Source organism: Leucoraja erinacea, chromosome 19 (assembly GCF_028641065.1).
Source record: "Leucoraja erinacea ecotype New England chromosome 19, Leri_hhj_1, whole genome shotgun sequence".
NCBI classification, from domain to species: domain Eukaryota; kingdom Metazoa; phylum Chordata; class Chondrichthyes; order Rajiformes; family Rajidae; genus Leucoraja; species Leucoraja erinaceus.
In genome coordinates this window covers 27,382,227-27,444,620 of record NC_073395.1, presented here as the reverse complement: position 1 = coordinate 27,444,620, position 62,394 = coordinate 27,382,227, and the positions used below count along the sequence as shown (strand labels likewise).

At 41.4% G+C, this 62,394-nt stretch overlaps 2 protein-coding genes across 3 annotated transcripts in view; one reads left to right on the top strand and one right to left on the bottom strand.

Moving 5' to 3' along the window:
* Nucleotides 1-14,637: 14,637 nt before the first annotated feature.
* On the bottom strand, nucleotides 14,638-45,802 carry mdm2 (MDM2 proto-oncogene). Of its 2 annotated transcripts, XM_055650709.1 has the most exons (11): nucleotides 45,260-45,802; nucleotides 41,119-41,238; nucleotides 40,928-41,002; nucleotides 36,459-36,592; nucleotides 32,899-32,948; nucleotides 27,685-27,752; nucleotides 27,217-27,307; nucleotides 25,649-25,809; nucleotides 21,677-21,805; nucleotides 21,517-21,600; nucleotides 14,638-15,766 (listed from the first exon to the last, which is right to left on the bottom strand). In XM_055650709.1, the coding sequence occupies exons 2-11, from the start codon at nucleotides 41,194-41,196 to the stop codon at nucleotides 15,251-15,253; spliced, it is 1,386 nt and encodes a 461-aa protein (XP_055506684.1). In that variant the 5' UTR covers nucleotides 41,197-41,238; nucleotides 45,260-45,802; the 3' UTR covers nucleotides 14,638-15,250. The 2 variants fall into 2 exon arrangements, with proteins under 2 accessions (XP_055506684.1, XP_055506685.1); XM_055650710.1 differs by lacking the exon at nucleotides 45,260-45,802 and having other exon boundaries at nucleotides 41,119-41,431.
* Nucleotides 45,803-55,597: 9,795 nt separating this feature from the next.
* The window catches only part of tmem117 (transmembrane protein 117), a 269,354-nt gene continuing 262,557 nt past the window's right edge, over nucleotides 55,598-62,394 (top strand). The window contains exon 1 of the mRNA XM_055650707.1: nucleotides 55,598-55,992. Within this exon, the coding sequence (XP_055506682.1) occupies nucleotides 55,878-55,992 (115 nt within the window). The 5' untranslated portion in view covers nucleotides 55,598-55,877. The remainder of the gene's footprint in view (nucleotides 55,993-62,394) is intronic.

The following is a 62,394-nucleotide window of genomic DNA, read 5'->3' as shown; positions in this document are numbered from 1 at the left end:
CCATAAAAAAGAGGGGTAGATTTGGCTAAATAATGTTCCAGCGATTCTGTTTTAAATCCTACTAGACCAAGTGTAGACCCGTTGGGTCTGTTTACCCAACGCGCATTTGTGGGAGGGGGGAGACTGCGGCATCACACTCGCACTAACCACACAGGTGGGGGGAGGGAGGGCGAGGGAGACGGGGTGGGCAATGACATCACACGATGGAATGTTCACCAGGCGCTGGTGCTCCTGCAAAGGCATATGTAAATGAATTTCATTCCGATTGGACATATGTGAACATTGGGCATTGTGACATCACACAATGGAACAAACCAGGGGCAAAAGGCTGGTGCAAAGGCATATGTAAATGGATCCATCCCGATTGGACATCTGTGAGCATTGTCATTGTGACATCACACGATGGAACAAATCAAAAGGAAGAAAGGCAGCCAGACGGACGGACCCCGGACAACTTTGCGGGGGGGGGGGGGGGGGGGGGGGCTGCGGCATCACACTCACAATAACCACCCCCCAAAAACACACAGGGGGGGGGGGGGAGAGAGGGGAGGGAGGGGAGGGAGGAGGAGGAGGAAACGAGACAGATTTGGGAGGGAAGGGGGACGGGGATAGGGGGTGAGAGAGGGGGACGGTGAGAGAGATGTGGGGGGGGGGGGGTGGGGAAAGAGTGGGAGGGAGAGGAGAGGGGGAGGGGGGGGGGGGGGGGAGAGAAGTGGAAGAGTGGGGAGGGGGGAGAGAGGAGAGGGGTAGGGGGAGTGATGGAAGAGGGACAGAGGGGTAGGAGGAAGGGGGCGGGTGGAGAGAGGGAAGGAGGTGGGGTAGAGAGGGAAGGGGGGTGGGGGAGAGAGGGATGGGTGGGAGAGGGGTGAGGAGAAGGAAACATAGAAATTAAGTGCAGGAGTAGGCCATTCGGCCCTTCGAGCCTGCACCACCATTCAATATGATCATGGCTGATCATCCAACTCAGTATCCCGTACCTGCCTTCTCTCCATACCCCCTGATCCCTTTAGCCACAAGGGCCACATCTAACTCCCTCTTAAATATAGCCAATGAACTGGCCTCAACTACCTTCTGTGCCAGTAAATTCCAGAGATTCACCACTCTCTGTGTGAATTTTTTTTTCTCTCATCTCGGTCCTAAAAGATTTACCCCTTATCCTTAAACTGTGACCCCTTGTTCTGGACTGCCCCAACATCTGGAACAATCTTCCTGCATCTAGCCTGTCCAAACCCTTAAGAATTTTGTAAGTTTCTATAAGATACCCCCCCAATCTTCTAAAATCTAGCGAGTACAAGCCGAGTCTATCCAGTCTTTATTCATATGAAAGTCCTGACATCCCAGGAATCAGTCTGGTGAACCTTCTCTGTATGGCAAGAATGTCTTTGAGCATTGGGCATTGTGACATCACATGATGGAACGTTCACCAGGGGGCTGGGACTGGGGCTGGGGCTGGGGGCTGGTGCTGCTTCTATGGGTGAGAAGCCAGTTTATTTTGAAATATTGGGGGGGGGAGAGAAGGATTTGATTAAAAATGTGTACATAAACACGACGAAATGTAATCAGGAGTGGATACTTTGAAAGAAAAGTGAAATCTCTACCGAAATGAAAAAGATCTCGGCGATTCTGCGTCTGGGTTTCTCCGGCAGGCACACAGTGTTATATAATAGATAGATGGCAAGTATTTGAAATTGAATTCATTTTATCTTTTGTGGTCTGGAATTCTGAGATGTAATCAACATGAAAGTAGTTGGGCTGTTCTAATGGTTTGTTAAAGTTATATTATATCGGGATTAGATGTGGCAACAATTCTAGAACACAGAATGATATTTCTTGTACCTTCCAAAGCAACTGCACGGGTCTAAATGACACTGCACCATAAATGTGACTTTGCTGTTGTCTCCTGCATCAGTTCAAAACGATCTTTTAGATTGATTCAAAAATGTTACTCAAATTACTCTTTGATATTGTGGCAATATCACCCACTTATCACAGCTTCAATGAAACAAATTGGATTATGAATGCACTTATTTTTCCAAAGACTATATGTCCTATATTTCAAAAATTAATGGCCAGCCATCAAGTTCTGCATTCATAAAAACATAGAAAATAGGTGCAGGAGTAGGCCATTCGACACTTCGAGCCAGCACCGCCATTCAATATGATCATGGCTGATCATCCAAAATCAGTACCCAGTTCCTGCGTTCTCCCCATATCCCTTTATTTTGTTGGCCTTAAGAGCTATAGCTAACTCTCTCTTGAATATATCCAATGAATTGGCCTCCACTGCCTTCTGTGGCAGAGAATTCCACAGATTCATAACTCTCTGGGTTTTTCCTTACCTCAGTCCTAAATGGACTACTTCTTATTCTTAAACTGTGGCCCCTGGTTCTGCTCTCCGCCCACATTGGGAGAAATGTTCCTACATCTTTTTGCTATTATCAAGATTGCTAACTAATCCTTACTCATTACACAATACCCAGTCTAAGACGGCCTGTCGTCTAGTTGGATCCTCTACATATTGGCTTAGACACTCCAGGAAATCCTCCTCCTCCTCAGTGTTGTTACCAATTTGGTTGCCCAATCTATATGTAGATTAAAGTCACCCATGGTAACTGCTGTACCGTTGCTACACGCATCCCTAATTTCCTGTTTGATGCAATCCCCAACCTCACTACTGCTGTTTGATGTTCTAAGCACAACTCCAACAAGCGTTTTCTGCCCTTGGCTATTTCGCAGTTCTACCCATACATTTTCACCACCAACTTCTGACATATGTTGGAGCTGGTGATTCTCTCAATTAGAAACACGTGGGAGAATCATTGGTGCCCTGTGATCTCATATGGGGGGAGTGGGTGGGAAACTAAAACTAAACTTCACCCATAAATTTGAGGATATAAAACACCTTTATATGACTTGGTCAGAAATATCAAAGCTGTTAAAACATTTGGATTCCTTGAGTATTTTATAAGCGCCCACAATTTAAAAACCTGAAACCACTAAAATTTGAAAGTGACAGACTTAATAGGAAACTCAGAAAACAAAAAGATAAAATTCTAAAATAGTTTAAGACTAATAAGGACGGCTTTATACCTTACAATATTTCTAAATATTGAAGTATTAAAACAAATGTGTTGACACCAGAAATATTTTTGGAAGTGAATTTTTGGATTTGTGAAACTCATAATTCAAATTCTTGCAGCAGTTTCCTTCCATTCAAATCAAGGGCAAAGACCAGCTGAGCCTTCCATTGTCTTGTAATTGATACATATACTCCCTGCATTTGTATTCATGTTCCCTTGCGATAAACAATAACATTCAGTTGGCTTGATAAAAACTTACTCTACTTGCATACGAGCATTTTGTAAAACATGCAGTAGGACACCCACATCCCACAGTCTCTCACCATTTTAGATAATATGATTCCTATTGTTGCAGCTAATTTTAGTGAAGAGCTGAAGGCTATGCTAACCTTTCTAAAACAATATCATGTTTACACTTGACCAATGGACTGTGGTTTGTTTAGTTTAGTTTACAACTGTCCCTTCCTTCTTTGTTGTTTGTTTGTATGTGTTAAATCTATGTTTTTATTGTTCTTTAGCTTATTTTATGTGGGGTGGAGGGTTTGTAGGAAACCTTTTCTAATCTCTTACCTGACGGTGATCGTATCTCCACCTGCACTACGGCCTAAAGGGTCGGTCCCACTGTACGAGGTAATTCAAGAGTTCTCCTGAGTTTCCCCTGATTCGAATTCAGAGAATTACGGTAATAACCGCTCGTAGCTACTCGGGGCTCTCGTGGACATTTTTCAACATGTTGAAAAAACTTCACGAGCTTACCGCGTTTCCCGAGTACCTGCCGTTACCGTTACGAGCTCCGACGCACCCGCTACGTGCATTCTACGTACTTACCACGAGTTTGTTTTTTTTAAACTCGGGAGAGCTCTTGGGCAAACTCGTATAGTGGGACAGGCCCTTTATATTGAGGAGTTGGCAGCCTTTGCAGGAGACCGGTTTAGGGAGCTCCACCGCGGAAGTCTGTGGACTTTAACATTGTGGAGCTCGTGGTCTCTGGTCAAAGACCAACTTTGGGAACTCCAAGCCACAGGAGCTTCGACCCCCCGATCGCAGGAGCTTCGACCGCCCTGACCCGGGAACTTCGATCGGCCCGACTGTGATGGTTCGAATGCCCCGGGAGAATAAAGAGGAAGAAGATTGGACTTTATTGCCTTCCACCACAGTGAGGGATGTGGGGAATCTGCTGTGGTAGATGTTTATGTTAACCTTTATGTAGTTGTGTGTCTTGTTACTTTTTTTTAATAGGGCTGTATAGTAATTCGAATTTCAATGTTCCTTAAGGTACATGTGACAATAAACTGACCTTGAAACCTTGAGATACAGCATCGAAACAGTACCTTCGGCCAACCGAATTTATGCCGTCCATTGATAACCCATACATGAATTCAATGAATACACAAATTTGCATCACATACACTAGGGGCAATTTACAGAAGCCAATTAATCTACAAACCGGCACGTCATTGAAATTTGGGAGAAAAGTGGTGAGCCTGGGAAAAAAAACCCAGTCACAGGTAAAACATACAGACAGCGCCCGTAGTCAGGATTGAACCTGGGTCTCTGGTGTTGTGAGGCAGCAGCTCTACCACAGCACCACTCTTCTGCCCCATTTGTTCTTTAAGACTGAAACTTAATTAAAAAAAATATATGATTTTATGTTGCAGTTGCCAAAGTATTGTGAAACTGCTTACCTTATGGGGTTTCACATCTCAAACTAATTTTAATATTCTTTGATTCATTAATATTAAATATTTAATTTTAAGGAAATTGCTTTCAAAATGTATCAGTGATCCATTAGAATAAAAATACATTTTGTATTCAATTAAAATACAGTTATAATCTAATGTCACAATGATTTGATGTACCAAGGATTAAAATTTGCTGTTAATATTAATTCATTCTTCAAATGTTGTCACTATTTTTATTCAAACTTAGCTTATTAACAAGATCTGATCTTGGTTCAAATATGGTGATGTTTTACATTTAAATACCTGGCTGATTTGAAAAGTCTAAGGGCTTATTTTGTGAAGCCAAAAAGACTTTCTTTATGATTAACATGCATTTATCCCAAACGGAGGATTTTTTCAAATGGGAAAATGAAACAGCATTGGACTGGATTCTCATGCAGGAGCCCATGAGTTTCAGGATAGGGAGGAGTAGGGATGAAGGCTGACAGCGTACTGGAAACAACTGCAATCCTTTGACTTCAACATTAGGGTCACATGTGAGACGGTCCTGAGGAGGAATAGGTTATTATTGATTCAATTACAATGATGTTGACTTGACTTTTGCAATTTAACTGTGAGTGCAAAGGTTTCCAATGCTCTCTGGAAATCAAAGGAAGAAGAACAAACTAGTATTAAGACCGAGGAAAAAATATGCCAATGGTAGCGACATCCCACAGCTGATTTCTTCCTTGTCTCTATAAAAGGTTTTGGTCGTGGTATTTATGCTGAAGGTTACTTGATTTTGTACTTTGGAATTCTGATCCATCAAAGGAGCACAAATGTCACAGTGCAAAAGCAAATTATTGCAGATAATAGAACTGTGTATTGAAAATAGAAAATGTTGGGCCGGTAGTGAAGGTCAGACCTCTGGAGAGAGAAACGGAGTGAATGTTTTAAGTTAGGATGATACTTGGATCTTGATGTGAGACTGAACAATTACATTTAGTGCCTTCAATCATCACCTACAGTTTTCTAAGACGCGATTTATGGGCAGGAAGATGGTTTGGAGCAATCGCATCACATGAGCTATACAATCCCAACACATATTGAGAGAAAAAAGGTTGGTAGTCAGCAAAATCAATAGATTAATCCCCTCAAGCGATGTGGGGTTGTTGTACACTCAACTCGCATAAAACAGTGGAAGCAAACTTAAGAATAAGGCCAAAAATATTTAAATTTTGGAAATGTAACAACCACATATTTTTGCTTTAATCTCACATCCTCATGTTACTGCTCACCTTTTATACTTCAATATTCAAAAAATCAATGCAGCAAATGGCCAAAAATAAAATAGCCAATGTCTTTAACTGTATTTGTAATCAGAGAAATTAAACACTCACACTGGGAAGTAACGGATCCTTGGAAATGAAAGGACCCGCTAGTGGTAGAAATAAAGAACTACAGATGCTTGTTAATACCCAAAAGTTCTGTAGTAACTCAGCAGGTTAGGCAGCGTCCCTGGATAACATGGATAGGTGACATTTTGGGTCGACCTTCTTCATCTATAACTATCCATATTCTGCAGGGATATTGCCTGACCTGCTCAGTTACTCCAGCACTTTGTATCCACCTGCTATTTGTGTTGAGCTTCAACATAAGCAAATGAAATAAATGGGTTATTTATAACTGAAAAGATAATCAGTTTCCAATACTAACATTTCTGTTCAAGAATCAATGGGAGGAATAGAGAGAAAGAAAAATTCAACAGAAAAAATCATGTATTCAATGGAATGATGTGGAAATTAATAATGAGCAAAATGTCTTATCGTTCACTAATTGCTCATGTCACCTCCCCCACAGACATCTGCATTTTACTTCACAATTGCTATAGGTTATCAAGAAATACAGAATATAGCTGAAGCATTTAAAAATTAAAAATTGATTGGGTTTTAGTTTTCTGTTCCTCAACAAGTTTGACGCTGGAGTCTCTGACCTCCATGTCTTCCATTTTCAATTCACTACAATGACATTGAGTCACACAATGTTTGAATAAAACCATTGTAGCTTCAGTCCTTGACTGCCCTTTGTTCTTTTTCATTTCACTAAGTATCCTTTTGTGTTGTGGGATGTGGGCAATTACATTTGTGGGATTTGAATGTGTACTCAGGTGTTTCAGGGTCGTTATGAATGTGCAGTATGCCTCTGTATCTGATAGTACATCACTGTCCTTGTGGTTTACAATCTTCCCTGCACCACTCCCTGGCAAAGAGGGCTGATGGATACCAGCATCCAGACTCTGCTAACCTGCTATTGGTTTGAGTAATTCAAATTTCACTGCTTTAATTTTCCCCCTTTATTTGTGAAAATGGAGTCAATAGAAACCAAAATACACCGTCTGAACATTCATGAGATGGAATTCAATAAAAAAAAACCCATCCTAAAAAGAACTGATGTACTGCTTAAAAAGTCTTGCATTATTAGGAATAACAGGGTGTAGGTCAAATCGAAGAGGTCTTTCCAAGAGCTAACACAAGCATGATGCACAAATGGTCACCCAGGATGAAAGATCCAATGATGTTATCAGTGGTAGGGGAGATGGGGGCAAGGGATAAGTACTGATATGGGGATGAGGTACGCATCTTTCTCATGGGAAAAATGTGTACTCAAATATTTCAGCTTGGATTTGAGGTGCTTGAGATTACAAACAATTGCATTCAGGCCGAGCTAGTGATCGGGGAAAGAGCTGATTCCGGGAGCAGTTTGTGCTGGCCACAACCTTCCTCCCGTTGATCATGGGGAATATTCAATATTCAGGAGAGATAGACAGAAAGGAAAAGGAGGTGGGGTAAAGTTACTGATTAGAGAGGGGATTAATGCAATGGAAAGGAAGGACATTAGTTTGGAGGATGTGGAATCGGTATGGATAGAGCTGCGAAACACTAAGGGGCAGAAAACGCTGGTGGGTGTTGTGTACAGGCCACCTAACAGTAGTAGTGAAGTTGGAGATGGTATCAAACAGGAAATTAGAAATGCGTGCGACAAAGGCAAAACAGTTATAATGGGTGACTTCAATCTACATATAGATTGGGTGAATCAAATTGGCAGGGGTGCTGAGGAAGAGGATTTCTTGCAATGTATGCGGGATAGTTATCTAAATCAACATGTAGAGGAACCAACGAGAGAGCAGGCTATTTTAGACTGGGTATTGAGTAATGAGGAAGGGTTAGTTAGCAATCTTGTTGTACGTGCCCTCTTGGGCAAGAGTGACCATAATATGGTTGAGTTCTTCATTAGGATGGAGAGTGACATTGTTAATTCAGAAACAATGGTTCTGAACTTAAAGAAAGGTAACTTTGAGGGTATGAGACGTGAATTGGCCAAGATTGACTGGCAATTAATTCTAAAAGGGTTGACGGTGGATATGCAATGGAAGACATTTAAAGGCTGCATGGATGAACTACAAAAATTGTTCATCCCAGTTTGGCAAAAGAATAAATCAGGGAAGGTAGTACATCCATGGATAACAAGGGAAATCAGGGATAGTATCAAAGCGAAGGATGATGCGTACAAATTAGCCAGAAAAAGCAGCATACCGGAGGACTGGGAGAAATTCAAAGACCAGCAGAGGAGGACAAAGGGCTTAATTAGGAAAGGAAAAATAGATTATGAAAGAAAACTGGCAGGGAACATAAAAAACTGACTGCAAAAGTTTTTATAGATATGTGAAAAGAAAGAGATTAGTTAAAACAAATGTAGGTCCCTTGCAGTCAGAAACAGGTGAGTTGATCATGGGGAACAAGGATATGGCGGACCAATTGAATAACTACTTTGGTTCCGTCTTCACTAAGGAAGACATAAATAATTTGCCGGAAATAGCAGGGGACCGCGGGTCAAAAGAGTTGGAGGAATTGAGTGAAATCCAGGTTAGCCGGGAAGTGGTGTTGGGTAAATTGAATGGATTATAGGCCGATAAATCCCCAGGGCCAGATAGGCTGCATCCCAGAGTACTTAAGGAAGTAGCTCCAGAAATAGTGGATGCGTTAGTAATAATCTTTCAAAACTCTTTAGATTCTGGAGTAGTTCCTGAAGATTGGCGGGTAGCAAACTTAACCCCACTTTTTAAGAAGGGAGGGAGAGAGAAAATGGGGAATTACAGACCAGTTAGTCTAACATCGGTAGTGGGGAAACTGCTAGTCAGTTATTAAAGATGGGATAGCAGCACATTTGGAAAGTGGTGAAATCATTGGACAAAGTCAGCATGGATTTACGAAAGGTAAATCATGTCTGACGAATCTTATAGAATTTTTCGAGGATGTAACTAGTAGCGTGGATAGGGGAGAACCAGTGGATGTGGTGTATCTGGACTTCCAGAAGGCTTTCGGCAAGGTTCCACATAAGAGATTAGTGTACAAACTTAAAGCACATGGCATTGGGGGTTCAGTATTGATGTGGATAAAGAACTGGCTGGCAAACAGGAAGCAAAGAGTAGGAGTAAACGGGTCCTTTTCACAATGGCAGGCAGTGACTAGTGGGGTACCGCAAGGCTCAGTGCTGGGACCCCAACTATTTACAATATATATTAATGATCTGGATGAGGGAATTGAAGGCAATATCTCCAAGTTTGCGGATGACACTAAGCTGGGGGGCAGTGTTAGCTGTGAGGAGGATGCTAGGAGACTGCAAGGTGACTTGGATAGGCTGGGTGAGTGGGCAAATGTTTGGCAGATCCAGTATAATGTGGATAAATGTGAGGTTTCCATTTTGGTGGTAAAAACGGGAAAGCAGACTATTATCTGGTGGCCGATTGGGAAAGGGGGAGATGCAGCGAGACCTGGGTGTCATGGTACACCAGTCATTGAAGGTAGGCATGCAGGTGCAGCAGGCAGTAAAGAAAGCAAATGGTATGCTGGCTTTCATTGCAAAAGGATTTGAGTATAGGAGCAGGGAGGTTCTACTGCAGTTGTACAGGGTCTTGGTGAGACCACACCTGGAGTATTACGTACAGTTTTGGTCTCCAAATCTGAGGAAGGACATTATTGCCATAGAGGGAGTGCAGAGATGGTTCACCAGACTGATTCCTGGGATGTCAGGACTGTCTTATGAAGAAAGACTGGATAGACTTGGTTTATACTCTCTAGAATTTAGGAGATTGAGAGGGGATCTTATAGAAACTTACAAAATTCTTAAGGGTTGGACAGGCTAGATGCAGGAAGATTGTTCCCGATGTTAGGGAAGTCCAGGACAAGGGGTCACAGCTTAAGGATAAGGGGGAAATCCTTTAAAACCGAGATGAGAAGAACTTTTTTCACACAGAGAGTGGTGAATCTCTGGAACTCTGCCACAGAGTGTAGTTGAGGCCAGTTCATTGGCTATATTTAAGAGGGAGTTAGATGTGGCCCTTGTGGCTAAGGGGATTAGGGGGTATGGAGAGAAGGCAGGTACGGGATACTGAGTTGGATGATCAGCCATGATCATATTGAATGGCGGTGCAGGCTCGAAGGGCCGAATGGCCTACTCCTGCACCTAATTTCTATGTTTCTATGTTTCCCTTCTGAACTTTAGCAAGTGGTTCTTCATCCAATAGTGGACGTTGAACAAGTAATTTCATGAGATGAGATGGGTAGTTTAACAGGGAGCTTGAGCATAAGGTAAATTGTTAGTATGCATACAAATGACTGAATTACCTAGTTGATCAGTATGTATGAAGTACAGTATAGGCAATTCTGTAGGCTGGAGCAGATGAGAACAGTTTCATTAAGGAATCACATCTCTTGCCTAATGTCTCAGCGACCAGAATATTGATGAACCATTTCTTATTGTATAATCTTAGATCTAAAATATTCAATTATCTCAATGTATCCTCAACATACTGACCAAGAAAACCCTTTATGACTTAAAATTAATTTTCCATACGTGTTGGGTAATTTGTCTCACCCACTCTACTTCAAGTTGAAGGCTCCCTGGGAGTGTTCAATGCCCTTGCAGCACGCACCGCCAATTTCTAGTTTTATACCATGTCCTACGTTAACACAACAGTTCGGAGGCCGGTCGACAACTCCCACCAGTGTTTTTTTTTGCCTCTTGTTGTTTCTTGAGATTTTCCAAACTCAAATACTCTCTTCCATCTTTATACATGTTGTTGGGGCTACCCCCGCTCCTTTTTTAATTTGTACATTCCTTGTAAAGTTAAGTGTACTGGAATATTTGATTTCATTTTATTACCAGGTCCGCACAGGTCCTTTGATTACAATATGTTTGTTTTTTTTGCCATCAATCTATCTTACACAAATGCTGCACCTGGAGATGAAGTCTATAATTTTGTATTTTCATTATTTTAACCTGTGGTTATTCCACTTAGAGATACTTATGGTTGGATGCACTGTCCTTTCTTGACAGACTCTGGGTTTTAATTATTCTCTTCACTATACTTACTACACTATCCATTTGTCCTTTATCATTATCTTTCTAAATTTCCCTGCTTCCCATCACACTCATGTACTATTTAAAATCCTATTTACAGCATCAATTGGAAGGCCATTTTTCCCCAGACCCTGCCAGTGAGGGAGAACAATGGACAATTGGGGAGGGTATGAGAACAAAGGATAATGGGAACTTGGTGTGGGGGAACCGCTAGGGGGTGGGGAGAAAAACAAAAGGAGGAGCTGGCGTGCTTTGTAACCTTGTCAGCGCCATAGGTGGCTGCTATTTGTATACATTGGGTATGCAAGCAAAGAATTTCACTGTGCCTAGTCACACGTGACAATAAGGTATTCCATTCCATTCTAATGTAGCCTGTCCCAATAGAAAAGCAGTCTTTCACCAGAACGGTTACTAGCCCCCCCCCCCCCAAAAACAAACACTTCCCCCATGTCAGTCTTTGTGCTGTAGCCTTTCCTGTGATGTGAATGTATTTAACTTCATGTAAATTAAAGTCAAAACGATGCCCGAAATTTCAAAATATCATGAACTATGGGACTTCTTACAATAATTAAAAATATGCTAAAGAATATGCAAAAAGTTTCATTCATTCACAAAAAATATTAACTCAAGGATACATTTTATGTCTTCTACAGATTTGATGGTCATGTGGAAAATGTGCAAACTCCGAATAGAAGTCACTCGAGGACAGGATTGAATCCAGGTTGTTAGATCAGTTTCCAAATGTCCTCTAGGCTTGTTGCATTTCCAGCAACATTTCCAGTTTTGTAAAAACATAAATGTTCACTAACAAGGCACACCATGACTAAATCTCAATCTAGAAAATCATATACACACACACACAATGGAATAAATGACCCAATTTTTTCCCCCATCAAAATCAATTTATTCATTTAACTACAATGAAAATAAACTTTGCTTTTAAATTAAATAGCATATTTTATTTTACAAAGCACGACAAACTACCTATATTTTCAATAGGTATATTTTATATTAATATTTTAAACTGTGTAGAAACTTTATATTTTCTAAACCAACACAATTTATAAAACAATGAGTACATTTCTAGAATTTAAATTATCTTATCAACATACTTTACCACTCCACCACATTGACCAAACATTCACTTTGCACAAAGTAAAATATTAAATTGCATTGTAGGTGTTGAATAATCAAATATTTTCTGTGAAATTTTCACCTCGTTCAACGTTGTGAAGCAGTTTCACTAGGGATGAGGGAGGGGAGGAAGAATTCAGAAAACAGTGTCTGGTAAAACTGCACAAACCTTTTTGCCAAGGCAATTTTAAGAAAACAAATTTAGAAGCTACTTCTACCAAGCTGTTTTGTATTGCAATGGTTCATCAACGTCCTCTTATACTTTTATATACACAACGGGTTTATTCACTAGAAACATAGTTACAGTCAAAATAGGTCTAAACTTCTTCGTGCAATGTCTTCTCAGCTACAAGGATATCAACCCACACTTGGACACTTCCGCCAAAAGATTTGGTTACATAATAGTCAGATTTAAAGATGGTTCTAGTTGCCAATTGGAAGATTTTCAAACTTTGTACAAATTATTCTGTTCGGTGTCTTCAACAGAGGATGGGAGAAAGAAGCAAAAGATCTCTCGCTCTACATATTGTAATTTTCTTCCACTTCAGCCTAAAATGCCTACACATGCAATATTCCTACTTAATGGGAAACAGGCCTTGTAACAGTTAACAAAATAAGCCTCCAGAGACTAAATACTAAGTCATTTGGTCAGCATTCCTTCCTAAGAGGTGCAAATCATCTAGATATCAACTTTCCACACCTGCAACAGTAACCACATGACGTTAAAGCATTTATTGTTTGTGCATTTTCTTTACAAACCTCTACTTATTTTGCATGTGTAATTCATTATTTTTTACTTGTCCATTTATTTTTGTGCGTAATCTACCAAATGAGATTACCAAGGCAGAATCTACACATTCTTGAGATACAAGCTTATCTTGTCTGACATTATACTGCTCCATCTCCACCCACAAATGGGAGGAATAGCCAGGTTGCTCATCATTTCATTTTCCTCCCAAGGTAGTAGCTCTTCTGAATAATCTGTTCACTGCAGCCAATTACACAGATGAATCCCCAAATCACACATCTTTTCACACTTTGATAAGGATACAATTTACAAGAAAAAAATCCCATCAAAATTAAAGAATGGAATTGGAACAAAAGCTCACAAGCCATATTGCTTACAAATAAAGTATGTAGTTTACCAGGGAGCCAGTATAATGCAAGGATATCTTGAGGGCCAATCTTCATATGAAATAAAAGTTCATTGTTCTTGCTTTCAAGTAATTTTTCAATCTGGCTTTTTCTTGCTCTTATAATTAACCCCCCACCCCAACCCTCCCCTTTACAAATCATGATTAGCTAACGGTAGCATATCTCCAACTAGTCACAAATCCTGTATTGGTAAATGTGAATGGCACAACTCATTTCTGTAACCTATAAGGTAGACAAAAAATCTGGATAAATTCAGCAGGTGAGGCAGCATCTATGTTAATGTTTCAGGCTGATGACCGTGCTAGGTTTTTGCAATCAGCACAACCATTTCCTTCAAAGGTGAACCATCTTCCAATCTCATCTATGGCATCCGCTGCTCTACATCGGTGAGACCAAGCATAGGCTTGGCAATCGTTTCGCCCAACACCTTCGCTCAGTTCGCAATAACCAACCTGATCTCCCGGTAGCTCAGCACTTCAACTCCCCCTCCCATTCCAAATCGGACCTTTGTGTCCTGGGCCTCCTCCATGGCCAGAGTGAGTCCCACTGTAAATTGGAGGAGCAGCACCTCATATTTTGCTTGGGTAGTTTACACCCCAGCAGTATGAACATTGACTTCTCCAATTTCAGGTAGTCCTTGCTTTCTCCCTCTCCCCCCCACCCCCCTCCCAGCTCTCCCACAGCCCACTGTCTCCGCCTCTTCTTTTCTTCTTCCCGCCCCACCTCAGTCTGAAGAAGGGTCTCAACCCGAAACTTCACCGATTCCTTCGCTCCATAGATGCTGCCTCACCCCCTGAGTTTCTCCAGCTTTTTTTTTAATCTACCTTCCATCCTTATGGACTTTCGTCCAAACACCACAGCATGTTAGGCCATTCAAATAAGTGAATTCACTGATGAAATATTCAAATTCAGTGGTAATGTTATATTTAACAACGTAGCTGCAAAATAATCCTTTAATGGTAAAATGCGATCCAAATTAACTAACTAATCTACCACAACCTGTGAGTGTCATATAAACATTTCTACAGTGTTCTCTCAATAGTGCAGTTACCATTATGATTCCACCAGCATTACTTGGTGTTATTAATTTGAGGCCATAAGTTTTAGTGCCATGCAATGGAACAAGCAAAAAAGGTATAAGGATTTCCAGAGATGGATGTTCTTCATCAAGTTAGAAACAGACAAAATGTTATTAGAAATCTTTATCGATACTTATGACCACAAATTTCTAAATCAACACAATAAATACTTCCCTTTTAACAGTAGCTGAATGTCAAAAGTACCTCGTTGATAATGAAATGTTTTCATATGTGAAAGAGTTTACACAAGTAAAAGCTCAAAAATTATTTTTGGATGAGTTTAGAAATTAAACTGAACATATTACCAGTAACTTGGATATGTTCTCATGCTATAATTTTGGATTTAACTAGTTAACAAAAATGTGATGCCTGTAGCATTTCAATAAAGTATTGACCTTAACAGAGCAAAACATGATAAATTTGTAAATGATGAGAACAATGAATTATAACTGGAACTTGTGTGTACAATCCTGCTAAATGGAGTATCACAACAGGATCCCAATTCTATTAAAATTGCTGAAAATTATAATTACCCAAAACCTTATAAATTACTTTTTTTACTTTTACTGGACTAGGTTTTCCAATGATCACGGTAATAATGGGATATAACAACAAAATCTTGAAACTATATGATACGGGGTATGATTTGAGCATTTGTTCACTTGAATATTCTCAACAGTGTGCATTATGTAAAGTTAAACCAGACCAATTATAAATATATTTAACTAAAATAGGTCAACACAACCATTTGGATTGGCTCTCTGCACAATGGACAAGGTTTGTTCCTCTTCTTCAGTTTTTTTGCACAAGCATAACATGCAAGAAGATGGCCAGTTCTCCCATGAACAATACAACCATTCTTTTCCCGTGTCTGACATATAACACAAGCTTCCAAAGATCCCAAATTGTTGAGCTCTCCTTTATCTCCCTTGTCTGCATTTTCAGTTTCCTGGCTGCAACAGGTAATGCTTCCAGATGTAGATGGTTGTGAACATTCAGTTTCTTGCGACTCCGAGTAGTGAGAAATTTCACTGATCAAATCTGAACAGTTTGATTCTTTACTCTCAAGCAATGGTTTTTTGCAATCAGGAACATCAATCCCTTCATTCTCCACTGTGTCGCACCGTTTAAGTTTAGGTTTATCTGGAAGCCAGTCTTGGCGAACGGACCAACATCGGTGACAGAATCGCGGTAGTGGAGGATTCAGCTCTTCACATTTCGAACATTTCCAATAATCCTGTAATGCAATTTTAGTGCAGTGAGGCCAGTACCAGAAATAAGTATTCCATGAAGGTGGGTAGCATGCATACCAGTGAGCTGTTGCAACACACTGCTATTGGGTAAGCGAGCTAACAGTGCAGCACACTGTTCCCCATTTTACAAAATGTAGAGAGAAAAAAAAAAAAAAAAATCACTGGGCCACTACCGTGTGGCTAACAAAGCATTAGAAACACAACATTAACCTAAAATATGGGACGAGATGGGATGCTATGCCACCTACTGGTTCGGTTTCAAACAAAAACTAGTGCTACTGCACTAGAAAATTATTAGAGAGTAGTCAGAGGGATAGGCTATCCATGCATTTCGATGGACAAGGGCTGATTAGGGACAACCAGCATGGTTTAGTACATGGGAAGTCAGGAATCTGAAAGCTATTTGAAGATGTGACAAAAAGGTTGATGAGGACAGAGCTGTAGATAGTGTGTATGACTTTAGCAAAGCATTCGACAAGGTTACACATTGTGGCTACTCTGGTAGATCGCATGGGATCCAAGGAGCGATAGCTGAATGGATAGAGGCTTAATGAAAGGAGGGAAAGGGTTATGCTGGAAGGTTGCTTCACAGACTATAGAAAATAGGTGCAGGAGTAGGCCAATGCGTCCTTCGAGCCAGCACCGTCATTCAATGTGATCATGGCTGATCATCCACAATCAGTACCCCATTCCTGCCCCCATATCCCCCGACTCCACTATCTTTAAGAGCCCTATCTAGCTCTCTCTTGAAAGTATCCAGAGAACAGGCCTCCACCGTCCTCCGAGTCAGAGAATTCCAGACTCACAACTTTCTGTGTGAAAAGTTATTTTCTCATCTCCATTCTAAATGGCTTACCCCTTATTCTTAAACTGTCGACACTTGTTCTGAACTCCCCCAACATCAGGAACAAATAATTTTATATGGTTCAATAAGATTCCCTCTCATCTTTCTAAATTCCAGAGTATACAAGCCCATCCGCTCCATTCTCTCAGCATATGACAATCCCACCATCCCGGGAATAAACCTTGTGAACCTACGCTACACTCCATCAATAGCAAGAATGTCCTTCCTCAAATTTGGAGACCAAAACTGCACAGGTGTGGTCTCACTAGGGCCCTGTACAACTGTAGAAGCAGCCTACCAGAGGATTGGGAGAAATTCAGAGACCAGCAGAGGAGGACAAAGGGCTTAATTAGGAAAGGGAAAATAGATTATGAAAGAAAACTGGCAGGGAACATAAAAACGGACTGCAAATTTTTTTTATAGATATGTGAAGAGAAAGAGATTAGTTAAAACAAATGTTGGTCCCTTGCAGTCAGAAACAGGTGAATTGATCATGGGGAACAAGGATATGGCGGACCAATTGAATAACTACTTTGGTTCCGTCTTCACCAAGGAAGACATAAATAATCTGCCGGAAATAGCAGGGGACCATGGGTCAAAAGAGATGGAGGAACTGAGTGAAATCCAGGTTAGTCGGGAAGTGGTGTTGGGTAAATTGAATGGATTAAAGGCAGATAAATCCCCAGGGCCAGATAGGCTGCATTCCAGAGTACTTAAGGAAAGTAGCTCCAGAAATAATGGATGCATTAGTGATAATTATTCAAAACCCTTTAGTGATTTCTGAGGATTGGAGGGTAGCTAATGTAACCCCACTTTTTAAAAAGGGAGGGAGAGAGAAAATGGGGAATTACAGACCAGTTAGTCTCACATCGGTAGTGGGGAAACTGCTAGAGTCAGTTATTAAAGATGGGATAGCAGCACATTTGGAAAGTGGTGAAATTGGATAAAGTCAGCATGGATTTACGAAAGGCAAATCATGTCTGACGAATCTTATAGAATTTTTCGAGGATGTAACTAGTAGAGTGGATAGGGGAGAACCAGTGGATGTGTTGTATCTGGACTTTCAGAAGGCTTTCGACAAGGTCCCACATAAGAGATTAGTATACAAACTTAAAGCACACGGTATTGGGGGTTCAGTATTGATGTGGATAAAGAACTGGCTGGCAAACAGGAAGCAAAGAGTATGAGTAAACAGGTCCTTTTCACAATGGCAGGCAGTGACTAGTGGGGTACCGCAAGGCTCAGTGCTGGGACCCCAGCTTTTTACAATATATATTAATGATTGGACGAGGGAATTGAATGCAACATCTCCAAGTTTGCGGATGACACTAAGCTGGGAGGCAGTGTTAGCTGTGAGGACGATGCTAGGAGGCTGCAAGGTGACTTGGATAGGCTGGGTGAGTGGGCAAATGTATGGCAGATGCAGTATAATGTGGATAAATGTGAGGTTATCCACTTTGGTGGCAAAAACAGGAAAGCAGACTATTATCTAAATGGTGGTTGACTAGGAAAAGGGGAGATGTAACGAGACTTGGGTGTCATTGAAAGTAGGCATGCAGGTGCAGCAGGTAGTGAAGAAAGCGAATGGTATGTTAGCATTCATAGCAAAAGGATTTGAGTATAGGAGCAGGGAGGTTCTACTGCAGTTGTACAGGGTGTTGGTGAGACCACACCTGGAGTATTGCGTACAGTTTTGGTCTCCAAATCTGAGGACGGACATTATTGCCATAGAGGGAATGCAGAGAAGGTTCACCAGACTAATTCCTGGGATGTCAGGACTGTCTTATGAAGAAAGACTGGATAGACGTGGCTTGTACTCGCTAGAATTTAGGAGATTGAGAGGGGATCTTATAGAAACTTACAAAATTCTTAAGGGGTTGGACAGGCTAGATGCAGGAAGATTGTTCCCGATATTGGGGAAGTCCAGGCCAAGGGGTCACAGCTTAAGGATAAGGGGGAAATCCTTTAAGACCGAGATGAGAAAAACATTTTTCACACAGAGAGTGGTGAATCTCTGGAACTCTCTGCCACAGAGGGTAGTTGAGGCCAGTTCATTGGCTATATTTAAGAGGGAGTTAGATGTGGCCCTTGTGGCTAAGGGGATCAGAGGGTATGGAGAGAATACCGAGTTGGATGATCAGCCATGATCATATTGAATGGCGGTGCAGGCTCGAAGGGCCGAATGGCCTACTCCTGCACCTATTTTCTATGTGTCTATGTCCTCTTTGCTCCTATACTCAACTCCTCTTATGAAGGCCAACTTCACTTTCTTCACTGCCTGCTGTACCTGCATGCTAACCTTCATTGACTGATGAACAATGACCCCCAGATCGCATTGTACTTCCCCTTTACCCAACGACTATTTAGATAATAATCTTCCTTCCTGTTTTTGCTACCGAAGTGGATAACCTCACATTTATCCACATCTGCCCATTCACCCAACCTGTATATATATATATATATATATATATTGTAAATAGTTGCGGTCCCAGCACCGATCTTGTGGTACCCAATAGTCAGTCTGCCATTCTGAAAGGGACTCGTTAATCCCTATCCTTTGTCTGCCAACCAATTTTCTATCCATGTTCGCACTCTACCCCCAATACCATGTGCCCTAATTTTGCCCACTAAGCTCTTATGTGGGGCTTTATCAAATGCTTTCTGAAAGTCCAGGTACACTACACCCACTGGCTCTGTTGTCCATTTTCCTAGTTACATCCTCAACAAATTCCAGAAGATTAGTCAAGCATGATTTCCCCATGGTAAATCCATGCCGACTCAGACCGATCCTGTTACTGCTATGCAAATGTGCCGCTAATTCTTCTTTTATGATTGACTCCAGCAACCCTCCAATCCACAGGAACTAATCCTGAATCTATAGAACATTGGAAAATGATCACCAATGCATCTACAATTTCTAGAGCCACTTCCTTAGGTACCCTGGGCTGCAGACCATCAGACCCTGGGTATTTATCAGCCTTCAGTCCCATCAGTCTACCCAACACCATTTCCAGCCTAATGTGGATTTCCTTCAGTTCCTATGTCACCCCAGATCCTCTGGCCACTAGTACATCAGGAAGATTGTTTGTGTCCTCCTTAGTGAAGACGGATCCAAAGTACCTGTTCAACTGATATGCCATTTCCTTGTTCCCCATAATAAATTCACCCTTTTCAGTCTTTCAACTTTGGTCTTAACTAATTTTTTCCTCTTCACGTACATAAAGAAGCTTTTACTATCCTCCTTTATATTCTTGGTAGCTTACCTTCGTACCTCATCTTTTCTCCCCGTATTGCCTCTTTAGTTATCTTCTGCTGCTCTTTAAATGTAACCCAATCCTCTGGCTTCCCGCTCCTCTTTGCCATATTAGACTTCTCTTTTATTTTTATACTGAATTCCCTTGTCAACCACGGTCCCCCCTTACTCCCCTTGGAATCTTTCTTCCTCTTTGGAATGAACTGATCCTGCACCTTCTGTATTATTCTCAGAAATACCTGCCATTGTTGTTCTACTGTTATCCTTGCTAGGGTATCTTTCCAGTCAACTTTGGCCAGCTCCTCCCTCATGGCTCCAAAGTCCCCTTTGTTCAACTGTAATACTGACAACTCCGATTTACCCTTCTCCCTCTCAAATTGTACCCCTGTGACTAGTGGTGTGCCTCAGGGTTTGGTGCTGGGACTGTTACGGTTTATCTTCCATATCAATGATTTGGATGAGAATGTACATGGTTCGCAAGTTTGCAGATGATACAAAAGTGGATGGATGGTATTGCATCAAACATTGCAGCAGGATTTTGATTGGTTGGTCAGGTGGGCTGAGGAATAGTTGATTAAATTTAATACACAAAAATGTGAGGTATTGGATTTTGCAAAGTCTAAAATGGGCAGGGCCTACACAGTGAATGGTAGGGCTCTGGGGAGCATTGTAGAGAAGAGAGATCTAGGAATTCAGGTACGTAGTTCCTTGAAGGTGGCGTCATAAGTAGATAGATATGGTCAAAAAGGCTTTTGGCATATTGGCTTTCATCAGAACATTGAGTATAGAAGTTGGTACGACATGGTGCAGTTATACAAGACGTTGGTGAGGCAGCATTTAGAGTATTGTGTTCTGGGCACCATGTTATAGGAAAGATGTTGTCAAGTTGGAAAGGGTATAGAAAAGATTTACGAGGATATTATTATGAGGAGACAAGGGGCTGAGCTACAGGGAAAGGTTGAGCAGGCTGGGACGCTAGTCCTTGGAGTGCAGGAGGATGATGGGCGATCTTATAGAGGTGTATAAAATCATAAAAGGAATAGATCCAGTAGACGCAGTCTCTTCCGCAGAGTGGGGGAATCGAGAACCAGAGGACATCGGTTTAAGGTGAGGGGGTGGGAGATTTAACAGGAATTAGAGGGGTAACATTTTTCACACAAAGGGTGGTAGGTGTATGGAACGAGCTGCAAAGGTGATAGTGGAGGCAGGGATTATCGCAACATTTAAGAAACAATTAGACAGGTACATGGACAGGACATATTTCGAGAGATACGAGCCAAACGCAGGCAGGTGGGACTAGCGATGATGGGACATGTTGGTCGGTGTTAGCAAGCTGGTCTGAAGGGCCCGTTTCCATGCTGTATGACTCTACAGTGCTCAGAAGAGAAAACATTTAATCTTTGACTATCATTATTCATTGCACAGCTGTGTGCAAACTTCACTGGATGGAAAACATTATGCAAATTCAATTTACTATGTTCTGCAGTGGCTTTCAAAAGACAAAAGCAATGAGAATTGATGGATATGGGAAAGACAGTATTATATACTGCAGCCAATGTAGTGGAAAACTGCTATAATATAAAGTGGCCAGTTACCCACAGCACACCTTTCAAAACATTTGTCACAAAGAAACTTACAGCTACAGACATTTCTGGGTCAATTTCTTCAATAACTATGCCTTCATCGCTGTCAGCAGGTTCACAATTAGCATCTTCATAAACCTGCAAGAAAGTTACCATGAGTATATTTCATTTTCGGTGCTCTTTAAAAGTGATAAAAGTATTGTTTGAAGCTTGCCTCGTCATCACTTGGGTCTTGTGAATCCTCACTGATATTGTTATATTCTGCAGAATTATTTGATTCAATCTCAAACTCAACACTGAACTTGTCACTGGAGTCTTCCCCTTCTGTAGCAAAATGAAGATCCTAAAACAAAAAAGTAAACAAGTTAGCACTCAGATTAAGAATAAACATCCTACACACATGCATTTATACCATATCGAGTGCTTGGCTTTGATACTCTTGAATAATCCAAAAATGTTATAATTTAATCTCCATACCAGTTACATATTTCTTCATTTTAAAATAAATATCCTCCTCAGCAACTTAAATATCGGTATCAATTCTACTTATTCACTCAATTGTTACTTAATTTTTATAGTAATACTGATAGTCGATTTTGTAGTTTCATGCATTTAACAAAGCTTCATTTACAATTAAATGATACCTCCAATACTAAAAGACCTCTTTCATAACTTTTAGTAACATATAAAAAGTTAATTTGGGCTTTCTGGGCTGATTATGAGAGAATTTAACTACCAGGGCAAGAAAATCAATCCCCTTCCTGACACTGAAGAATTACACATCACAATTGTCTCATTTCAGTTCTCAAATGAGATGTGTTGATTCTATTGTAAAGGAAGCTAAAATAATACAGGTCCGTTCTTCATAAACAAATCTGGACACGCGTTCAGGGAGTTTTACACCAAAGGAACTAACTAGATCTCTAATCAATCCTGTTTCTGGTTGTGGCTGGTCTAGTCAGCAATCAAACCTGGGAAGTCTAATGGATGCATGTAGTGAATAGCACAAAAATAAATTAAGAGTACCTTATTCAGAGCAAACCTGCCTCATCAATCACCAAACCAAATTCCTATTCATTTAATGATAAATTTAAATTTTCACCGTTACTCATCTTTATCTCTCCAGGTCTTGATATCAGAATAGTACAGTGCAGGAACAGGCTATTCAACCCGCTATTTTTGTGCAGAATGTGATGCCAAATGAAACTAATCCCTCCATTCCCTGTATATGCATATATCCATCTAAACACCACTATTGTACACGACTCCTCCACCAGCCTGGTATCGCATTCCAGACACCTGGCATTCTGTGTGAAACAAAATGTCCTGCACATCTCCTAGAAATTTGACCCATCTCACCTTAATTCTGTGCTCTCTAGTCTTTGACATTTCCAACCTGGGAGAAAGATTCTGACCATATACCCCATTTAAGCCTCCCAATTTAAAAGAAAACATCTGTCAGGTGTTTCAAGTTTCTCCAACCTCACTTTATCCAAGCAGCATTCTGGTAAATTACTTCTGGACCCTACCAAAGCTTCCACACCGTTCCTATAGTGGGACAACCAGAATTATGCTCCAAATGCAACAACCAAAGTTTTATGAAGCTGCAATATGACTTCCTCATATAACTCATACAATGCCACGACCAATGAACGCAAGTATACTATATGTCTTCTTCACCAACCTATCAACTTGTGTTGCCTCTTTCAGGAAGCTACGATCTGGGGTCCCAACATCCCTATGTACATTCTGCCATTAACTGTATGCATTCCCCTTACATTTGACCTCCCAAAGTGCAACACCTCACATGCCCAGATTAATCTCTATCCACTATTTATCTTTAACATATACAGACAGATGTGATCTATATCCTGCTGTATCCTTTGACAGACTTCTTCACTGTCCATAACACCAATTAAACCGGACTTACTAAACAACCCATCTGCATTTTCATTTGTCATATACTAAAATCACAGATGTTGCAGCAATGTTTCCTGTGGAACACCACTGGTTACAGACTTCAAGTCAAAATGACACCCTTCCATCACTATCCTGTCTTCAATGGATAAGGAAGCTCTGAATCCAAATTACCAAGTCACAGTAGATTGCATGCATGTTAATCTTCTGGATCAGCTTTGCATGAGGGACCTTATTAAATGGCGTACTACATCGGTGAGATGACATTTGGAGTACGGACGCATAATACGTTGGTAAGACCACACTTGGGAGTATGGTGTGCTTTTCTGATCACCAAGCTATAGGAAGAATGTCATTAAACTGGAATAGGTGTAGAAAAGATTCACAAGGATATTGCAGGATGGTGTGGTGCGTGGATCTCGAAAGGAGGCACGAAGTCCAGTGTTTTGAGAAGCACCTTTATTGTATTCCTCCCGGTTGGAGGGAAGACGAAACCAGAGAAAGATGGCACCCAAACCCTGCCTTTTAAACCCTCCGGCTGAGGGCCGCCTCCGGACTGCACCATTCCTGTGCCGAGGGGTTCGGCAGTATAATGGCACGACCCTTAGGAGCCGCCTCAATGGGAGGTTTTGGCACAAGGAGAGGCTGTTTATGTGTTCCCTGCAGTATAGGAGACCAAGGGTGACCTTATTGAAATGTATAAAATCAGGAAGTCATAGATAAAGATGGATGGTCACAGTCTCCACCCCCCTCCCCCGAGTAGAGGAGTCTTCGGTGGCGGCACAGCGCTGGAGCGCTATGGCGGAGCGGGCGATGCCTTGCCTGGGTCGCCGCGCTGGAGCACCGGTGAGCTGTGACCGCCGCGATCAACACCTCCGGGCTGCGGGTCTGCGGAGGGGGCGGCACCGACTCTAACATCGGGAGCCTGGGAGCTCCAAACCGGCGCGGCCTTGTCGGCTTCGGAAGCCGCAGTCCCCAGTTAGGAAGCGGCCGTTCCAGGTGGCCCAGCCGCTGAGAGGACTCTCCCGACGCCGGGGCAACACCACCCGGCCAGAACGGCCAGGAACATCGGGCCTCCGTAGAGGCAATAGCGGAGGCCTCAATAGGCCTGACTTTGGGAGAACTGGGGATGGGGACTGGACATTGTGCCTTTCCCCACAGTGGTGACCATTGTGGGGGGATGATTTTTTTGTGTGTAAGTGAATATGTTAGTCTGTGTCCAAGATGGCTGTCGGAAGGGAGAGTGTACGCTGGCGCGGTTTAGCTGCCGCTGCTCTCTCTTCATATTGTGTTTTTGATTTTTTTGTCTTTGGAGCGATTTCTGTCTTTAATTTGTGTATTGGTGATGTCCTTATTATTTATTTTACTCCGACTATATGTTTTTTCTCTCTTGTTAATTTCTGTAAGGTGTCCTTGAGACTTTGAAAGGCCCGCAAATAAAATGTGTTATTATTATTATACAGAGGACGTAGATTTAAGGTGAGAGGGAAAATATTTATAGGGGACTCGAGCGGAAAGCCTTTCCACATAATGGGTGGTGCGTATATGGAATGATCTGCCAGAGGAAGTGTTCAAGATAGGTGCAATTACAATGTTTAAAAAACATGTAGATGGGTATATGGGTAGAAAAGATTTAGACAGATATGGACCAAATGCATGCAAATGAGATTAGCTCAGAGAGGCACTTTGGCTGTTCTCTATGACTATTTAGATGCAACTGATCTCAGTATGCCCCTTGAACACTTCTCAACTGCAAGTTGTTGCCAAGTGGATGGACAATAACCTCATTTGGTCAGGCAAGGCTGGCAAATTATTGTAACAGCATACTTCCCGCAGCATTTACTTTGATGTCTTAAATTTTTCCCATGAAGGGTTGGAGATGGGTGGGGCGGAGAGAGGGGAGAGGGAGGGAGGAGGAGAGGGGGAGAGAGTGGGGAGTGGAAGGGGGAGGGGGAGAAGGGAGAGAGGGGGCAGGGAGGGAGGGCATGGTTATCAGCACTTGTGGAAACTAACATTCTTTTTTAATGATTTTGTTTGTAAGATAATTAGAATTAACCAATATTCCTCATAGATTCTATATGTTTTCTTAAATTTCACTGAATGATTCAGATTTCAAAAATCTATAACATTTTATTTTAAGAAACAGTTTTAACTACACCATTTAGTTGAAGTATCACATGTATAAGCTTATAAATGTTCTCTCTGGAATAGTAAAGTTCATACCAAAACTGTGGTTCGAATATTCAAATTCTTATTTTTTTTAACATACCAGACGACTGGGAGAATTTGACGATTCGCTGTTTCCATGTTCATGATGCAGCCCGCTTATCAGACACAAAGAGAGATCATCCCAATGGAGGGAAATGCTATCTGAACGATGGCGTTTTCGATGTCTATTGTTCAATTGCTCATCAGATGAAATTGCATTATCTAAAAATATATATATATATTTTTTAGTAAATCTGTTGATCTGAATTTAAATCTGACCACTACTAAACACACTGGTATGTCATAGGGTGATACAGTGTGGAAACAGGCCCTTCGGCTCAACTTGCCCACACCGGCCAATAATGTCCCAGCTATCTTAGTCCCACTTGCCTGCGCTTGGTCCATATCCCTCCAAACCTGTCCTATCCATGTACCTGTCTAACTGTTTCTTAAACGATGGGATAGTCCCAGCCTCAACTACCTCCTCTGGCAGCTTGTTCTATACACCCACCACCCTTTGTGTGAAAAAGTTACCCCTCTGAAAATCTTTTTCCCTTCACCTTGAACCTATGTCCTCTGGTCCTCGATTCCCCTACTCTGGGCAAAAGACTGTGCATCTATTCCTCTCATGATGTTGTATAGCACTATAAGATCTCCCCTCATCCTCCTGCGCTCCATGGAATTATAGACCCAGCCTACTCAACCTCTCCCTGTAGCTCACACCCTCTCGTCCTGGTAACATCCTCGTAAATATTTTCTGAACCCTTTCCAGCTTGACAATATATTTCCTATAAAGATAGTATGTGTGATCTTAAAATGCTTAATGATTTTTGGGGGTATTGGAGTGGGATGTGGCAGGAGAGGATGTGGTATCCAGGCCCACACCTAATGCTACAATCATCCCACTTAAAGCAAAAATAATATAAATTGACAATGTATCTTTAGTTTATATGCTGAAGAGAAATAAAAGATGATTCATTGCAATTCTGTCCCCATTTTCACGAGCTGCTTATAAAGTGTGAAACCATACAGGAGATGAATGACCCATTATAATGATTAAGATCACAATCTGGTTGGAATATATATATCAAAATGATTGTACTATGGTACTATATGCATCATACTTTATGTTTTATACAGTTCAACTATGGACTTTAGACTTTGTACAAGGATTGCATTATGTACTTATGTACATCAAGGCTTGCACTACAATGGATTGGTTACCAAGAATTTAATTGTTCTGTTCCTGGTGCATGACAATTAAACACTCTTGACGCTCGAGGTCATCGCTCAGTAAGATTATTTGTTAAAATTCTCTAGCAACATTCTTCCTAACTATCCTTAGCGTGATATGGTTGTTCGCCATTATAAAATGTATTTGCTTGGACTATTGTTGCTTATAAACTGATCATATGTATGAGGCAGTGTTTCAAAGTAGTGGGAAGAAAGGATCTAACACTTAAATCCAATCTTCTATATCAAGAGTGATATCAATCTTCTATATCAAGCAATTAAACATCTTGTGATCTCTATATCTGTACTCTGGCATGATCACTTTCCACTACTAATTCAAATGTCTAAGAAATCCACTGATCAGTTTTATATAGAAGTTGCCTACATTGTACATACCAGAGTCACCAGAGTAGGATCTTCTTCTCGGGACAGGAGAACACGAAACATTGTAAGATGTACATGCATTCCCATCAATTGGTCTACGTGTCTAAAAAGATAAAGCAATCATTACTTAGCGGCACAGTGTAAAATAAAAAGTAGAACATGAAGGTTGAACTCAACTGGTAAGATTGGCACCACAGAATTAAAAAATATGCTTAAAAATCACATTTTATTTTGTGGCATTAAGATATATATATCATTTTAAATATAAATCACAGAAATAACATCAACAACCTAATAAAATATATTAGGTTTTGTGAACTAAAATGTAAGCAAGTGATTTATTTAGGCAAAAAGATGTTGCTTATTCTCAAATGGCAAAAACTTTCAATTAAATTTACACAATCAAACAAAAAGTGTAATCTCAAATAAAACACATGGAAAGAGTGCCCAAGACTTTTCAACAAATCAAGAAAATCTTACCATTAGACAATCTTCACCCCCAAGATGGTTGGTAATCTCCTTCCCAAGACTGAGATCATTCATAGAATCTACATCACATAGAAAAACTTCTCAAGGTACTTATACAAAAAACACATACTTTTCTTTGGTTATGAATTAGATTAGAACTTAAGTAATGGGTAATACAAGTTAATAGAAGTCTACATCTCAATATAGAAGCAACGTAGCACAATTACATGGGCAAGTTATTTGAGAATTCCTGACATGGCCAGTTTTATTACCAGCCTTGGTGTGAGCTGCCATCAGAAATGAAGGTACTTCACAAAGGGCTGCTGCATAGGCTGAAGATGGATTTTAGTTCTTATGATAATAATTCCGTGGCATGTGACGGAGTGACTTTTGAGTAATGATTATCTTTGTTTTTCCAGATGGGAAAGATCCTTATTTTTCAAGATTCTGCCCAAGCAGCATTGAATTGTTTTGTAAATAATATGTATTACAAGTATAGTACCACAATGTGCATTCAGAGTGAAGTGCCAGCTGTTCATCAATTGTATTCCATGTTGGATAGTGCTGAAGCTACAACATGCATGGCAACAGAGTATTCTATTGGGCCATTGATTAGTACCCTGCAGATGTTGGAAAGCCTTCAGCCTTCACAATGTACCCAACGTACTCTCCACAAAATATCTTGCACATCATTGCTTTTCAGTCACATCAAGGTGATTTGTTCAGTAAAAACGTGTCATCCTTAAGACACTAATTTTGAAAGAAGCTAAAATCGGAAGTGCACACAGCAGTAATCACTGAACACCCTTTTGTGTCCTAAAGAAGGGATAATCAATAATGGATCAGATAGAACTTGATTGGTCCCCGATTTGTGACAAAATAAAATCATCGCTGGCGGCTCGGCCAAATGACGTACTAATATATTGATAGTTGTAGGGTGTCTCAACGAACCATCTCCTGATGCACATGGGACATGGGATCACACTGGGACTCCTATCAGGAATAAACGTATCAGTGACAGGTGAATGAAAACAGGATCAGGGAAGGTTTCTTAAACCTCTTCAAGCTCCGTCTGGTGGCTTTGATCATCAGGACTCAGTCTTTAATGATGCATTTGATGACACATGTTGTGGCCATGAAATAACATGGACTATTTATCGGGACATGGAATTTTTGATTTCAGAATTTGGTTGCTTCCACCAATTACAGCATTAATTGCCAATTCTCAAGTGACTCCGATATGAGGCGCTGTTAAGAGTCAACCTTATTGGTGGGTCTGGTGTCCACTCAATTCAGATGTAAAATTATAGGTTTGAAGACTTAAAATGTAATAACATAATAAAAAGGGAAACCTGTATATCTTTTACTCTTTCATACAGTTTCCCAATATGAAGGATGGTTTGTTCCTACTGCTGCTTTTAGTATTCCAATGTGGATAATGAGGCTAGTTTGGGAATTGAAGATGGTCAATGGAGTTTTGAGGGGACAGGTGGGTGGGTGGGTAGTTTGTGAGATCGCCAAGCATATGAAATTATTTTTTTGACATGTCCTCCTGATAATCTCTTACTAGGACATATCTCGGTCTGCTTTGAGTGTATGGTTTTGGGCATGTGTATGACATGCTAGCTCAAACAGACATTTATAGGACCTCAATACTGGGGATCTTGACAGAGAGAGAACCAAAGGTTGAGCCACTTGCCATTCCAATAAATTGGGTGGCTATTGTGGAGACAACATTGTTGGTATTTTTCCATTGCCCAGAGACGCCTTCTGTCAATTATCCAAGTCAAAAAAGCAGGGCAGGCGATCACTGCTGCCCATTAAATAATAAATTTTGCACCAGGCATGGCCTTGATCTTCACATATCCATTTCCTCAATCAAATAAAGGCTGTGCTGGCACACTAAGGGCATTAGTAATATCATCAATGTCTGCTTTGGCATTGAAATGGGAAATGATCCACAGTTAACTGCTCTTTTTAGAACTCCTATGTCAGAGGACAGTGTTCAGAAGGGAGAGGATGGTGTCTTATGAAAGTTGAATCCTCCCATTTACTTCAGAGGAAAGGTCGATGATTTCAACATTGGTGCGTGCAAACAACAGTTGTCAGCATATTGTAGATCAACTTGTTGTTTAATTCCAGTCTCTGGCCAAATTCAGTGGTACTATCTTTACCCACTTGTCCCATTTATTAATCTCTTCCAAAGGGTCTCGACCCAAAACATCACAATTTCCTTCTTTCCAGAGATGCTGCCTGTCCCGCTGAGTCACTCTAGCTTTTTGTGTCTATCTTTTGATCTCTTCCTGCAGTTTACTTTTCGATCAACCACACTATATATTTGCAAGCAAGGCAATCATAATTCCTTCAAATTACTAATTATAACTTAACAATGATCCAGCAATGAGGCCTGTAGAAAATCGTTGAGTCAAAAATAGATAATAGAGGAAAGGTTTCAAGACAATTTCCGAAAACATAAGATCTCGGTCCAAGACAGCAAGAAATAGCAGACAATCGCAGACATAGCCAAGTCCATCACACTGACCAGACTTCCCACCATTGACTCCATCTACACCGCGCTGCCTTAGGAAAGCAGCTAACATAATCAGACATGTCCATCCCAATCTGTCCTTCTCCCTGCTCCCATCCGACAGAAGGTACAGAAGCCTGGGAACAGAAGTCAGGAACAGATTCTTCCCCTCTGTTATTAGGCTTCTGAGCTAAGCTAGGAGACTGTCAAATTCACCTCTACCCCATTATGGACACTGGACTTTATTTTTGGAATTGATGCGCTTCAATGCCGAGAACTATATACAGGTACTGCATTCTGTATCTTCGTCCCCTTTGCTCAATCTACAGTACATGGGGTTGACTTGATTGTATTTATGTATAATATATCCAATCTGTTTGGAAAGCATACAAAATAAAGATTTTGCTTGTATCTTGGTGAATGTGACAATAATAAATTGATGAGCCACAGAAACTCAAAAAGGACAAAGGATTTTAACAGCAAATACAGATATCTGATGAAAAAGTTCATGCACTAATTTCTTCTTCATGCTCCAGAGCACCCTAGAATGCAATAGATGAGGTTTTATCTTTGAACAAAATAGAAATTTGTTGGAATATAAGAATGTACAATAACATTCCTATACCATACAGGACAACAGTAGGGGAATCAGTCTAGATATATTTTCAGCTAACAAAGATAGACATTTTCAATGCAGTACATTTCCAAATAATCTAGAGGGCAGAGACCCAGACAAATCTCAGTGGATATAGTGGTTGACCAAAACCTGTCATGAAATATTGGGTATGCCTGGCACCTGGTAATGGACCATCAACAATTAGAATATCAAGGTGCTGGCTTGATGCAAGTTATCAATGTGCATTGTGTTAAATGCAAAAGGCCACAACAATTGCTGATCATTAACTTGATACATTACCTGTGCAAATATACAAACCAAAATCTCTCCATATTAAATTACAATATCACTTATCAATGAGTCCATTTCTCATGAATGTTTGTGACAATTCTTAACAATCCACACAGAACCAGGTAAAACTCACAAACTACACTTGATATGCGTTCTCCTTTCTCGCAAGGAAAGCTCCTCAACTATATTTATGGAGCACCTTTGTAGGACAAGAGATGGATGGGGTGAAGTATATTATTTGAAATCTCTAAAGACATGCAGGGATAAAGATTGTGTTGCTATGTCAGAATCGCCTACCATGAAATTTGCAAAAAGACTTAAAGTCACAAATGTAAAATAAAAGGAAGACCATAAATGAAGGATTTTTTTCAACTCTGCTCCAGATGGTTTTGTAAGTCAACGTCCTAATACGTAGCAGGGCCACATCGTGACAAACAGTGAAATGTCCTTTAATATTCTCACCAAATGAATGTTGGGAATACTTGTGCACAATTTCAGCGACCGGGACAACTTGCACTCAAACTCTGTACTTAAAGAAACTAATATTCTTACAAGGAGTTAATTAAATAGAAAGCTACTCATTTCTCAACTGCTTGGACGAAGACAAACACTGTGGTTGGTTTCTGACAGTATCATATATCCAAGTAAACAAAAAGGCCCGAATAGTCCATGGTGATAGATATGGTGTCAAATTCTAAGCAAAATATTACCTTCATAGCACAACTAATTTAAATTATTATTCTCCAATCACAACTCAAACACACCCTTCTCTTCTAGCTCATATAACACTTCCTTGGGTTAAAAGCCAAAATATTTGGACAAAGTATAGATCGTAAGAATTCAACTGCACCATAATGATTACCTGATAGATATTAACTCCCACTGAAGATGATTATCAATGCCATTCAATATACAACTTTATTTCGGAGGAATTTAAAAGTTGGCTTAGAGTCTTCTGTAGGCTCAATGTTATTTTAGCAGTGGAAGGGGTGAGGGGGATCCAGGCTCTGAAGCTATTTCTAATTTGAGGAAACATAAGCTGTTTATTCTACGGTACACAAAAATGCTGAAGAAACTCAGCGGGTGCAGCAGCATCTATGGAGCGAAGGAAATAGGTGACGTTTTGGGCCGAAACCCTTCTTCAGACTGATGGGGGGGTGGGGGGAGAAGGAAGGAAAATGGGAGGAGGAGGAGCCCGAGGGCGGGAGGGTGGAGACAGCTCGAGGGTTAAGGAAGGGGAGGAGACAGCAAGGGCTAGCAAAACTGGGAGAATTCAACATTCATGCCATCCGGACACAAGCAACCCAGGCGGAATACGAGGTGCTGTTCCTCCAATTTCCGGTGTTGCTCACTCTGGCAATGGAGGAGACCCAGGACAGAGAGGTCGGATTGGGAATGGGAGGGGGAGTTGAAGTGCTGAGCCACCGGGAGTTCAGGTAGGTTATTGCGGACTGAGCAGACGTGTTCGACGAAACGATCGCCCAACCTCCGCTTAGTCTCCCCGATGTTGTTCTATATTCATCAATAAAAGATTGTTAACTTACCAGAAAGTCGATTAAATACACATTGGCGGTTTGCCATTGTAAAATAAGGTCTGAGCTTAATGTACAACTACACTGTCTTTCATCCTTAAACATTGCCAAAATATGAACGTCTGCTTCTAGAAGCAATGGCGTATATGTGTGAAATTGATAAGGCGAATTGAAATAAATCCTATACAATTATTAAACCCTCCCCACATCAAAATCTTCATCCTTTAAATATTATGACCAATGCAAATTAAGTTACATACCTTTATGGTTTGCAGATGTCAAATTTTTTGATAGCATTGTATACAATGTCCTAAGAAATACAGAATTAAAAGATAAGCAGAAAATCAAAAACATTTTTGTAAGCATAAATTATAAAACTGGGATTAACCAACTAATGGACTCATTTAACATTAGTTTACAATATTTTACAAGGCAGCTGTGGTTTGTATTATATATAATATTATTAGTGTTGGTAGCACTTTCAGCTCTTGCATGATGCTATAGTGTACTCATGAAAATGGATTATCAACTATTCACTGCAGGAAAGAACCATTTTGATTTGGTAAAAGCGAGTGCATCTGGAATCTGCAGCCATTCAACGTGACATCCCAAAGTGAAGCAACAAGAATTGGGATTAGAAATAAGGACCACGGTCTCCATAAATGATAAAATGGAGAGCCAGGGAGAAAAAAAAGTGGAGCATAAATGAATATAGACGTGGAGGAAAAGAGACAGCTGCCTCAAAGGACTATCTTCTATACTATTACTAAAACTCTCATCTTGTCTGCAGTGTAATTAAATTTGCGCAAAAACGATCCCCCATAGTGCTACGATTTTTTGCCACCTTACTCATCATTCTCCTCTGCTGCACGTCAAATAAGTTCTGTTCCGATCGGTGAAATAGTACAAAAGTTATGACGGTTTAAAAATCGTAAAAAACGCCCCTTCCGGAACCCGCTGTCAATAACGCGGCGATGAGAATAAAAAGCTGAAGCGGCACAGTGTGTTGAGTAGCCCGCGGGGATCGCGCACCCCGCGCAGAGAGTGAGCAGCCTGCGGACTGCTTCTTCGGCGACCAGCAGGAAACTGCCGAGTTGAACCGGAAGCCTCTGAGTGAAGCCGGAGTGGGACTTGGATCTCATGCGTGAGGCCGAAAGCTGAAGGTGCGGGGTGAGCAGATTGCGAGCCCCTTCCCCCTCTCCCCACACCCAACCCCCCTTCCACCACACCCCGCCCTCCCGCACACCCCCCTCCCCCGAGTGGTTGAATATTGCTTTGGAGGAACGGGTTGCGTTGGTGGAACAGGTGAATGGTGAATATTGTGTTGAGGAATGGGTTGTGTTGGGGGGGGGGGTTGGGGGGGGTGGGGGGGGGGGGGGGGGGGGAACCAGGCCTCCCGTATGACTGGGACCCAATGGGTCTCACTTGGTCTAGTATTGTTTAAATCTATAAATACTAGTTAGTATTTTACCAGCACTGTATTATTAGTACTGTTTTAACTGTTTGAATTAAACATATTTGGGTCACGACCTGAAAGGTCACCTATCCATATTCTTTAGAGATGCTGCCTGACCCACTGATTTATTTGAGCAATTTGTGTATTCTTTTTAACCCACCTCCAAGCTAGTTGTGTTTCTAACATTTATTAGATTCCAGATGTGGATAGGATTTAAAGATTTTTAATGGATAATGACTTTGCTTGCTTTAAAAAAAGTTATTCTTTGTTTTGTGTATTAATGTTGGTAGTCTTTCATTCCTTGATGACAGATTTGACTGAAAATAGATATTTAAAAGAGGCTTAGTCTTTCGAGCAATTCATGAATCTGTGATAAGATTACTCAGGGAGCTATGGTAGAAGAATATCTTCCACTAAAATTGTGCCCCTTTCAGAGAGGTTTCCAAGGTGATTCGGATATGTAATTAGAAAAACAGATATTCAAAATGTGAGATAATGCAGATAAACATCAACAGCTTGGTCAGAGAGATATATTTTAAGGAAGGCCATAAAAGAAGAAAGAAATGATATACATGGTAATTACAGATTTTGGGAGCAGGACACTCAAAAGAGGAAGACAAAACATCTGGACATCAACAACTGACTGTTTTTGGATGTGCATTGTAAGTCCACTTCAAGCCTTTGTGTATATCAACGTTTCATATTTTAGGTTTAGCACTGCAAAATTATATTTAAATGTTACAGAATGACTTTGTTTTATGCAAACTGCACAGAAAGGGAACATAAATGTAAGAAAGTCAAGAATTGCTGCATTGCTTCTATTAAACTACTTGATGTAATGCATAGGTATCTGAAAAACTTAAATTCAAGCAAAAAAAACAGAATGTAGCAAGAGAGCTGCTTAGAAAGCGGAGAACAAACTACCCAGATATTTCTCACTATGAAATGCACATGGATTGATAAATCCACTTGGCTAGATGATATCTATTGCAAAATGCTATGGGAAGTAAGAGAGGAGATGGTTGGTGCCCGATGGAGATTTTTGTATCTTTGTTTGATAGGCAAGGTATGATTGATTTTGTGTGAGGGAACTAGTGTCTCACTAACTTGATTGAGCTCTTTGCGAAGTAACAATACAGTGATGGACATTAATAAAGCTTTTGACAAGGTTCTGCAAGGTGATATGGTTTAAAAGGTTAAGGCAATAGACAGTAGGTGCACGAGTAGGCCATTCGTCCATTCAATGTGATCATGGCTGATCATCCCCAATCAGTACCCCGTTCCTGCCTTCTCCCCATATCCCCTGACTCCGCTATCTTTAAAGGCACATGGGACCCAAGGATAAATAACACAGGTAAATAGGATTGGTGTTGGGCAAAATGGTCTTCATGAAAATGATGGGCAGAATGGGCTTTTTCTGTGCTGTACAACTCAGTGCTTTTATGGACAGAATATTTTGGAATTACTCCATCTGTGGGAAAAGAAATTGAGTTAAGGATCTTTGAATTGAAACTCGGCTTCCCGTCCCACAGATGTGGACTGCCAGGCCAAGTATTTCCAGCATTTTCTTCTTTTGTTTTAGATTTCCAGCACCTGCATTTTTTTTCCTCATCATCCCTATGCAATTCAATCCTAATTGTTTACTCTTTTTCCCCATTTACAATCTCAGGCAACTACAAAATTAATTATGATTCTCAATTTAGAGCCATATGGAAATTTGCACATACAACTTTTTCATCCAAATCATTTACAAGGCACATCTAATTTTTCACAGCGTAAATTCATCTTCTTCCTATCTCTCTATCAGTTAATTATCAACCTATTGTTATTTTATGCAAAGTGTTTATTTATAATGTTAACCTCGTGCAGAATATTGTCAAACATTTAGAAGTAGAAATAAGGAACCACAAATGCAGGGGTAACTCGGCAGGTGAGGCAACAACTCAGGAGAACATGGATAGGCGATGTTTTGTGTTGGGACTATTCCTCAGTCTGAAGAAGAGTTCCAACTCAAAACATCACCTATCCATGTTCTCCTGAGATGCTGCCTGACCCACTGAGCTACTCCAGCATTTTGCATCCTGTATTGTTTTGTTACTTACTGGATAGCCCCATACATTCTCTTATTTGTCTTGCTAACTATCTGTGAAGAAAATAGCCCATCCTTCATGGAAGGTCTCCAGAATCCCCATTTCTGCCTTTAATAACAGCATTTTAGGAATACCAATACAGTTCTCAAATCTATATTTATTGTCATCACTTATTCACATTGCAGTTTCTCTGTGATATTTAAAAAAACGATTTCAATCCTCTCCCTACTTATTCAGAGATTGATTTGCAACTTCATCTTAAAATGTACTTTACCGTGGTTCTTTCACCGAAAAGCTCTGCACTCCAAACAATTGACTGAGCAGCTCATCTGAACAATGAACGATATGCTGTTGCTTTTCATCATACAATTGCTTAGTCATTATATATTGTCCTAAGTAGTGCATTACCTGTCAAAAACAGAAATATCAATTTTTAATTCAAAACATGAACGCAGTACTAGAAATGGCAACTTACCATAATATATAATATGATTCATTAACAACAAAAGGGCAAAAGAGTCATAGTCACACAGCACAGAAACAGGTACTTTGGCCCAACTATTGCATGATAACCAAGATGTACCATTTAAGTTAGTCCGATTTGCCTGCATTTGGTCCAAATCCATTTAAATCTTTCTTAACCATGTACCAGTCCAAATGATTTTTAAATATTGCTATTGCACCTGCCTCAATTACTTCCGCTCATTGCTCTTTCCATATACCCATCGCTTTTTGTGTGGAAAAAATGTTCCCTCGCGTTCCTATTGAAACTTTCCCCTCTAGTTCTTGCACCTTTACCCTGGGAAAAACTCTGCATTCAACCCATTTATTCCCCTCATGATTTTATACATAGAAACATATAAATTAGGTGCAGGAGTAGGCCATTCGGCCCTTCGAGCCTGCACCGCCATTCAATATGATCATGGCTGATCATCCAACTCAGTATCCCGTACCTGCCTTCTCTCCATACCCTCTGATCCCCTTAGCCACAAGGGCCACATCTAACTCCCTCTTAAATATAGCCAATGAACTGGCCTCAACTACCCTCTGTGGCAGAGAGTTCCAGAGATTCACCACTCTCTGTGTGAAAAAAGTTCTTCACATCTCGGTTTTAAAGGATTTCCCCCTTATCCTTAAGCTGTGACCCCTTGTCCTGGACTTCCCCAACATTGGGAACAATCTTCCTGCATCTAGCCTGTCCAACCCCTTAAGAATGTTTTAAGTTTCTATAAGATCCCCTCTCAATCTCCTAAATTCTAGAGAGTATAAACCAAGTCTATCCAGTCTTTCTTCATAAGACAGTCCTGACATCCCAGGAATCAGTCTGGTGAACCTTCTCTGCACTCCCTCTATGGCAATAATGTCCCCTCAGAATTGGAGACCAAAACTGTACGCAATACTCCAGGTGTGGAGTCATAAACTCCTCTCTAACCAGCAACGCTACCCCACCTCCATTTCCTTTCTCTCTATCCCTCCTGAATATTGAATATCCCTGGATGTTCAGCTCCCAGCCTTGGTCACCCTGGAGCCATGTCTCCGTGATCCCAACTATATCATAATCATTAATGGCTATCTGCACGTTCAATTCATCCACCTTATTACGAATACTCCTTGCATTGAGACACAAAGCCTTCAGGCTTGTTTTTACAACTCTCTTACCCCTTATACAATTATGTTGAAAAGTGGCCCTTTTTGATTTTTGCCCTGGTTTTGTCTGCCTGCCACTTTTACTTTTCACCTTGCTACCTATTGCTTCTACCCTCATCTCGATAAGACCGCTCTACATCTTCCTGCTCCCCAATGGAATAGTCATAGCCTGCCAAACCTGTCAATGAAGTAAGAGCAGGCTGAAACAGTGGCTTTGACTATTCAGTCCTGCTTGTAGATCTGTGGAAGGAAGATCTCCCAAGGAAATGAGGTCAGCGGGGGAAACAACAGCCTGACACTTGGTGATGCCATTGTAGTCTAAAGTGAGATACAAGGATATGCCTGAGAACTGCTATTTGTGTTCTGCAAGCCAAAGATTAGTTCACCAGATCACAACATCTCCAACCTTGTTGTCAAACGTGGTGAACCGAGTGCCTCAATTTCAGAGAGTAAATTCACAAGAGTGAGGGAAGTGGAATGTTTAAGATGGTCAATGACAATTCAAGCTATTAATGAACAGAACTATAGAGGATAAAAGTCAGAGGGATTGTGCAGACAGATAATGATTACTGGAGATGGAACAAAGGGTCTGCAATGGGGAAATAAAAACTCCTGACCAAGGAAATGGGTGTGGAGAAAGAAGTTCAATGTCTCATCGCAATTCATCAAGTGAGGGATTAAGCAGAGATCTGGTAGTTAGGGAACAGAGGGGTGAAGAGCAAAAGAGATGTGGAACATGCGCTGGAGATGAAACTAGGGGGAAGAGATAGGGTCGGGAGAAAGTGAACAGATAGGTAAGTTTGTGTGGGTGTTGGAATCCAAGAGCAGATGAGTTGTGAAATCTTTCTCATTGGAAGGAAGGAGAAAGGTCGCCTATTGCTGCACGAAATGCAGTGAATTATAATGTAAATAGTAGATTACAATGGCATTGAGATAGAATTATCAATGTTACAAGTGTGCATGCGCTGTGAAGTATGGATCTTAGGATGTGATGAGAACATTGCCGCAAGAAACACTGGTTAGTTTGAACAGATCCATGAAAGGGAGGGTGATACAAGGTAATAAAGTAAAGGTATATGTGGGAGTATGTGGACATATGGTGTTCAATTGACTATCCACAGGAAAGACAGCCAACTCAAGGAGAGACCATTTCAGTGATAATTTATAGAAAAAGCGGTTGATGGAACTAAAAACACAGATTGGAAGGAAAGGGTTCCAAATTAAATTTGGTAATAGAATGCTGGCGATGATAATGGTGGGTACACAAAAAAGCTGGAGAAACTCAGCGGGTGCAGCAGCATCAATGGAGCGAAGAAAAAAGGCAACGTTTCAGGCCAAAAATGGTGGGTTGTTTTTGTGACTGGAAGACTGGAAGTGTTGTTCCATAGGGATTAGTGCTGGGACCCTCACTATTTGTTACAAATGTACAATTTGGATATGAACATAGGAAGTATGATTAGCAAGTTTGAGAGGCATAGGCTACAAAATTATGCTGATCAGTTGGTGGATAAGGTGGTGATGAAAGCATATAGAATACATGCTTTCATTAGCGAAGGCGTAAAAGAGCAGAGGGAATGTGTGCAACTTAAGTTTCGGGTCAGGTCAGTCTGAAGAAACGTCACGACCCAAAATGTCACCTATCCATGTTCTCCAGAGATGATGCCCGACCTGCTGTTACTTCGGCATTTTTTTTTTTTTTTTTTTTTGTAAAGCAGCATCTGCAATTCCTTGTTTCTACAACTTTATAAAACATTGGTTAGGCCACTGTCAGAATACTGGGTTGCAGTTCTGGTTGACTTACATTGGGAAGCATGTGATTGTACAGGAGAGGATTTTTAGGAGATTCACATGGGTGTTGTCTGGAGTGGAACTGTTCAGTTATGAGGAGAGACTAGGTCTGTGGTCCTTGGAGGTGAGGAGTTTAAGAGGTGATATGATTGAGCTATAATAAAACTAAGAGGGGTCTAGATGGAGAAGACGGCAGGATATTTATTCCCATGTCAGATGTAGCTAAAAGTAGATGACACAGATTGAGGGCAAAGAAAGGATTTAGAGAGTTTATGAGGGGGAATCTTCTACACCCAGAGAGTGGAAGTAGGGGGAATCTTCTACACCCAGATAGTGGAAGTACCCGGAATGCACTGCCAAATAGACTATTTAAAGCTGGGTTGCTGACTAGTATGTAGAGGGGCACTTAAAACACCTGTGCATAGAAGGCTACGGAGCATTACTCTCCTACTGAGAGAAGGGATTAATATGGAAGGGTGCTCACTCATCAATGTGGAAAGTTGGGCCAAATGGGTCATTTCCATGTTGAATGATTCTATGCCAAAAATTGGCGGTGGCAAAGAGAAAGAGTTGCTCTGTGGAATAAGGACACATTAAAATGATGTGCTTATGGGGAATGTGTTTATGACTCACACACCTGCTGTACATAGTTCATAACAGTCAACTGTCATTTAATTAATTGTAGCACTCCAGCTTACTCTCCAACACAGCTGTAAACTCAACAAACAAAATTTCATTAGACACATTACACAGTATTATACCATTACTACCTACAAATCACATAACCCAGTTTCCTTCATCATTAACCACTTATTTGCATCACTTTCTCTTGTTTCAATCCATTACCTCTGCATGCAATCTAGCCTGTTATTTTGTTGTTTTTAAATTCCCACCCTCCTCCTTTATCCACATCTATAATCTCTTCCATAAGTTCTCATGAGAGGTTACTGAAACATTTTGGCTATAACATCTCGTCCCAGGCAGTACAATGCATCGCTGAGGCAGCCTTGCAACCATCTTGTACTCAAAGGCAATCCTGAGCGATGACTCACATAAGAAGTGAAACAAATTCCACACGTTTACTTTAGGAATCATAAGAAATGAGCTAGAAATTAACCGCTGGAGGAACTCAGCGGGTCAGACAGCATCTGCGAAGGCAAAGGCATGGTCGATATTTCGGATCGAGATCCAGCGTCAGGACCGGTTTCCTCCAGTAGTTTGTTTCAGTTTACATATGTAATTTCCGCGAGTAACTAATTTATCAATACATAACTTACAAAATTCAACTAATTTAACTGTAAGACTAACCTCCTTTACTGTGAAGGTTTCATTCTGCGCACCTGCAAACTTCAACAGCGTAAGTAAAAGTGGCTTGGGTTTCACCTAAAACGTTTGCAGGAAAAAGAAAAACAACGTTCTTGGTCAGCAAACAACTAAAGTGCCGAAACAAATCTGAAGCTTTTGTTTTAAACGAAATCTACAAAACCAAAGGGAAATACCTGACTTTCGTGCTCTGACGGCCACATTTGATCTTCTTGTGAAGTGTTAAGACAGAATGCAGACCCGTTTGTCGCCATTTCTTCAAAATGTTTCTAAGCAAACATTTGTCCTTCGCACATCTTAAAAAAACCATAATTCAACTAACTTTAAACCATCTTAAACAGATACAGCGCACTGCCTCAAATTCACCTACGTTTAAAGACCTCCCGGCTTCCTATTTAAACTCTAGGATGTGGGCGGTACATGTCCGGGCGGATCGCTTGGAGGACAGTTGTCTCGTAATTGTTCGAACATGCCCGAGCAAAACCCGTCAACAAAAACAGATGCGTCGCTTCGACTCTGCTGCTGCTGAATCATCGAGGCTCTGCCCGGGCATGCCCCAATGCAGCACTACAGAGGAAAGGGGTGGAGGAAAGGGAGAAAGGAGGGAGTGGTGGAGGAGGTGGGGTGAGAAGTGGAAGGGGGGGTGAGAAGTGTTGAAAAGGGGAAGGGGGTGAAGTGGAGGGGTGGTTGAGAAAGGGGGTGGTGGAGAAAAAGGGGGGTGTAGTGGAAAAGAATGGGTGGGTGAGAAGTGTGGAGGGGGGTGTGAGGTGTGGGGGGGTGAGAAAAGGGGGGTGTGGAGGGGGGGTGAAGTGAGAAGCGGAGGGAGGGTGAGAAGTGGAGGGAGGGGGGGTAAGTGGAGGGGGGGGTGGTGGAAGTGGAGGGAGGGGGTGTGAGAAGTGGGGTGGGGTTAGAAGTGGAGGGGGGGGTGGTGGAGAAAAGGGGGGTGAGAAGAGGAGGGGTTAGAAGTGGAGGGAGGGGGGGTGAGAAAGTGGAGTGGGGGGTGGAAGGGGGATTGATGTGGAGATAGGGGGGTGGGGTGGGGGAGTGGTGAATCGAGAAGGGGGGGGAAGTGGTGAAAAGGGGAAGGGGGGGTGAAGTGGGGGGGGTGGTGGAGAAAATGAAAAGGGGGAAGTGGGCGGGTGGTGGAGAAAAGGGGGGTGGAGTGGAAAATAATGGGGGGGTGAAATGGAGAAAGGGGTGGGTGAAGTAGAGAAGGGGGAGTGATTTGGTGAAGCGAGTGGAGAAGAGGGGGGTGAGGTGGCAGAGTGGGGGTAAAGGGGGAGGGGGACGCGAAATGGGGGAAGGGGTGAGGTGGAGGAAAGGAAGGGGGCTGAGTTGGAGGAAACGTGGATGGGTGAAGCTGGGTGGGGTGATTGAAACATAGAAAATAGGTGTAGGAGTAGGCCCTTCGAGCCTGCACCGCCATTTGATATGATCATGGCTGATCATCCAACTCAGTATCCCATCCCTGCCTTCTCTCCATACACCCTGATCCCTTTAGCCACAAGGGCCACATCTAACTCCCTCTTAAACATAGCCAATGAACTGGCCTCAACTACCTTCTGTGGCAGAGAATTCCACAGATTCACCACTCTCTGTCCTAAACGTGGATGAATTGAGTGGTGGGGTGGGGGAGAATGGAACTGAGGGGACATTGAGGAAAGAAGCTGGGGAGGGGAGTGAAGGAAAGAAGTTTAAAAGGGGTGAGGTGGAGAGAAGGAGTTTGAAAGGGGTGAGGTGGAGGGAAACATAGAAAATAGGTGCAGGAGTAGGCCATTCGGCCCTTCGAGCCTGCACCGCCATTCAATATGATCATGGCTGATCATCCAACTCAGTATCCTGTACCTGCCTTCTCTCCATACACCCTGATCCCTTTAGCCACAAGGGCCACATCTAACTCCCTCTTAAATATAGCCAATGAACTGGCCTCAACTGCATTCTGTGGCAGAGAATTCCAGAGATTCACCACTCTCTGTGTAAAAACATTTTTTTCTCATCTCAGTCCTAAAAGACTTCCCCCTTATCCTTAAACTGTGACCCCTTGTTCTGGACTTCCCCAACATTGGGAACAATCTGCCTGCATCTAGCCTGTCCAACCCCTTAAGAATTTTGTACGTTTCTAAAAGATCCCCCCACAATCTTCTAAATTCTAGTGAGTACTAGCCGAGTATCCAGTCTTTCTTCATATGAAAGTCCTGACATCCTAGGAATCAGTCTGGTGGACCTTCTCTGTACTCCCTCTATGGCAAGAATGTCCTTCCTTAGATTAGGAGACCAAAACTGTACGCAATACTCCAGGTGTGGTCTCACCAAGACCCTGTACAACTGCAGTAGAACCTCCCTGCTCCTATACTCAAATCCTTTTGCTATGAATGCTAACCTACCATTCGCTTTCTTCACTGCCTGCTGCATCTGCATGCCTACTTTCAATGACTGGTGTACCATGACACCCAGGTCTCATTGCATCTTTTCCTAATCGGCCACCATTCAGATACGAAGCTGGGGGTGGTCGAGGTGAGGCATCTGGTTGAAACAGAGGTCAGAGATAAGAGCAGGTGGTATGAGATAGGTTTGAAGAGGAGTGAGCCGAGGAGTTGTGGAGGAGCCATCTCTGCAGAAGGCGGAGAGTGGTGGAGATGGGAAGATGTGACTGATGCTGGGATTACATTGGAGGTGTCAGAAATGAGGAAAGGAGCTGAAGAGTATGAGGTGGAGGAAAGGAGGTCAGGGAATGAGGTGGGGAAAGAGGCCCTGGGAGTGGAATGGTTGAGGCGGGAAAGGTGAAGGAAGAAGGGAGAGTCCTTGACTGCATTTCATCTACTTCCATCACCCTCTGACAGCAAGAACAGAATTAAAAATATGCTGCCAGAGGAACTCGGATATTAGGCAGCATCTGTGGAGGAAACTAGACAGTCAACAATTCAGGTTTTACAGACCAGAGGAAGGGTTTTGACCTGAAACATTTACTGTCTATTTCACTGCATATAAGCAAAACCTATCCTTTTGGTTTCCTTCTGGGTTACCTTGTCTTTCCTGGTAAGACAGTGATTTGTTTGCAATTCTTCCAATGTAGTAGACTGAGACATCAAGTAGGCCTTGGTGGACCGAGCACAAGTGTTTGGTGAAATGGTCGCTGAGTAGATGCAGCACATGAGGTCAGCTGAGTAGATGCAGCACCTGAACTTCTGTCTCGCCTGGAAGGACTGTTAGGGTCCCTGGGTGGAGGTGAGGAAGGAAGTATAGGGACAGGTATTGCATTTCCTGTAATTGCAGGGATAAGTAGCTGGGGAAAGGGTGGTTTGCTTGGGATGGGATGAGTTAACCAAGGAGTTAGAAAGAACGGTCTCTGAAGAAAACAGATGGAAAGATGTGACTGGTGGTGGGACCACGTTTGAGGTTACATAAACATAATAGGATGATATGTTGGATTAGGATTCCTTTGTTGGCTGGCCCACTGAGTTACTCCAGCACTTTGTGTCCTTTTTTGTAAACCAGCGTCTACAGTTCCTACATATTGAGCACCTGCGCTCAGTTGGTAAGAGTGAACGAGCTTCTTGCTGTCCACCACTTTAAATTACTCTCCCACTTTGAACTCCCCATATCTGACCTCCTTCACTGGTGCAACATGGCGACAAGCTCAGGGAACAACACCCCATTTTTCATGTGGAAATAGAGTTGATCCATGCTGACCAAGATGTGCAACTTATCTATTCTGATTTGGCCATCCTTCTAAAACGTCCCTAATCATGTACCTGTCTAAATAGTTTTTAAATGTTGTTATAGTACCTGCCTCAAACACTTTGTCTGGCAGCTCATTCCATGTGTTGCAACCTGTAAGACTCAATGTTGAATTCTCCAACTTGCTCCTTTTTTGTATCAGGACTAGCCTGTCACTACTCTCTTCCCTTTTCCCCTCCATTTCCTGCATATTCATTTGTGTCCATCTAAAACCGTCTTGGACGCTTCTATCATAACTACTACCACTTCTGGCAGTGCACTTCAGACACGTACCCTACTCTGTGTAGTAAATAAAAACTTGTCCTGCACATCTCCTTTAAACTTGTCTTCTCTGACCATGTAGCTATGCCTCTGGTTAGTGATTTTCAGCCTATGGCTATCGTTTCTCTCGGAGGTTTCTGTATCCACTGGTACCGTCTCTCCACTGAAGCCCTCCGCACAGTGCATTGTTTGGCATGTGTATCGCTGCATGGCTTCGCTTTAGGCCTTCACCAAAATCCTTATCGCTTTATGCACGAATCTGACCAATTTGCCGCGGCCTGCGTGTCAGGGAGCGCTTGCTTTGTCTCCGGCGCTTACCTTCCCTCGGCGACGTTACAAAGACTCCATTCCTTTGTGCAGGCAAAGCTCGTTCTGCTGAGGAAGAATATGCCGATGGTTGGAGCGCTTTTTTTTGTGCCTATGTGGAGGGGGAGGGGATTTTAGGCCGTGTTACCATGGAAACCGGGGCCCACCGGCTCGAGGTCAGCGGGATTCCATTTTCGAATCTGCGCCCGGATTTTTTTAACCGACTTTCGTTTTAAGACGCGCGAGCGCCTCGCTGAAGTTTCGCGAGAGCTGTCGCGAGCGGCCTCGGCGTGGCGCCGGGGAGCGATCACCGCCTCCTGTCCCAGTGAAGGCAAGGGTCGGCTCAAGGCAAAGATTACACACCCCCGTCTGAAGAAGGGTCTCGACACGAAACGTCACCCATTCCTCTCTCCAGAGTTGCAGCCTGTCCCCGCTGAGCCAGCTCGATCACCGGCTGCGGATGGTTCGACTCTCCCGACCGTGTCTTAATTACAGCGCTAACCTTCCTGTTCATCGCGGTGTGTATATCACCTTGGCTTTGCACCCTGTGAAAGACAGTGCTCTACAAAGATCTTATAGCAGAGCTTTGCTATAAGATCTTTGGTGCTCTACTCCCCCCCCCCCCCCCCCCCCCCGCCGCTTGCCCTGTACCCTGCCTGCATAACAGGCTGGTGAAGGAAGCGATGTGTGAGTGTGTGTCCAGTCGCCTGAAAAAAAAAATTCTAATGATAAGTGGGACAGGCTCATTAGAATTTCATTTTTTCGTTTCTCGGTACATTTGAAAATTAAACATGCTTTACTCTTGATATAAAAAGACAATAGACTGTAAGATAAGGAAAGAAGAGTGGTGAAATGGCACTATTAATTTTTTCATACCATTGGGTTGTAAGCTACCCAAGTGGAATTTGTGGTGCTGGTCCTCCAAAATGTATGTGGCCTCACTCTGGCAAAGGATGGGGAAACAAAGAACTGCAGATGCTTAAGAAGGAACTGCAGATGCTGGAGAATTGAAGGTACACAAAAAAGCTGGAGAAACTCAGCGGGTGCAGCAGCATCTATGGAGCGAAGGAAATGGGCAACGTTTCGGACCGAAACCCTTCTTCAGATGCTTAACATGCTTGTTAATAGATGATGGTTTGTGGTCAGTAGTTAAACCGGTTAGCATCTGGGAAACCCAGCAAGTTTAGTAGCAATGTTACAAAATTTTGAGATTTTAAAAATCAAGTCTTTAATTTATCCCATCAGATATAGCATAAAAATAAGTTTAATTTGACACCTAATTCACTTTCATATCTTCAGTATTAAAAAAGTTATGGCCATTTTCATACTCGGAAATTGGCATCTTGTTCCCTATTGCTTTTTCATTGACTTAACACAAAAGCTGTGATCGAGAACATTTAAAGGCCGATAACTTTCTTAAAATTTAAGAAAACTGAAATAAATTTTCAGTTATTATAGATTGAAGCATTCTGAAACAAATATGAAACAATCTTACTTAGATGACTTGAAGTTAAAGCATATAATTAGTTAGTTACCTAATTGTAGCTAATTACAAAATTCAATTACTAGATCTAAACATCTATCCATTTCTTAAGAATCGATTAACATTTTTAAATAGCCTAAGTGTCCAAATAACATTCACACAATAATTCAGAATATAACATAATTTTTAAATCTCATTGTCATGGGTTTATAGGCCAAATGGAAGGAATTTAATGTTTAATACCTGTAAATTAATGGCCATTTAAATCAGCTTGCGAGTGGGTTTTACTGGAACGCACCATTTAGATCGTTCAGATGTGGTGAATTTATACCCCCATATCTGCAGCAAATACACTGCCGGTTCTTTGGGGGGGAAATCACCGTTTCGCAACATAAAATGTGAATTAAATACATCTTAAGCAACACTTTTATACATAAAAATAAACTACTTTCTTTTACCTGGTCCTGCATAAAATCCGTCCCAGTTGTCAGCATTGACGGCTTCAGAAGTTGCTTTTAAAATGACTCCAGCGATTAACTTGTCGGGTGAATTTTTTTTTTAAAAACACACAGAACGGCCGTAGGAAAGATTCTTTAGCAAAAACTTGCACTCCAACAAATATAATTCAGGACCAGGTCGGGAAAAAACCCCGTTTTAACCCCGTCCCCCCTCAAACGCGCCAAAATCGCGCACACGGCCAGTGGCAGAATTACAGCGCCGCTGAAGGTAAGTTTTGTAACATACCTAAGTTTAGGTGAACCAGGTGTAAGCAAAGATTCGATAGCTCTGCTATAAGATCTTTGGGTGTAAGTGTTCAGCAAGACGGTTGCGAGTGTATAGGGGGGGTTGCACGTAAGGTCACTGGGTCATAGGGCCTGACGCACGGAGCCGCTCAATCCATCTGGAGGATATCCGTCACTTCCGGTATATGTTATTAATGCAAGAAAAGCGTACTTTCCTACCTGTTAAAAACCTCCAAAATGTTGAATTTTTACGCTGAAAAAAATTGTGGAAGTCGTGGTAAGTGTGAGAGACATGTACCCAACTTTAGAATTCCAAAAGTGAAACGAAATGAAGGTAAAGAGAAGCAGAGCTGAAGGGACAACAGCAGCTAAAGTGCTTGGTAAACATTGGTCGTGCAGATATCGTAATTGAAAACATTGGGAATTATCGCAATACAGGTCTGGCAGAGCATCACAAGACAAGACAACCAGCAACTGGTGATGTCCATGAATTGCAGACTTCAAGCAGTCATTGCATGCAAAGGATATGCAACAAAATACTAAACATGACTACTTTCATTTACATGACTTTACTATGTCCCAAACTCTATGGTGCTCTGAAATGGGGGGACTATATATACATTGCTGCAATTTCTACATGGTGAAACCAAAATGTATAAAAATGGCCTCTATTAAAATCTGACAATGTGTAATTTAACCACATGTGATGTTTTCTATTACAAATCTCAAATTGTGGAGTACAGAGGCAAATAAATAGATGATGGGTCTTTGTCCAAACATTATGGATAGGCTCTTGAATGGACCCCTCGTATACTAAGGAGCTTTCGTATACTAAGAATATAATCCTAATCTTCCAAACGACTTCTTTGTGGTCCTTTTTTGCAGCACATTTGTTCTCTGTGCTTTTTCTGTAGCTGTAACACTACATTTTGCACTCTTTTTCCTTTCTCTTTTTGCACTATCTTTGTACTCATGTATAACAGGATTGCACTCATGATTTGATCTGTCCGGATAGCTCACAACAACATTTTTCACTGTATCTTAATACATGTGACAATAATAAACCAATACATGCATGCATGCAGATATGCATGTATGACTAGAGGATTGTAGTATTGGTAAGAAGCGACAGAATAAATGCTGCTAAGTCTATGAGGATGGCATTAACATTTTTTTAAACAATCTTATAAATGAATTTGTTTTTCAGTTTGGTAAAATATATTCTGAAAAAAAGTTTGCTTTAATTTTATTCCATTATTTTATTAGCCATCAATTTATTTCTATACTAGTACTATAAACGTAACACAAACCAGTTGCAGTAATTGGAAGATTTCATGTGAATTTGCTAATAGCTCATCAGTTACTAACCTCAAACCATCACAGTTCCTACCATCTTCTTTCCGGAGATTTGTTTCATCGTGTCTGGCTACTTATTTATTATATTGATGCTAAACTCTAATATCTCCAGATCAATTTAATACATTAAATTCTCTTCAAGGCCTTTGATATTATCAAAATTAACCTTGAAGGAATAACCTCCCTGAGCAAAATGATTAGTCGCTTAAATTTTTTAAATATCAACCGTCTTCAACAAAAGTCTAATGGTATATTTCCAAACCATGTTGGTCATTAGCTTTGAAATTCATAAATTTTCCATTACAGGAAGTTGAATCCATAGTTAATGTATGAAGACATAGAATCTTAAAGACATAGTCATACAATATGGAAACATGGCCTTCGGCCCAACTCGTTCACATTGATTAATGGAAAGATAGAGACTGCAACACTGGGATAACTTGCTGACGAATCAGTTAGCCTAGTGGACAGATGGGGTGATGTAATAGTAGTAATGGCAATGATAGTGGAGCAAGTGTGAAGAGGGAGATGGATTGCAACCTGAAGTATTGGAACTTCTCGGAAATTGCATTCCACGTAGTCATGTTTGGGTTGGGTCTCGGTTCAGCCGCCAGTGAGAGGAAGAAATTTGGAGTGATTTAGGCTGGGGACCTGTGGCCGATCTGCAGTAAAATGAATGGTAATATAAAGGAATTGATACTTGCAAAATGATCCAATAATTATACTCCATAAGACTGTCTATTTTAAGCACATCAGAAGAATCCAAAAAGAATTTTAAAGGAACCAGCAGCTGGATATTAAAAACCTATCCTCGACTTATGAATGTGTCTTTTTTTATAGACATTTGTAAATTGGAAAATAGACAAAATGACTCTACTGTGACCACCCCCCTACAGTACTATAATGAATGGCATTGATAAGGGCCAGTTAGCATGAAAATTGCTCATTGGCTGGTTTTAATGGGCCTGAAGTATCAGTGGCTGTCACATAATATCATTGCCCAAGTATCAATAGAAGAAATGGCTTATCATTTGCCCAAGCAACTTTGTTAAGTAGCCCCAGTGGATTGAGCAGTATCTGCAGCAGAAAGGGAATTGTTGAGGTTTTGGGATGAAAATCTGCATTAGAAATAAGCATGCAGAGGGAAGATAGCCGATATAAAGAGGAGAGTGGGAGTGGTGCGTTAGGGAACGATGGGAATGGGTGGACTGAGGAGAGGTGAAGGATGATGAGCAGATGAAATCTGGTACGGAAGGGGGTGGGATGATTTTGGAAGACAGGCAGGTGGACGATAAATCGAGGCAAAGAACAATAAAGGCAGATGGAACCTGGGAAGGCGAGGATGAAGATGGAGACATTGACTGGAAGATGTTAGGCAGGGTGTTACCAGGGAGCTATCAAGGGAGAAGGGTAAGGTAGATAGAACCTGAACCAAATGGAGAGGGGATGGAACCTGGAGTAGGAAGAGGGTGTGGAAGGAAAAGGTTGATGGGGAGCTGGAGAATGTGGGGAAGTGGGAGGATGGGGAGAGAATTGGATGTAAATAGGGCAGGAAAGCTGAAGAAGGGTCCTGAGCTGAAATATTACCTTTCAATATCCTCTAGGGATGCTGTCTAATCTCCTGAGTCACTCCAGCATTTTGTGTTCTACGATGGATAGGTAGGTGTGGGAATGAGTTGGGTTGGCCATTGCGATAGAGTACAAATCTGGTCTGTAAATCTGAGTTTGGTCTCGCTGATGTTGGGGAAGGGACAGCAGGAGCGCCAAATGTTTTAGATTAGGTTGGAGGAGGTGCTTTGCCTCACCTGGACGGTTTGTTGGGGTCTCTGGATGAGTGAGGAGGTGTCAGAAGAAGTGTTGCACCTCTTACAGTTGCTGGAGAAAGCACTTGAGGTCAAGGAGGGGTGGGTAGTGAGTGAACAATGGTATTGGAAATGATCAAGGATGATGTGCTGGAAGTTGAGGCTAATGGTGTGAAAGGTGAGGCCGAACGGAACTCTACCTCTGTTATGTTTGGAGGGAAATGGGGTGAGAGAAGAAGTTCAGGAAACGAAGGAATTGCAAGATGGAGCTCCATTAATCACAGTAGAAGGGAAGCCATGTTTACTGTAAAGGAAGGCATTCCAGATGTCATGGGTGGAAGGCCTCATCTTGAGAGTAAATGGAGTGGAGACAGAAAAACTAATTTAAAGGGATCTCACCACCGCCCCTCTCCTCAGTATACTCGCTATCTTCCATTTAATCTCTTAGTCCTGATGCAGGGTTCAACCAGAAACATTAACAATCCCTTTTGTCACGCAGATGCCACTTGATTTGCTGGGTACCTTAGCAGATTGTTTGTCACTCAGGTTCCCAGCATCTGCAGTTTCTTGTGCCTTTATTAAGTAGCCTCCCTCCTGCTGTGAACTGGAAACACGTTTAAGAGACAATAGTGACTGATTGCTGCAGGAAGGTTGCATGTAAATAGGAATTATTTCAAAACTAGTTCTCATTTGAATTTAATATTTATGGGATTTTGTTTGTATGCTATAAACTGGGAGTTCATAATCCTGAGAGGACCTATAAGGAAGAATAAAATTGATTATGAGGGGAAATTGGCAATTAGTATCAAACACAAAAAACTGGTCTACACTCATAATACTTTGACCACTTTCCTCACTATCCACGACTCTGCCAATTTATACGTTGTGTGCAAATCCTCTAACCAGCCCACCAACATTTTTATCTAAACCATTTATATACATCACAAAGAACGAAGGTCCCAGCATTGATCCTTATCTTTGGTCACAGACCTCCAGATAATACCCCTAAATCACTACCCTCAGTGTTCTGTAGCCAAGCCAAATTTGAATCCACGGGCTCTGTGTACCTACATTTTCTAGATCAGACGACCATGAAGGACTTTGTCAGAAGCTTTCCCAAAGTCTTTATATACAACATCCACTATCCTACCCTCAACCATAATCACCAGCACCTCAAATCATTAATTCAAATTTGTAAGACCTAGATTCCCCTGCATAGAGCCATGATGACATGCCATAATAAGTATGTTTTAACAGATATGAGCAGAGCCTGTCACTAAGAATCTCGAATAATTTCGCTACAACTGATGTAAGGTTCACTGGCCCATAATTTCCTGGTTTGTCTCTACTGTTCCTATTATACTGGGAATTACATTGACTGTACCAGTCCTCTGAGACCCCCCACCCCCCCCATGGCAGAAGAGAACCCAAAAATCTCTGTCAAGACTCAAACAATCTACACCTGCACCTATCAATAATTTGTCTTAGGCCTTCAGGCCTTGATGACTTAACTATCTTGATCCTCTTGAAGAGACCCAACACGTTATTGACATCAACATGCCCTCGAATAACAGTGTACCACTTCCTGATCTTACTATCCTCAATGTCCTTTCCCTTCTCCTCCAAGCATAATTTCCCTTAAGCAGTACCCTCCTCTCCATTTATCCTCTTGTTTGTAATGCATATATAAAATACCTTGAGTTTCCAAAGAAAACAAATGGACTAATTTGAAATAGTACGAAAAATATTCGTCCCCCGTCAATGTGGGACAAGATGTTTGTAAAACTAATGGTAATAAAGGCAAGCAAATAGTCAGGAAGTGATGGTCTGCACACAGATATTTTAAAGGACATGTGTGTGTAGACTTCACAGAATTCTTCCTGTCTAACCTTGTGGGATTTCTATGGATGTTAGTTTCCACATCCCAAAGGTATGTGGTTTGGCAGGTTAATTTTCCACCGTAAACAGCCATTTGTACATAAGGAAGTAGCAGAATCTGGAGTGAGTTGATAAAAATGTGGGGAGAAAAAACAATGAGATTTATGAAGAATTAGTGTATCAGTGGTTGATGGTTGTTATGGACCTGGTGTGCTGAAGGGCTTGTTTCTGTGCTGTATATCTCTATGACTTTTTGGCTGCAGACATAATGGAGTCATTGGTGAAAGTTTATCAAAACTCAGTATCGGATATTAGTGGATGGGAAATATGACTTCCTTGTTGGAGAAGAAAGGAAGATAATAATAATAATAATAATAATTTTATTTATAGAGCACTTTAAAAACAAGCATAGCTGCAACAAAGTGCTGTACATCACTAATCATTGACAAAAAAATTTAATACACACCAATAGTAACAATCAAAAGAAATAGTAGGAGAAGATATGTAAAATAAAGAAACATCAAAAACAATAAAAACAGAAGCAAAGTCTCACGCATGGTCAAAAGCCAGGGAGTACAAATGCGTTTTAACACTGGATTTGAAGATGGACAGTGAGGGGGCCTGTCTGATGTTCATTGTCCTATACAGGGACACATGACAATAAACTCACTTGAACTTGAAGGATAATACTATCAGATTCCACAACAGCTTCCTCCCTGCTGTTATCATTCTCTTGAACAGAGCACTATTTTGTTGTGGATGAATTCACGATCTTCCAATCTACTTCGCTGCAGCACTTGCACATTTTTTAATCTGCACTTTCTTTGCAGCTGTAACACTAAATTCTGAACTCAGTTTATTTTCTCTTTTGCGCTACCTGATGTACTCGTGTATGGTAATATTTTTCTGGATAGCAGAATGATTTTTTTCACTGTATTCAGTACATGTGACAATAATATACCAATACCAAATAAAGAGCGAGTCATTTAAAGAAGTTTAATGCAATCAAACCAAGTAAAAATTGTTTTTTGAAAGGAAAATCATGTTTGACAAATTTGTTAGTGTTCTTTGAGAATGTAGCATGCATTTGTGTGCACAAAATGTAAAAGTAGCAACAAGTTGTTAGGAAGGCAAATGGCATTTTGGCCTTTATTGTTGGTTTTGCAGTTTTGAAGAGAGAGGTATGAACATAAACATAGAATAGTACAGCACAACACAGGCCATTCGGCCCACAATGTCTGTATCGAACATGATACCATCTCTTATCTACGTGCACATAATCCATATCCCTCCATCCTTCCATTCCTTGCACATCTGTATGTCTATCCAAAAGTCTCTCAAATTCCACTGTTCTATATGCGTGGGATCCTTCAGACTGATTGTGGTAGTGGGGGGTGGGGTGGGGTGGGGGGGGGGGGAGGCAAGCTGTAAGAGAGGTAGGAACAGGTAAAATGCCTGGCTAGTAATACTGGATACAGATGAGGGAAAATTTTGATGGACAAATGCTAGACAAAGACCAGAGAAGGAAAGATAAAGAAGAGTTGCAAATTATGAAGTCCGTGGGGGAAGGGAGAGAAAGGTGCATCCAGATGAGGCGCATGGAGGGGGGGGGGGGGTGCTACATCAGGTGCTACATCTCCTATGGAAAGTACCTAGGGTGGTTTGGGTGAGAAGGGATGTGTTAACCCAGGAGTTGTAGAGGGAGTGGTCTCTGCAGATGGAAAATGGTGCGGATGGGAAGATATCACTGGTGGTTGGATCATAATACTTGGAAAAATAGCTACATAACCCATTGAAATAGACCAAAGGGCTTATCTCTGTGCTCTATTGCTCTCTGGATCTGTGACTATGACAAAGCCTTCTGCCAGCTTTGAGATCAACCATTCTAAGAAGGCCTGTGTCACCCGAAACTGTCAAGCAGTACCTTTTTCCTTTCTAATTGCTTGTTGTATCTGCATGCTAACTTTTAACAGTTTGTGTATAGGGAGCGCTCTGATTAACACCATTTTACAATTTCACATTTTTCCTCTTTATATTCCATGTGCTATGTCCTTTTCCATTTATCTAGCCTGTGTGCATTCATTCGAAGCCTCTATATATCCCGTTCACAATTTACACTGCCACTCAACTTTGCCGCATCAGCACATTTGAATGTATAGTATTACACGTTCAAATTATTTATAGATTTAGGCAGCTGGAGGCCCAGCACCAATCCATGAGGCCCTCCACTAATTGTAATCTTCCAACCTGAAAATAAGACGTTTATTCCAGTACTGTTTTTGTCTGTTAACCAATTTTAAGCATACTAGTGTATTCCCTCAAATCCCATGTGGTTTAATTTTATTTAATAGCCTCCAACGCTATTACATTGATGCAGGTCTGGAGTTACTTGCAGCATAAGGAAAGCAAACTTTCTTCCCAAAAGGAGATAGTTTGTAAAATGATTTAGTAGTTTTCAAAGCTAGCATTATTAATGTTCGCATTTTCTAAATTTAACTTGAATTTAAATGTCCAAGTTGGAATAGTGGGATTCAAACTTGTTAATTTATTTTAAATTTGTTTATGCTTCATGTGGTTTGCTGTCTGAGCCAGCATTTATGTTGATCCTAAATTGCTTCTCAACTGAGTGGCAAGCTGAGTCATTTCAGAGAGCTGTGAAGGGTTAATCTCATTGCTGGTTTTGGAGTTGCACATTAAGTAGACTGCTCAAGGACAAGCAATTTTCTTCTCTGAAGGACATAAGTGAACTAGATGGGTTTTTGCAACAATTTTATAGTTTCAGGGTTATCATTACTGAGATTAGTTTAAAAAAAATATTACTTCCATGTAATTTGTTCAGCTGCCTGGGTGGAATTCAAAATCATAAATCCAGATCAGTAGTCCAACACTCAGGATTATTAATCTTGTAATTTCATCACTATAAAACCATACTTGTTAAGTTATAGATGAAAAGGTTTTAAAACCATTTTCAAAATAAGGAAAGCTGTAACATTAAAAAAAAATGATGATGCACCTTTAATTGATGAGCTAGAAGAGTAACTGCCCCTCCTTTTGCAATGATGACTACTTACACTGTTAATAACACATCCCCATAAGCTTGCGAAATATCTATAAATAACAATTATTTAGAATGCAGACCTGCAAAGCTTTATATACCTGCAAAGTCTTCAACTGCTGCTGTAGAAACTAGCCGTTGCAAAAGAAGCTAAGTATTGAAATTATGAAAATTGAAAAAATATGTAAAGGGTTTATGCTTCATTGAAACTAATGACTCAGCCCAGCGGTTGTGCTTTCATACAACAAAATCCTGGGTGAATAAAGAGAGCATTGCAAGGAAAGCTCCGTGATTAATACTGTGACTGCCACAAATGCCTCTGCCCGATTCAGCCATAAGCACAGACACAGCAGACGAGAGAAGGAAGCTTTGTAAAGACCTGGGCATGAATCCAGATGCCAGAAAATGCAGGAATTTGAACATGAAAGGTAAGAGAGTGTGACATCAACCAAATGATTTAAAATTCAAATAAACATGTAGTATTTTAAATTGAGTGAATCCATAATATGATGGATGTTTGAGTTAATGTAAGTAGGCCTTAATATAATTACTAGCACAGGCTGTAGTGTGTCCAATAGGCCTTTGCCATATTCTATAGTATGTACTGTTTGTAATGAATACCAGGCCTGTACATATACTATTACATTTTGTGTGAAATTAAAATAGACATCACTGAGCCTTACTTTGGAATGAAACTAGAGTACCAAATTGTTTTCAAAGATAATAGATTCCATATCGTCCAAATCTTGATTGGAATAATCACTTAAATGTTGCAACTGGTCAGGTGCAAAATAATTTGATAAATTAGACATAACAATGGAAAAACAATTTATTGAATTCAGAATTTATAGGCTTCATTCACGAGAATACTGCAACTGGTTCACTGTCCACTTGACAAGGTTAAGTAAAGTATTTTGTTAAAGATTGCATTATTGCACATTCCAGTTGTTGCTTGCAATGATAATTATTTAGATGTTCTTTACAATATGTAACATAATTCTTTCACTGGGTGATGTTTGGCTGCCCTTTGTGGCCATTCAATCAACAAAGGGGCTCACTTTGCATCTTGCTTGTGCTATGTACAATTTGCCTTTTTGAAAAAGATCTAACATTAAGCCAATGTTTGGATTTGTCAAAGCTAAGGAAGAAACAAAACTCAATGGGGGTCAAATAGAACAGTTGGAATGTGTATTTAGATTTTGTTTGACGGTTCTGGTTATCTCAATATGAGGTGGTAAGATGATTAGGGCAGCAGACTGCTAATCTTTTGCACTTTTCAAGCGTTGGTTCAAAATCTACCTTTCTTGATTATAGTAATTTTCTATTGTGGATCAGTTGGAAACACTAGTTCCTCAGTAAAAAATGTGTGGGTTTACCATGTCCCACCAGTACCTTGAGGACAAGTATCTAAGACGACACTCCACTTTTGGAGTAAAAGAAAATAAAAATATGTAAATGGTGCAAATCTGAAATATGCAACAATGTTTTAATGATGCTGTTTCTGGATGGGATGTTGATCTGTGTACTTTCAAATTTTTCAGCTTTCTAGCAGATAAAATTTGTTATTTATTTTCAATTGTTAACAACATTTCATTCATCATAACAATAATCATAATTCAATAAACGCTTTGCAATTGAAATGTATCATATAAACAAAACAGACACAAACTGCTGGAGTAATCAGAGGGTCAGGAAGCATTTCTGGAGAACATGGAAAGGTGACATTTCATGTTCATTTCTTCTGACAATCACTGTGAAGAAGGATCCCAACCTGAAATGTCACCTGTTCATGTTCTCCAGAGATGCTGCTTGACCCGCTGAGTTACTTCATGCCTTTTATGCCTTTTTTTGTGAAGCAGCATCGGCAGTTCCTTGTGTTTAAAACATAGAACAGTACAGCACAGGAATAGACTTTGGGCCAGAATGTCAAGAGTGAAGAGTGTTTAATTGTCTTATGCATTGATACGGAACAATGAAATTCTTACTTGCAGCAGCTTAACCGACTTGCAAACACAGTACTCATAGGCACCATATATGAAAAAAAAGTTCAGGACATTAAAAACACCAATGCAATGGAAAAAAAGCCTGAAGTCCTTCGTGTCCCAAGACAGTTCATAATTTAGTTAATGCTTTGTACTGTTCAAGAGCATGTTTTGAAGAAGTTGTTCTTGAACCTGGATTGCCTATGCTGACCAAAGTGCCCCAACTATACTAGTCCCACCTGCATTGTCTTTGGCCCATATCCCTCTAAACCTTTCCTAACCCTGTACATGGCTAAATGTTGTTATAACTTCTGCCTCAAACATCACTTTCAGCAGCACATTCCATATACCCACCTGTGTGAAAAAATTGCCCCTCAAATTCCTACTAAATCTTTATCCTCTCACCTTAAACCTATAACCTCTGGTTCTTGATTCCCCTATTCTGGATAAATGACACAGTGAATCTACCTCCTCACATTCCCATACACATCAAAAAATCACCTTTCGCTCTCTTGCGCTCCAAATAATTCATTCCTAACCTGCTCAAGTCATGGCAACATCCTTGTAAATCTTCTCTGCGAGGTCATGATTTTTAGATTCCTGTACCTTTTTCCTGATAGTAAGAGTGAAATTAGAGTTTGGCTAAAGTGGGGTGGTGTGAGTCTTTGATAATGCAGCTGCCTTCCTGTGATAGCGTATCCTATAGATCCATTTGATGGTACGAAGGTCTGTACCGTTATAGACTGGGCAGTGCCCATTGCTTTTTGAAATCTCCTTCATTCCTAGGTGTTTGAGTTGCCAAACCAGTCAAAAGTCAAGAGTCAATTTAATTGTCATTTGGACCCCTAGAGGTCCAAACGAAATGCCGTTTCTGCAGCCATACATTACACACAAATAGACCCAGACACAACATAATTACATTTTACATAAACACCCATCACATAGCTGCCCATCTCTCCACTGCACTTTTGTCAGAGTCAAAGTCAAAGCCCCCGGCTGGCGATGGCGATTGTCCCGCGGCCATTGAAGCCACACCGGGTGGTGCGAGGTCGCACACCGGGTCTTGGTGTTGGAGCCCCCGGCGTGTGCTCGCAAAGTCCCGCGGCCGTTCCAGCCGCGCGGGGCAATGGTGTCAGGCCCCGCTCCAGGAGCTCTTCGACCCCGCAACTCGGGCAGGAGAATTCGCCGTTGCAGGAGCCCGAAAAAGCGGTATCCCTCCAGGGATATGCGGGCTCCCGGCGCCGCTTAGACCCGCAGCAGCAGCCTCCGTCAGCAGCAGCCTCCGACTCAGCAGCAGCAGCAGCAGCAGCAATAGCAGCAGCAGCAGCAACCGCTCCTCAACCGCTCCAACCGCTCCGGACTCGGCCAGCCCTTCGATATACCCGCTCCGCGTTGCGGCCTCAACGACAACGGAAACCCGAAACTAGAAAAAGGTCGGTCCCCAGGCAGGGAGAGAGATTAAGTGCCAGTTTCCTCTGCCTTCTAAGAAAGTAGAGGCATTGTTGGGCTTTCTTTATGATCATCTCAATGTGTTGAGCCTAGGACAGATTTTCAGAGATATGCACACCTAGGAACTTGAAATTGAAATTATTGACTGTACAGCTAACCCATTGATGAAACCAGGTTCAGGGATCCTCAGTTTTCCTCTTCGAAAGTAAACATAAGCTCCTTGGTCTTGCTGCTGATGAGAGCTAGGTTGTTGTGTTGGCACCCTTCAATGAGATTATAATTTCTCTCCTGTGCTCCAACTCATCATTATGCATAATTTATCTAACAACAGTGGTGTTATCGGTGAATTCAAGTTGGTGCTGAATCAGTATCTGGCTACACAGTATGGGTGTAGAGTGAGTAGAGCAGGAAAACTGAGCACAAAGTCCTAGGTGCTCCTGTGCTGATGGTTATGGAGGAGTTAGTGTTGTTGCCAATTCATAATGATTGTGGACTGTTGATGAGGAAGCTGAGGATGCAGATGCACAGGGATGCACAGAGACCCAGTTTTCTGAGCTTGTTAACAAGTTTGGAGGAGATGATGGGGTTGAATGCCAAGCAGTAGTCAATGAACAACATGATGTATAGGTGTAAGAAGGAACTGCAGATGCTGGTTTACACCGAAGGTAGACACAAAATGCTGGAGTAATCATTGGGTCAGGCAGCATGTTGTTGAGTGTGAGGATCAGTTCTGCTTGGCAGCGGAAAGTTTTAGTAGAGGGAAATTGGCTGTTTCTGCAGTCAAGGAAGAAGCAGAGGGCCTTCCGGGTGGGTGTGGGAAGAGTTGAAGGAGATGTTTTTGAGCGTGAAGACCAGCTCTGCTACGTGGATGAATGTGATCATAGAGGGAAATTGGCTTGTTCTATGGTCGAGGAAGAAATGGAGGGCTTTAAGGCCTTCCTGGTGATGTGGGAGGAGTCAAAGGAGTTGTTGTTGAGTGTGAGTACCAGCTCCACTAGAGTGCCTGACCCGCTGAGTTACTCCAGCATTTTGTGTCTATCTTCAGCGTGATGTATGTATTCTTATTGTCCAAGTGATCCAGAGCAGAGTGGAGATCCAGCAAGATTGCATCCCCTGTTCATCTATTGTAGCGGTAGGCATATTGTAGTGGGCCCAGGTTCTTGCTGAGGTAGGAGTTGATATGCCCCACAACCAACCTCTCAAAACGCTTCATCATCAAGGACTTTTGTGCCAACGATTGGTTGTTGTTGTTGGATGTCACCTTACTCTTCTTGAGCATGGTATTATTGATGCTCTTTTGAAACGGGTGGAACATTTGGAAGATCAACTTTGGTCACTTTGGAGGACAATACTGTGTGCCTTTTAAGTGTAAGCAGCTACATTGGCTTTTTGGATTAGAAATTGGATTGTGCTTTTCTTATTTTTTTACAAGTGTAAAATAAATGATGAAGAGTGCAACATTGGAAATGCAGCATGTCTAACATGCTCAGTCTGTACCTGAGATGGGGGAATTACTATCTTGGTCAATGGTTAGCTAAATATGACAGAAGCAGTTTCTACTTCTGTTAAGTAGCATTATAATATTTGATGGATATTTTTAATGATTGATCATTTCAATTGCTGTTATGATCAATGCTGAATGATCAATATCTAATGACATTATAACTTTCATTGGTATTTCTGATTGCAAACTATTTAGTGGTATTTTTCTGTGAAGGACAATAGACAATAGGTGCAGGAGTAGGCCCTTCGACCCTTTGAGCCAGCACCGCTATTCAATGTGATCGTGGCTGATCATCCCCAAACAGTACCCCGTTCCTGCCTTCTCCTCATATCCCCTGACTCCTTTTTTAAGAGCCATCTCTAGCTCTCTCTTGAAAGCATCCTGAGAACCTGCTTCCACTGCCCTCTGAGGCAGAGAATTCCAAAGACTCACCACTCTCTGTGAGAAAAAGTGTTTCATTGTCTCCGTTCTAAATGGCTTATTCATTATTCTTAATCTGTGACCCCTGGTTCTGGCCTCCCCCAACATCAGGAATATGCTTCCTGCCTTTAGCGTGTCCAAGCCCTTAACAATCTTGTATGTTTCAATGAGAATCCCTCTCATCCTTATAAACTCCAGAGTGTACAAGCCTAGCTGCTCCATTCTCTCAGCATATGACAGTCCCGCCATCCCGGGAATTAACCTTGTAAACCTACGCTGCACTCCCTCAATAGCAAGAATGTCCTTCCTCAAATTAGGGGACCAAAACTGCGCACAATACTCCAGGTGTGGTCTCACTAGGGCTCTGTACAACTGCAGAAGGATTTATTTGCTCCTATATTCGATTCCTCTTGTTATAAAGGCCAACATGCCATTCGCTTTCTTCACTGCCTGCTGTACCTGCATGGTTCAATAGAAACATAGAATCATAAAAAATAGGTGCAGGACTAGGCCATTCGGCCCTTTGAGCCTGCACCGCCATTCAATATGATCATGGCTGATCATCCAACTCAGTATCCCATACCTGCCTTTTCTCCATACCCCCTGATCCCTTTAGCCACAAGGGCCACATCTAACTCCCTCTTAAATATAGTTATCATAGACTGATGGACAAGGACCCCCAGATCCTGTTGTACTTCCCGTTTTCCCAACTTGACGCCATTTAGATAGTAATCTGCCTTCCAGTTTTTGCTACCAAAGTGGATAACACGGTCTAATTATCTGATCCTCAAGTGGGGGAGTAAGTACCAATTTCAATATGAATGGTTTTTGAGGAGCATGTTAAAAATAATTATAAAAATACAATAATTGCATATCCGAATGAGGTAGAGATGAGAGTAACCATACATGGCAGCATCTCTGGGAATGAGTGTGAAAGAGGTGATTGATTCTCGAGTCGGATAGCAGTGAGGAATATGTTGTTCTTATGTCTGGACATTCGAGCTTTCAAGCTCCTGCATCTTCTGTCTTTCAGTAGCATATCTGTGAATGTTCAAGTGAATCTTTGTGGATGTGTTGCCTAAGAAAATAAATATATTGATGCGCTTTCTTGATAATCACATTAGTGTAGGTTGACCAGGTTGCTGGTGATATCAGATGTGCTGCAGAAAGTATTCTGAATTATGCAAGCCCACACCCCAGTCTTTCTTGCTTCTGGCTGTAACATTATATTCTGTGAATCAACGGGTTGTGGAGAAAGTGGTTTCTGCAGAACGCAGAAAGGGGTGGGGATGGGATGTTGTGACGAGTGGCGAATTTATGTTGGGGGTGGTGGAAATGTTGGCAAATGACGTGTTGGATCTGGAGGCTGGTAGGGTGAAAGGTGAGGACCAGGGGAACTCTATCCTTGTTCCATCTGCGGGTTGGGGGAGCGAGAGCAGAACAACGGGACACAGAGGAGACGCGGGTGAAGGATC

What these genes read in the sequence shown, in the direction of transcription:
- mdm2 (XM_055650709.1), bottom strand. Translation starts at nt 41,196, where the DNA reads ATGGCGACAAACGGGTCTGCATTCTGTCTTAACACTTCACAAGAAGAT. An exon ending in GGGGTGAAGATTGTCTAATG is followed by an intron (nt 27,308 to 27,684) that starts GTAAGATTTTCT and finishes TTATCTTTTTAG; the next exon opens with ACACGTAGACCAATTGATGG. An exon ending in AAGACCCAAGTGATGACGAG is followed by an intron (nt 21,601 to 21,676) that starts GCAAGCTTCAAA and finishes ACTTTCTTGCAG; the next exon opens with GTTTATGAAGATGCTAATTG.